General features: G+C 40.6%; 2 protein-coding genes, 1 long non-coding RNA gene and 1 pseudogene across 4 annotated transcripts; 2 read left to right on the forward strand and 2 right to left on the reverse strand.

Annotated features, from left to right (window-relative positions):
* Positions 1 to 4925: 4925 nt before the first annotated feature.
* On the reverse strand, positions 4926 to 6667 carry arl4cb (ADP-ribosylation factor-like 4Cb). Its single transcript, XM_051708237.1, has one exon. The coding sequence runs from the start codon at positions 6200 to 6202 to the stop codon at positions 5624 to 5626; it is 579 nt and encodes a 192-aa protein (XP_051564197.1). The 5' UTR covers positions 6203 to 6667; the 3' UTR covers positions 4926 to 5623.
* On the forward strand, positions 6557 to 20095 carry LOC127447555 (uncharacterized; annotated as a pseudogene).
* Positions 20096 to 22471: 2376 nt separating this feature from the next.
* Positions 22472 to 38122, reverse strand: LOC127446911 (SH3 domain-binding protein 4-like). 2 transcript variants are annotated; one of them, XM_051708233.1, is made up of 5 exons: positions 37968 to 38117; positions 34822 to 35027; positions 32386 to 34736; positions 24038 to 24226; positions 22472 to 23073 (listed from the first exon to the last, which is right to left on the reverse strand). In XM_051708233.1, exons 2-5 carry the CDS (start codon positions 34940 to 34942, stop codon positions 22852 to 22854), a joined length of 2883 nt encoding a protein of 960 aa, XP_051564193.1. In that variant the 5' UTR covers positions 34943 to 35027; positions 37968 to 38117; the 3' UTR covers positions 22472 to 22851. The 2 variants fall into 2 exon arrangements, with proteins under 2 accessions (XP_051564193.1, XP_051564194.1); XM_051708234.1 differs by lacking the exons at positions 22472 to 23073; positions 24038 to 24226 and adding an exon at positions 24233 to 29290 and having other exon boundaries at positions 37968 to 38122.
* A 325-nt stretch (positions 38123 to 38447) lies between these two features.
* On the forward strand, positions 38448 to 40192 carry LOC127446917 (uncharacterized). Its single transcript, XR_007898266.1, has 3 exons — positions 38448 to 38576; positions 38679 to 38718; positions 38962 to 40192. It is a non-coding gene; the product is annotated as an uncharacterized LOC127446917 (long non-coding RNA).
* Positions 40193 to 72089: the final 31897 nt, after the last annotated feature.

The raw sequence follows: 72089 nt of genomic DNA on the forward strand, positions 1-72089 counted from the left end.
ACTGGATTATGGGTCCTGTCAAGTTTCCTCTGCAGTAGGCACTTTAGTCCCTTTCCCACTGTACACTCTAAAGCCTGTTTTAGGTCATTTTACACAGAACTACTTCTTTTCGTCATTTTCGCACATGAGGAACTATTGTGTGTGCTCTCGCTCGCTCTCTGTTCTTGAGTAAAGCTTGCCTTTGACTGAATGCTTGTGTCTCAGCTCCTTATTATTATCACAACTGGCGGTCCTCAGGTGTGCAGTTCATCTTAAGATTTCTCATCTAGACAGTTCCTAAGGGGAAAGTACTGGGACTGTATGTGAGAAAGGGAATTCTGAATAAGTATATCCAAAACACCATTCCCTTGCAGAATAAATACACAAACTTCTTCACAGTGGATTTATGGACAACAAACTTGTTAGTAACTATACTCTGCACAGCTGGCAAGTTTGTACAGAATGATTGCTAGCCTCATCTGAAACTCAACAGGTGCTTGAACAGTCATGTCCTGGGGGGTTAACACTCACTCAATCCGCATAACTTGTTGAATGACCTGAGCGTCATCCTTAAATTTTACTTCCATTCACAATCAGTAAAATCTTTCAAAACTACTCTTTCCCACGAGTCTTTGCTCTGGACCCACATCCAACGTGAAGGAGAGGTCTGTGGTAGAATTGAAGGCGCTAAGTGAAGCAAAGCAGAGCTTGGATAGTTAAAACAATCCAGGAGCAAACTGCATCGTCTTCTGCCTTCAGACATCACCATGAGCACAATGGATAACATAAATTTTATCAGCACCAAAAGCAACACGTAAAGAACATGAGAAATGCACAGCTGTAAAGTTTGCCATGCTGTTGTGCCGGTTGTGCGCATCTCTCTGTTGAGAAGCCAGATAGCTGACTTCTTTGACGTGCTAATATGACACAAAAGGTCACCAGAAAACGTCTACGTCACTTCCTCAGGTGACGGCTTCCTTCAGCTATTTAATTACGCATTGTGTCATGTATACTTGGACAGAAAGATATAAAATGTAGCTCGACTATGCAAAAACACTTGGTAGCTTGATTACAGCTCGATTATAACTGCCCTGTAAACGTACTCATTTCTCCAGTTTCCTGAGGGCCGTGTGGAGCTCCAGCAGTAGAGAACAGATTTGCCTGGCTGGCCTGCTCATAGATTTCAGTGGTCTGGAAATGTCAAACGCCTGTTTGTTTATTCAGAGTCTGACAGGTGCCCTTTGTCATTAGATTAAATACCTAATTAATTTATCTCTAAATGACTGGTGGTGAAATCTGATTTAGAGTTTTCACACATTGTTTCAAATGAATGATGCTGTGTTTTGCAGTGTGGGGGAGGGGCGGAGCATTCCAGAAACCTTTCAGGGAGGGTGCTGCCAACAGTGAACAGGAGAGCAACATGTAAACAGGCAAAAATCTGCAGTTTTACTTGAGCAGGAGACTCTCTCGCACACACACACATACATATATTATAAGTGTACTTTCAAAAACAGACTGGGTTTATGTTTTGTAATACAAATGGTTTGTGAACTGCAACTATTTTGTTTTAAGTAGTCTATATAATTTTCCGAGATGTGTAAACTCATCTCACGTTTCTTGTTCTTTTTCAAGTTGATCTCATTGGTCAGTCAGTTTTCTATTCTAAAGAAAAAATATCAGACTGCTTTCCATAAAAAAATAAAAGAAATACAATAAAAATAAAAACTTCAGATTGTTGGTGGATGATTTGTCGGACTGCTGTGAAAAGCACCATAGGAATCCATTCTGTGGCATAACTTGGATCTTATGAGCCGCAGTGCAAAGAACCTGTCGCACCCCTCATTGGGAGGCATCGTCGTTTTTCATTAACCATCGGGCCCAAGGCCGAATTTATGGATCCTTTTGGTCGACCCCCTCTCACCCCAGGCCTTAGGGCGACTGCCCACCCTGCCCTCCCTGTAGTTACGCCCCTGAATCCATTGTTCCTATTCAAAAGCTTGTTCAGAACGACCATTCGCATCAAAAATTTGGGCTTGGAGTGAATAGGCCTAAATGCTCATTGACTCTCCCGTGTCTTGTGACCAATTGCGACAGTGTGTGATGTATTTTGTTTGAATGAGATACTGAATGACCGCTTTCACATAGTGGATCAGGAAAACTTAAATCCACTGTCTACCTTACACAAAGCTATTGTTTGCCATCAGAGGGCACTTTGAACAGCACATGAACGTTTGGACTACTTTTGTACTGTTTTTTTGCCATTTTTCTAAATAAATTAATGTGATTAAATTTATCTGCATTAATCATGCATACATTTTTTCCCATGCTCGAGCCCCTCCTTTATGGACAGGATGCCAAACACGTTTACCTTAATGTGCTCCAGGACTATATGAACTAGTGAACTTATAATAGTATTTTTTTACTTAAATTATTGCTACTGTCCATTTATTTTCCTGTTATATGTTATATTATATAGTTAAAAAGTGCTTATGTTCATGGGTAGGGTTAGGGGATCTAAAATATCTATAAAACAGTAAAACTGTAACTATGCAAATATACTGTATTTATATTAAAGTATCCCTGCACTCTGTTTATATTACAGTGACCCTGCGCTCTGACCCCAGCTTAGCTGGGATATGCAAAAAAAAGTGTTGTTTAAATGTTACATAGCTATGAATAACAATGAGATCAGGCTGGACATGGTTAAATCAAAAGGCTAAAACAATGGTTAAAAAAAGTAATTAAGAACCTGTTAGTTTGAGTGTATATTATGCATTTTTATTAATGCTTTAGGAATGCAAACACTAAATGATAATAAAGCTTCTTGAAGCCTGAGTCTTGAAGAAATTGACCTGATGGGAAGGGTCGGGGTTGTGTATTACTTTCTTCAATGAGAGGGAGGACAGAGGCATTGATTTGCAGCCATTACTGTAGGTTTCTTCTTTCTGTTGTGTTATTCACTCAAGGAACCTTAAGCCTATCCACCCACCCCTGCCTCCAACACAGACACCCACCAATTATGTGACTGTCCCCCTCCCCCCTCTCCAGGGAAATGTAAACAGCTTTGTCTTTAATAGTGGAAGGTCTTTCACAATTTAATTAAAACTGAGACCCATTAATCCAGATAAATTTGAAAACTGCCTTTTCGTTTTGAAACACTCTCCGTCCACGTGGCTGTTTTCCAAAAGTTGCTCGTCCACACTAAAACGTCTGAAAATGCTTTAACCCCCTTAATGTACATACAGAAAAAAAAAAAAACCGAAAGAAGTGTGGTCTGAAACGCAATTGTCCACTTGTTCTGCCGCTGGACATCAATTACAAGTCAACTTCCCGCACCTGTGAATGTTAAAGTTGTACAAGGTAGCATTTAACTTAACGACTTTCAAAGTGGATAGCAGGTACAACAACGGCGGTACAACATGGGCCGCCTTATTGATTGTTTTGGGTTGAATGGACCACATGACTGCGTCACGACAACAAATATGTCACTGTTTTTTAAAATCTCTGTTTTCCCAGTCCACACTACAATGTGATATAGTGTTTTCAAATGTATCCACTTGGGAGAGCATTTTCGAAAAGCTCTGTTTTCGCTGGACAAAAACACCGTTACAGTGTGGATGCAAGGCCAAAACGTACAGAAAAAGATTAATTTTGAAAGAATCTGTTAAATATACATCTAGACTGAAACAGTTTGCCTCAGAAGATTGCAAAAGATTTCTGGAACCAGTTTTTGATGACCAGTGCCTAAAAACTGTTGGTATGTAGGTGTGCTGAATCCTAATTGATTTTAATGCAAAGTGCTATATTTTACATTTCTGAGTTGACATTTCTTCAACTGCATGTCCACATCTTTCAGTCTGTTAATACTGCACATGCTGGACAACTAAACAACTATCACTATAACCGTAACAGGTACTGAACATGAAATGAAAAGCTTTAATGTTAGACTGATTAAGAACAAGCTATTTTGAGACAAGACAAAAAATAATGGTTGCCTTCATGACCTCATTATTATCTTCTGTCCATTTGGAGGCACACAGGGAATTGCCTTCTGTCTCCACAAAAAAACCACCTCTGGAAACTGATCTTCATGAAAGTTTAATGTTTGGCGTGGCTCTTATCATCTCTCCTATCAAATGAAGACACATGAGTCTCTACAACTACACCCATCTAATTCTCTTTGTCATTGATACTGAATATATATATATATATATATATATATATATATATATATATATATATATATATATATATATACATATACATATTATATTATTAATATAATAATTTATATTATTTTATATATAAAATTACAGGAGATTCAGACCACTGAAATCTATGAGCAGGCCAGCCAGGCAAATCTGTTCTCTACTGCTGGAGCTCCAAACGGCCCTCAGGATACTGGAGCAATGAGTACGTTTACAGGGCAGTTATAATCGAGCTGTAATCGGGCTACCAAGTGTTTTTGCATAGTTGAGCTACAGTTTATATCTTTCTGTTCCTCCCTCCTGGGATGAAGCTAGTTAAATGGGATAGAATGACACCATTGTCAGCACTGCTATCACAAAGAGGACATGAGTATCAAAACACACTAAATTACAATGTTCTTCATGTTTTTGTTTGAAAAGTATAGAAATTACTTATTTGTATGTTTGTATGGCATCTTTCCATTTTTACTGAAAGCTTGGTAGCTTTCTATTCAAAACTGCCTTACATTTAATAGAGACTCAGATTTATAAGTAAACGGTTCATACTTTCAGAATTTCTAATGAAACTATAGCCAGTATGAGCTGTAACGGATTTGGGCAGATACATGTAATGTGATCACAGTGCCAGTTCCATAGAACCATTTGTTTGCTTGGAAAAAGTAAAATAAAATATTTTCTACATGCCTTTTATCCTCAGATTACTCTGATAATAAACATACAGAAAACACAAAGTGCTTCCTTTATCACACTTTTTATTTTAAAAATACTTCAGGATTCATCTTGACTCTGTAATACACTGACAGTCTAATATCTCTTCTACAGTGTTGTACACTAACATCTTGGTAAGAAAAAAAGTGCTTTGAGGTGGACCGTGTTACAGGCGATGCCATGTCCGTCACTTGTGTTCTTCATAGTTTCCATAAGTCTAGACATCTTCATGAGGCCCAGTACTCACTCAGGCCTGTGAAGTTACAGTTTTGATGATCCTCAAAACCCAAATTCATTCTGGGATTTTGAAGCTACAGTTCTCCATAAAATGTTCTTCAGAACTTCAGAACATTCTATGTTCAATAAAAGTCATTGAAAGATATCAAGCATTCCATGAAACAATGTTACAATGTTTTTCACAATGCTTAGGAAGAGAGCTCCTTCAAACTGTTGACCAGGCTATGCATATTAATGGAATCTTAACAGGGACCAGCCCTTTTAATTAAACAAATCCATTATTTTGGTTCGCTGTTAAAATCGCCTTCGCCATCACGTTCACTTGCATCATTTTCACAAACGTAACATCATCAGACATGTCTGATGTAAATTCAGCTTGAAAATAAATAACTATCCAATTGAATGTCAACAGTGCATCATTGCGTTGGCAAACCCAGTGACTCAGGGCATCAGCAATGGAAAAGGCATGTTCAGGCTTTTGGAGTCCTCGGTTATCGCTTCTTTTTCTGTTTGATGGACTTTCGTCGTTTGACTATCATTTCGTACAGTTTGTCCATGCCCTCATGAAGCCCCTCGCCAATGATGGCACAGGCTGGTTGGATGTGGTATGTAGTGGCAGGCGTGAGCTCCTGGAGTGCCAGTTGCTTCTCTATATCGGCCACAGGCAGAGATTTAGGCAGGTCCTGTTTATTAGCAATGACTAACAGTGGCGTTCCTTGGTTTTCAGCGAATTTGGTAACTTTATGCAGCTCTGTCTTTGCTTCTTCCAATCGATCCACATCTACGGAGTCCACGACATAAATAATACCATCCGTGCATCTACTATAAGATTTCCACAAGGGCCGGAGTTTCTCCTGACCACCAACGTCCCAAAAATGACAACTTATTCCTTTGGCTGTGCCGTTACTCAGCTTGATTTTTTCCGTGTTGAATCCGATTGTGGGCACGGTGTTGACAAACTCGTTAAATTTCAGTCTGTAGAGAACAGTGGTCTTTCCTGCGGAGTCCAAGCCGAGCATCACTATATGGAGAGACTGAAACGAGGATATGTTGGAGAAACTGTTTCCCATTTTGACACCGTTTCTCCTTGCTAGCTGGGGAAAACCGATGCAGTCTCCTCAGCACCAGCGATTCGACGCAATTCAGAATGATTTTTATGAAACGATCATTGTATCGCGTCTGTTACCCGTATTATTGAGATCCGTTCCTGTAAATAAACACTCCTAAATCAGTGGAGAGTCCCGCAGTAACAGCTCACATCAGCATTCCTCTCACAAACCACTTAAAATTCAGTTGTTCAGCCTCTCTCGACCCCTGAACGGGCTTCCATGTTAGTGGTGAATTAAAGCGACCAAAGATCTTTTCTTGGGCATTGCACAAACGTGTCTTCTCACGCAGTGCTTGTTAGAAGCGAATGTGAAGTAATGAATGGAAGCACAGCAGTGGCCCTGCAGCAGCTGCTGTGCTCCTCACACTGGAGAAACTCCGCCCGCATTCATGTGAAAAACAAAATACAATCCCTTCAGAAGCATGTGCACAGGTTATCGTGTTCTCGACTTTTCGTTGCAAAGGGAGGTATTGGTACAGAAAGCAGGGTGCGTCAAGGGGGTTGTATCAATAAATTAGTCCTGGAACACGTTAGGAACACATACATTTTAGACGCGCGGTGTCTGCACCTCATCTGATCTTTAAAAATTAACTCTTCAGTGTGAGCATCTGTTTTGCAGAGGGGGGAAAAAACAGGGTATAGCGGTTAATCGTGGGTACTTAAATGCTGAAAATTATATCCCAGCATACTTCATATTTTAAAACTAGGAGTTTATAAACAATATCATAATATTTATAGTATAATTTTATCAGTTTCTGAGCTACAGTGTGGCTATTGTTGGTATATCGCGCCCCCTGTCGCCCTTAGTAGGTACAGGGTGTTTATCAAATCCTCACTCACATAGTACCCAATAGTTTAAATTTTTCTGGTTTCACTGACCATTTGCTTAAATAATTGACACATTTGTAACAAATAGACAAATCTGCCCAAGTAGCCTATCAATAAAATACAACTATAGCATTAAATATAGTTAGTAGGGTAGACAGAGCACAGTATACCAGAATAAACATATGCCCTTTTTTCATGAGATGCCTTTATTTGACTACCAACAAAATACATTTCTAAAACCTGTATACATTGTTCCTATTTTTCGCAATTAATCCATACATACATACATACATACTGTACACACACACATACATACATACATACTGTACGTACATACACACATACATACATACTGTACACACACACACACACACACACACACACACACACATATATACATACATACACACATACATACATACTGTAAATACACACACACACACACACACACACATATATACATAAATACATCTTGTATTTCTGTCTGTCTAGCTTCCTACCAATTCTTTCATTATTTTATTGGCAGAAGCTATTTGCACTAACTGCAAATAGTGATTGATGCTATTTGCACTCCTAATTAAATACTAACATACAGTATCACTATAGTGTGTTTATTGTGTTTATATGGATTAGGGTTAAGTCCCACAGACAGTAACACCAACCCCTACCCCTAAACCTGACCCTTACAAAAATTAACCATGGTTTTACTACAGTAACCATATAATGTCCATGGTATTTTGTAGTAAAATCATAGTAACCAGAAGGTTACTACACCATATTACTGTAGTAACACCATGGTTAATTGCATTAAAACTATGGCCAAAAAGCATGGTTACTACAATATTACTTACCACAATAAACTTTTCTCACAACTCCCCACATCTAATATTAATAATAATAATAACAATAATAATAATAATAATAAAATTTGTATTTATTATTATATGTAGTATTAAAGGAACTATTAAGAGTGGAGACAGGAGACAGGATGGAAAAAGTGGGACAAAGGAGGGAATCGAACACGGGACGTCCGCTTGATAAAAACTCAACCACACTGTCTTTACACACTACACAATTGCAAATAGTCACAATGTTGGTTTATTTGTCTTGCTTAAGCCTTCTGACTGAATAAGGATTAACAAAACTGCTAGAAGAAGCATTCGCTACCATGTTTTTTTAAGCTGCGGGTACAGTTGAAACATAGTATTACATATCTTCCATGCTGACCACCTTTCATATTTGCCTGATTTTCTCAGTGACCTTGATTCCTAGCATGTCCCAGAATATGTTACATAGTAGACAAAAAATTACAACAAGCAAAGTTTCCTTTCAAGGTCAGTCAGGAATAATGATTTATTCACAATGAAAGATGAGTAAGAAATATATATATATATATATATATATATATATATATATATATATATATATATATATATATATATTATTATTATTATTATTATTATTATTATTATTACGGTACAAATTTTATGCTTACAATTTTCATTCTGGTGCAACTTTACTATCAAACCAGCATAGACTCGAAAATTGCTGAAGAGAAGGAAAACCAGAAACGCTTTTTGATTGGAGAAAAATAAAATAAAAAATATTTAAAATAATAAAAATCAATGAAAAATAAAAATAAATAAACAAATAAAAAGATTTAAACCCTAAATAATCCAGTCAGCGAGTGTTTGCATTCTCTTAATGGTTTTAAAGGGATAGTTCACCCAAAAATGAAAATCCCCCCATTTACTCATTCTCATGCATCCCAGATGTGTATGACTTTGTCAAAAAAAAGAAAAAAAAAAAAAAATGTTTTTGAAAAATATTTAATCTCTGATGGTCCATACAATGCAAGTGAATGGGTGCCAAATTTTGAAGCTCCAAAATGCACATAAACACAGCATAAAAGTAAAAGACTCCAGTGGTTAAATCTATCTTCTGAAGCGATATGATATGATATGAGAAAAAGATCAATATTAAGGTTTTTTTATACTATAAATTCTCCTCCATCCCAGTAGGTGGAGATATGCATGAAGAAAAACAAAAGGAGGAGAATGTGAAAGTGATAGTGGAGATTAATAGTAAATAAGGACCTAAATATTGATCTGTTTCTCACCCACACTTATCATATTGCTTCTGAAGGTATGGATTTAACCACTGGAGTCTTATGGACTACTTGTATTCTGCCTTTATGTGCTTTTTGCAGCTTAAAAATTTTGGCCACCATTCACTTGCATTGTGTGGGCCTACAGAGCTGAATTTTTTTTTTGGGGGGTGAAATCCCCCTTACAAAACAAACAAACAAACAAACAACAACAACAACAAAAACACATCAAGATTACTACAGAAAGCTGGTGTGGTAATTGTGTGGTATGTATGTTGTTTTTTGGGATGCTTTACCACATTATTTTTTTGTTGTACAGTATGTAATAGTCCTGTGATATTCTTGTGGTTCTACTGTCGTTATTTAATGTCTCGACGTGAATGTGTGTGTCCTCAATTAAGGCCGAAAGACCTATTTCTACAGTGTTTTCCTAAAAAAAAAAAAAAAAAAAAAAAAAAAAAAAAAATCGAATAAACAAAATCGCACAATTTTGATAAGATTTTAGTTCAATTTTGGCGGTTGAAAAGCCGTTCGTAGCTGTTCGTAGTGCGCCACATGATCCTGAGTGAGCCACCGTCATTACCATGGAAACGGAATTGCTACAAAAGGATTTGCTGTGCGTTGCTGCGATCTAGCGGAGTTAAAAGGTAATGATGATAATGATTATAGTAATAATAACAATAATTTTAATAATAATATTGTAATATTGTAGATGTACATACGTATAGACATGAATTTAAGGTATTTTAATTAATAATTTATTAAATAAATTTATTAAATAACTTCATGCATACTTATAATTTTATTTTATGCAGATAAGAACCTAAAATTTTAAGTTATAAAATGTATCTCAAATATCTAAGTCATCCTATCCCTAGACAGACTAGACACAACTGGAATCAAGACTCAACATTTGTAAGTGTTTTTATGTTGTTGTAGTAGTAGGTTGTTGTTGTTTTACACTGAATTCATAAATTCAGGCTTGTAGTGTTGTAGGCCTGTGGACCCCTGGGGTTCTGTGAAGATAAAATGTATAATTGTAAAAGGTCTTTGAAGGTACACGTGAAGGGTCTGTGGAGAACATAAAAAATATACTGTATAATTTTCTTTAAAACAATTTCATGACAACCATTTGAATGAACTTTCCTTAAAGTTCTGATAAGAATTATATTATATTTTTTTCTTTAGTGTAACTTTTTTTAATGAAAGCTATTATAGAGTATTAGCCTACTAAAATAAAGAAAATCTAGATTTTTTTTTACTAGTGCCTGGGTTGGCTGAGAGTCTGTATGTGTGGGGTCCCTGAGACTGTCAAAAACCCATGACACAACTTATTTCTCTTTGTCAGGGTACTAGAAAATAGGAGGAGAGCATAGAAGAAAATGAATTGAGGAGAGGGAGTTTAGGATGTGACAGCTCAAATGAGGTAAATCAATCAACGACTACTAGTTTTAAGTCACAGTTTTCACTTTTCTTCACAGATGTAACACTTGTAAATTTTAATGTTTTACAGCTTGGTCTTTATTATGTATTAACACACAATTGTAAAGTTGGGTTCTTGGAGAGGAAGAGAGGAGACACAGGAGTAGATTCTTTAAATCTTTTAATAATAATCGCTGGAGTGGAAACAAACAATAAAGCTCAACATGCTAACATATCACAACATAACACTTCAAGAACTAACACTGAATGAACAAAACAGGAGGGTATTTATTCAAACACTGCTAAGGAGGGAATGGAGGACAGGTGAGGAAGATGAGGAACAGAATTCTGGGAGATGTAGTCCAGGGAAACAATTAAAAATAAGAGTCCTCAGAACAGAACAGTGAATAACTGTGACAATAATAAAGACTTACAAGTCCAGACCATAAATCACGTATGCTCCTTATATTACCAACGATGACAGAATAAAGACTGATGGTTTAATTATGTGAAGAAAACATGTTATATTAGTCAAATTCATAAAGTAGTTAAATTACCAATAATCAGCACATTTTCTTTCATTTTCAAACTAAAAGTATTAACCAGTTCTTTCTCCCTTCTTTTCCACAAAGAATTGGTAAGAGGACGAGACTGGAGATGCTTCAGATGAGGTAACAGACCAGTATTAACTTTGATTATTATAGTCATTGCCAGGTTATATGCTGTTACTGTATCATTAGATTGTGAAATTGATCACTTACAGGATGACAATGAGGCCGAGTTGCTGTGTATGGAAGACATGGAAACAGAGAATATAAGGAACCATGAGGTACATTTAATATAGTTGACAGAGGGGGTAGGATGAGCCATCTAGGAAACTGGGCCTGTGTTGTCAATTTAATTGTGTTACTACTTAATTGTTGAAGCCAGTAATCAATCTTTTTGTAACCATTATTTTTGTTTACTGCCAAATCTGGATACGATTGTGGTATAATTTTTACCTAAGTTTTGGCTCTTTTAGAATTTACTCATTGTTCAGAAATGTGGACGATTACCTTCACTTACCCAACATGTCAAACAATGTAAAAAAAAATTTTTTTTGACCGAAATTATTAGGCTTACTAAGAAGTAAATAAAGAAATGTAAACTTTTATTAATGAAATAAATAATATTAATCAATAATAAACTGAGTCACTCATTTATGTATATAAAAACATAGTTTTATATTTAGTTCCATCATGAACCCCTAGGGGTTCGCGCACCCACAGTTATCAAAGTCAACATGAAACCAAAATTGATTGTATTTACATTTTCTTTTTGAATATCCTGTTTCACTTGGAAATATGTCATATTACTAACGTAAAATGGGTTGCAAAAGCTGTTTCATATTGACTCTAAACCCTGCCCTTGACCTTTAAACTGGATGAGCCATCATACCAATCTCCACAACACAGTTACAAAAAGTTAATCTGTCAACCATATTACAGTAAACTTGAAGGCACTTCACGGGGCTTATTAATTATTTTATTATCAAGTATTTATTTACCATACCTGACTTGTAAATTCCATTAATACTTGTGGTTCTCTACTGTTTAGTCAGTGATGAATCATAGATATGTTAATAGCTGTAAATGATATGTATGTGACACAAGAGTTCTCAAACCTTTTTTGGTTTGACACAAAAAACCTTTTTTGGTTTGATTTTTTTTTTCCAAGAAGAATGGTCCTCCACCGATTTGTGGATCACATATAGACATAGGACAGGCAAATCTGATGATAACAGCATTTGTTATCTGGTACAAGATTACAGGAGCAGCATTTCAAGATCTTCTTACTCTTCTAAATGAACTGATACCTGGTGTAGCCATTCATTGCCATTGGCTTTATGGTTTGGAAAGTCACCACCCAATATGACTTCAATGGCTGTGTCTCGTTTCGAAGGCTGCATGCTAGGTAGGAGGCGTCCTTTGAAGGCTGCAGTATACTGAGCGTCCTCCTTTAAACAAGCCTCGTTTAAACGAGACGGCCTTCGTAGGATAAACGGAAACGGAACGTAACATGGTTGCTATGACAGCACACCACACTTTAACAAGCGCGAGCACTTTGAGTGAGAAGAGAACAAAGTCCCTTTAGAAGGGAATGTATGAGGTACATTTTAGGAGAGTTATAATAATGTAAAGATTTTTACAGGTGTACTTTTGTCTAATACTTTATTTTAATTATATATTAATATAATTATACATATTATATACTCTGCACCCATCTTTTTTAGACATTTCCGTTGAAGCAAAGAATTGTGGGTTGTGAGTGCCCACGAAGGATACACCTCATGCATCCTCCAAATTCCTGTGAAAGAAGGTCGCTTTCAAAGGCTGCATTCGAAGTGTCCTACTCGCTTTTCTGAAAGAGACAGCCTCGATGATGTATGCGGCCAACAAATGCGACCTCTGGAGGATGCAGCCTTCCAAATGAGACATAGCCATGTCTCCTGTCATTGAGGAAGCTAAGGTGCTTTCCACACAGGTCTTTACCTGGCAAAATCCGATCACAAATACACCTGCTACCTCCCGAGCATTTTTACTCACTAGTGCTTGTTATGCAGTTGCACAGCCTCGACTGAAAAATTCCATTCAGTTCATGGGAAATTTGGCTGTGATTGGTGACTCCATCCTTGTGAAACTGTTGATAAAGGAACTGGATTGGTGCATGTATATCCATTCAGTGCCCCGAACCTGAACAGAGAACACAGGACAAGTGGGAAGATGACGCTATCAATGGCAATAATATACCTGTAAATGGTGTGCGTGGCCCTTGTCAGCTTCTGTTCTTGCCATTGTTTATCATAGTCAAAGGTTTTGTACCTGACTACATGCATTGTGTGCTGCTAGATGTGGTTAGTCAATGGACTACTCTGCAGTTAGATCCACATTACAGTCAGTGTTCATGGTACCTTGGTAGGCACACACAGACTCTTGACTCTAGGCTACTCAAGATGAAACCACCGAGGGAGATAAGCTGGGCACCACATTCACTGAGAGAGAAAGTTCTGGAAAGCCACAGAGTGGAAGTCTTTCCTATTGTATTATTCACTTTTTGTACTTATGGGTGTACTCTCCACTAAATTCTATCAGCACTGGTGTCTTCTCTGCTTTTCTCTCCATATTCTGTTGCAGCCCAGAGTACCAAAATATTTGACTGAAAAAGCTGACCTGATGTTGAAAAAGTTTGTCATATATGCTGAAATGCTGTATGGCAAAGAGCATACCTCATTCAATGTGCACCCGCTGACACATTTAGCCAGTAATGTTTGTAGCTGGGGACCTCTTTGGGCTGCGTCTGCCCTTTCTTTTGAGTCCAATAACAGAAAGTTGCTGAGCTTTTTCCATGGAACTCAGCATGTACCCATTCAAATCACGAAATCTTTCTTGTTACGGAGAAGAATCCCCAAAATACTAAAAACAGCAAAGGATGCATCACCATCTGTTGTCAGCTATGTTGAAAGACTTTGGCATTGCAGCAGTGTTCTCCCACAGAAATCCTTTAAAAGAGATATCTTCACTTTTTTCTCTCAGAGTATAGTGAAACAGTTGCCTGTGCAACATATACTGGCCTTAAAGTGACTTCTGGTTAGAAGTTTGCAGTTTGACCACAGCATTTATCATCGAAAGTTTTTAATTGGACAGAACCTATATGCAGTGGAGTAGGGTTCTCCATTAGAATGGAGATGTAATTATGTGGTTGAATTTTGTGATGGCACATTTGCCATTTTAAAACATATTCTTGCACCAAAGTGTGTGAAATGTGACAGCATTTTTAATACAGACGTTCAGTGTGACTGCAATTCTTCTGTAATGGTTTTGTACTCAAGTCTGACAATTGACTCACATGTGTTTTTTAGAGACATACAGATCAGGATCTTCGGCAGGTTTTATGCACAGAGTTTCCATGGGGAATGGGGTTAGAGCTAAATTCGCAAAACACCTGAAACGAAAGTGCTTCTTGATTTCATTTCAAGATACTTTGTTTGTTGTTCCAATTGTGAACACAGTAGAATCTGACTAAGGATATACAATGGAATGTTTAAAGGAGCAGCCTGTGTTCTGTCACCCCTCTTCTTTTTCCTGTAAAATAATAGATAATCCAGTTGTATAATTTTGTAAATAATAGATGTTCAATAGGCCTACAGTATGTCATGATGTCTTCTTAAAAGTATTACTGTTATTGTTAAATTATAGTTATTTCTGTTACTGTTATCAGCATCAAACAGTTGTCATGAATTGTAGTAATTTCATCAATCTTTTTAAACTGATGAGAATGTATCACACAGTATCTCTGCTAAGAAAATTAATTTGTAGTTTTATAAAATGTACAAAAAGGAGATCAAATAATAAGCTTGTTTATTCACCAGCTGATCAAATCATTTTTTATCATATATTAATCCAGATCTACTATAGCCTACAACAGGTCACATTTTTGTAACACTGATACACTATACAATATGCTAATTTTATATTCCAACTCACAGACGGCACTACATTTCTGCCTGCACCACCCTGCAGCAAAAAGAGGTCAATGTTTTGATAACACTACATAAACCAATAAAAATACTGGTTCTTACAGTAAATTATTGTGATATTGCACAAAAGAACATGCTGTGGTATCCTTGTCATAGTCAGCTCTGTTCAGATGTTTTGGTAATACCACACAAAAACAATAAAAAAATACAACAGACTGCATCTTATGGTAAACTCTTGTGATACTGTACAACAGAAAGTGCTGAGGTAATCGTGTCATAATCTGCTCTAATCAAACGTATTGTATAATATCACACAAAAACAATAAAAAAATACAACAGACTGCATCTTATGGTAAACTCTTGTGATACTGTACAACAGAAAGTGCTGAGGTAATCGTGTCATAATCTGCTCTAATCAAACGTATAGTATAATATCACACAAAAACAATAAAAAAATACAACAGACTGCATCTTATGGTAAATTCTTGTGATATTGTACAACAGAAAGTGTTGAGGTAATCCTGTCATAATCTGCTCTGTTCAGATGATTTAGCTGTTTTGCAGTAGTACCATATGAATACCACAGGATATTTTTGTAAGGGCCCTTTAAGCTCAAATCTAGAAGGGTTGTGATTTCAAACTTTCAGCCTAACAAATTCAGCTCTCGTCTTGTGGAATTTAAGGGATTGTCTTTAATAGATTGAGTAAAGCTTATATTAATGTTTGTTCACTAGAGGAGAATTTACCAGGAACGGATGATTCTTTGAATTGCTTGAATGAAAAAGTGGCCTTGTGATGAAATCTTCTATATAAAATATGGTTTGCTCTATGACACTTAGATGGTTCTTACATTCTTAGAATGATTAAAAACATAACATACAATCATGGACTGCTCCAATGTCTTCAGAGTTTAATGTATTTGTTGAAATTATACAACAACGGACAATTTCTGAGTATTCATTTTTGACATAGAATGCTGAAGGAGAAAGATGAAGCAATGTGTTGAGTCAGTCATCTGTCTTTGTCTTACTCAACATAACTGAGGAGAAATCTCCTCTTTGGGAGGGCAATGATGAAAGGCTTGTGAAAGTGAACTATGCAGCCTGCATGCCTATGTCTTATAAGGGCAGATGATGACTGTTTACTTTTTTGTTGAGAGGGCCTGTCAAGCAGTGAGACAAATTATGCTAAAGTGATAAGGATGGAATTCACAAAAAGCAAGTAGTTAAGGTTTGTGAATCTTGCAGCAAGAATACCAAGTAAATTAATTCAGAGCCTAGAACAATGGGAATTGTTACACTTATACTGTGACAAAGATGGTGAGATTGTTTTTTCATAGTCATTTTTGTCAAACAAAGTCATTAGGATGTGGCATATCTAAAGGGAACAGTTTCCCTTTAAAATAACCTAAATCACAATTTTGTAATTGTAAGCTAGGGAAGATGCAAACTGGATACAGAGACATCTGTACAGGTCTCCAAAAACTGTGTAAATGCTAAAATTAATTGTCCACATAACACAGAAAGAAAAACAATGTGTTCTGACCCAATCACTTATCGATACAACACACCTAAGCAGATCAAAAAAATACATGACCATTCACATTGTCAGATACATTTTTCAGATGCATGGGCTATCACATTGAAACAAAGTATAAACTAATAATATAATGTGCATTTACTGTACAAAGAGCAAAAATATCCTATTTCAAATAAAGTGCTATATTCTATCAAAAAAGACTCTGGATGATTGGAATTATTATGAATGTAGAGAAATGTGTATTTGGCATAAGCCCCATCCTACGGTTCAGCGCTCAGATACTTGCTTGAACTGTCAGATCCTGCCGGAGGCAGTGATGGCAGGGGATCGGAGCTTACCCCCGCCCAGGACGGGACCTAAACCTGTGGAGATGGGGTGGAGGGGGCTTACGTAGTTACTACAAGTGGCTCCTCCAAGTGACCTTTTTTGGAAGTACACTTACATAAATCATTATGGAACAAAGAGTTTTGAACATATTGACTTCAAACTTGTGTCAAACCTTCATCAGACATGTGGCTTTGTAACAGATGTGTTTTTGGGGTACTGCGCATAGTCTTTCATATTTAAAAATAAAAAAAGTATTTTATAAATAATATTTGCGGTCACTATTCAAAACATTTTAATAGCTCTAACAAATTTTTTTTTTTTTTTTTTATACTAAAATGATAAATTTTTACTCTTGAATAACAAATGTCTAAGTGTCTACTTTCAAACGAGCCCAAGTTTGTGTTTGTAGACCAAATGGAAGAGTTTTACTTTTGGGTATGTCGTTTTCAAGCTCATGCACAAAAAGTGGCTGGATTCACAGGGAGTGGCTGAGATCAACATAAAAAAGCAAGCACAACAGGTCATTTTTAGAGCAGAAATAATCAATGATTAAAAACCCTTCTGAAACATCTACAAATGATAGAAAGTAGGCCTATACTACACTACCTTGCTTTTTTGATTTAAATAAGCAGATACTTAATAGCCTATGATTGGATCTTTATTGCAGTGATTAATATGTTTCAGCTGGCAACAATTCTTTTAATCCTAACTGATGCAGTGTGTAGCTTCTCATTTCTTAAACAACCATGTCGGAAGACGTATCCTGTGGTCGTGGAAAAGATGTTACGGTGTTTCAGAAGGGGCAAATTATTGACCTGCATCAAGCAAAGAAAACAACTAAGGAGATTGCTGAATTTCAATGGAATTGGGTTAAGAACTGTCCAACGCATTATTTAAACCTGGAAGGATAGTGGTGAACCGTCAGCTTCGCGGAAGAAATGTGGTCGGAAGAAAATCTTGAATGATCGTGATCGGAGATCACTAAAACTCTTGGTGAAGTCACATTGTAAAAAAATCGACAGTAGAACTCATGGCTATGTTTAATAGTGAAAGTAAGAGCATTTCCACATGCACAATGCGACGGGAATTTACAGGATTGGGACTTCACAGTTGTGTGGCTACTAGAAAGCCACTTGTTAGAGAGGCTAATCAGAAAAAAAAAAAAACAACTTCAGTTTGCTAGGGAAAGATTGGACTGTGGAGCAATGGAAAAAGGTCATGTGTTCTGGTGAGTCCAGATTTACCCTATTCCAAAGCGATGGGCGGGTCAGGGTAAGAAGGGAAGCGCATGAAACGATGCACCCATCATGCATAGTGCCCATTGTACAAGCCTCTGGAGGCAGTGTTATGATCTGGGGTTGCTTCAATTGGTCAGGTCTAGGCTCAGCAACATTATGCAGCAATAAAATGAAGTCAGCTTGTTTAGAACATTCAACACACTTCTCTGCCCTCCCCCTCCACCAACTGACACATCACTGACAGCAGATGTCTTCACCACAATTTTTACTAATAAGATTACAACCATCAGCAATACATTCTCAGCACCACACCCTGTCAAACACCTGTCCCCTGTATGCAACTCTTCTGTCTCTATGTTCTCTCCTCTGACTGACACTGAGGTCTCTAATCTCCTCATCTCCAACCACCCCACCACCTGTTCCCTTGACCCCATTCCTTCTCACCTTCTCCAGGCCATCTCTCCGTCCATCCTAGTTGCACTCACACACATAATTAACACATCTCTACTTACAGGCACTTTTCCCAATACATTTAAGCAGGATCGAGTAACCCCGCTGCTGAAGAAACCTGCACTTAACCCCACATAAAATATAACACTACAGACCAGTCTCTCTCATCCCATTCATGGCAAACACTTGAAAGGGCAGTTTTCAATCAAATCTCTGTCTGTCTCTCACAGAACAAGCTGCTGGATGACAATCAGTCAGGCTTCAAAAATGGACACTCCACTGAGACTGCCCTGCTGTCTGTCACTGAGTCGCTGAGACAGGCGAAAGCTAAATCGAGATCATCCGTCCTGATTCTGCTGGACTTTCTGCAGCCTTTGACACAATCAACCATCAGATCTTACTCTCTACCCTCTCCTCGCTGGGCATCACAGGAACTGTGCTTGACAGGTTTAATTCCTATCTCTCAGGTAGGTCCTTCAAGGTAGCCTGGAGAGGTGAGGTATCCATGCCACATCAGCTACTTACTGGGGTACCTCAGAGATCAGTGCTTGGGCCACTTCTCTTCTCTATATACACAACATCACTGGGACCCAACATTCAGGCACATGGTTTCTCTTACCACTGCTACGCTGATGACACGCAACTCTACTTGTCTTTCCAGCCCAACGACACCACAGTGACTGATCGAATTTCAGCCTGCCTGGCAGACATCTCGTCCTGGATGAAGGAACACCACCTGCAACTCAACCCAGCCAAGACTGAACTCCTTGTCTTTCCAGCCAACCCTGCTGTTGAACACAACATCACTGTGCAGCTGGGTGCACCTACAGTAATGGTCAGAAATCTAGGGGTAACCATTGACAACAGACTAAATTTCACAGAAAGACCGCAAGATCATGTAGATTTACACTCTACAATATCAGGAAGATAAGACCCTTCCTCTCTGAACATGCCAAACAACTGCTTGTCCAGTCATTTGTCATAACTAGACTGGACTACTGTAACACTCTCATTGCAGGCCTCCCTGCATGTGCAATTAGACCCCTGCAAATGATCCAGAATGCAGCAGCACATCTGGTCTTTAATGAACCAAAGAGAGTGCATGTTACACCACTCCTTGTCTCTCTCCACTGGCTGCCGGTTGATGCACGTATCAAATTCAAGGCTCTGATGCTGGCATACAGAACAGTCACTGGGTCTGCTCCAGCATACCTAAAATCATTTATGCAGAGCTACACGCCCACTAGAAGCCTGCGGTCGGCTAAGGAACGTCGCCTTGTTGTACCAACACAAAGAGGCACCAAAACACTTTCCTGGACTTTCAGCTTCATCATACCACAATGGTGGAATGACATTCCCAACTCCATCCGTGAAGCTGACTCACTCACTGTCTTCAAAAAACGACTAAAAACACATCTTTTCCATGAGCACTTAACCAGTCGTTAAAAAAAAAAAATTCTTGTTGCACTTTTAATCTGTTTTGAATACTATTTTGATGCTAGTGAAACTTTGTAGTATGGCAATTTTCATACCACTGTCTCCTTAAGATGATTCGCTTTTGTTTTCCTCTTTTGTAAGTCAATTTGGATAAAAGGGTCTGCCAAATGAATAAATGTAAATGTAAATGTAGCTGACTACTTGAATGTACTGAATGACCAGGTTATCCCATCAATGGATTTTTTCTTCCCTGACGGCACGGGCATATTCCAGGACGACAATGCCAAGATTCATTGGGCTCAAATTGTGAAAGAGTGGTTCAGGGAGCATGAGGAATCATTTTCACACATGAATTGGCTACCACAGAGTCCAGACCTTAACCCCATTGAAAGTCTTTGGGATGTACAGGAGAAGACTTTACAGAGTGGTTCGACTCTCCTGTCATCAATACAAGATCTCGGCCAAAAATGTATGCAACTCTGGATGGAAATAAATGTTGTGAGGTTGCATAAGGTTGTCGAAACAATGCCACGACGAATGCGCGCCATAATCAAAGCTAAAGGCGGTCCAACGAAATATTAGAGTATGCTATTTTTTATTTTTATTTTTATTTTTTTTGGCCAGGCAGTGTATATTTTGACATTAACATCCAACCATTGGAAGGGAAGGCTTTAGAACTGGTGTGACTGCAAATTTAGTAGAGCATTCCACTCATGATCAAATATTGTAGCCTAAGCAATGTATTAGGATTCGAAACAGCAAAATCTTGATGGTGTTTTGACAATGGACCTTATTCACAGTAGAGCCAGCTACTGTATATTCTGACGGAAATGACAACTAAGCTGAGAGGGATCGATTTACAGTCTTTTCAATGGGTTGTAGGCCTAAGCGTTTTGGATCGTTCCGCTGATGAAACATAAAAACATAAATAAAACATAAAACTCAATAAACGTGTGTTGTGGAATGTTAGATGTAGCCTAATCTAGGAGGTTTATACAGCTTTACACAGTGCATACCATATAAGTCACAGCCACGTTTTCATTCTTGTCAAAAATCAAATGTGGCGCTCTTGTGAATAAGGCCTATTTACTGAGAATGAAGTAGGCTACATAAAATGTCAGCACACAGGCTTCCCAGATTTTTGTTTTGTTTCTAGTTTTAAATAATAATAAAAAATTGTACCAGTTTAAATAATTGAACACTTCAGTGAAATGTATTTTTCAATAATGATGAATGAAGTCAGCCAGGCCCTGAGGAATGACAAATGCTGCTAATGAATGTTTCCTGCAAGGGGCGCTCAGAAAACTGTATTTCAGTCTTACGACGATTTCTGTCTCACTGAGGTCATTTTTTGTTAAAACGTTTTGTTTACATGTGTTTCTTGTAATAATTAGTGCCCAGTATAAAAAAAAAAAAAAAAAAAAGGTAGGTTTTTACTTCAGTCAGTTACATTTACATTTAGTCATTTAGCAGTTGCTTTTATCCAAAGCGACTTACAAATTATACACATGGTAAGCAATTTGTCAAAGTTTAACAACATCTGCAGTATAGGACCGCCAATTTCTCACAGTGGCTGGAGTAGTAAAGATGCTAGCACAGAAGAAAGAGATTTATTATTTTTTAAAGATATTATTATTGTTTTGTACATTATGTGCAGGTTAATTGAGGTTTTAGTGTGGGTTGGTTAAGTGCTCGCAGAACAGATGTGTTTTCAGCTGGTTCTTGAATGTTGAGAAGGTTACAGCAGATCGTGTGGAAGTTTGAAGGTCATTCCACCACAGAGGAGCAGAGAAAGTGAACAATCGTGAAATAGACTTTGAGCGTCATTGTGATGGGACCACCAGGCGTCGCTCATTCATAGACTGCAGAGAGCGAGTTGGAGCATAGACCTGAAGTGAATTGAAGAGGTTGCGGTTCCATTGGCTGTTCTGAAAGCCAGAGTCAAAGCCTTCAATTTGATGCGGGCAGCTACAGGTAGCCAGTGGATGAGCCCTTTTTGGCTGATTGAAGACCAGACACGCTGCTGCTTTCTGGACCATCTGCGGTGGCTTAATTGTGTTAGCTGGAAGGCCAGCCAACAGAGCACTGCAGTAGTCCAGTCTTGAAATGACCAGAGCTTGGACCAGGAGCTGTGTAGCATATTCAGACAGGAAAGGTCTGATTTTCCTGATGTTGATATGTGTGCAGTGAAAAGTAAATAGTTTATGATCAGTTGATGATCATATGCTTAATTTTACTCGTGTTTATGTTAATGTTTGTTTGTGTTCATATTTTTGTATTTTGGTATTTTTTTGTGTTTTCTTTACAGGTGAAAATCTAAAGTGACATTCCTGTATTTCTTAATCTGAGACTATATTTTGACTTAAGTAGGTTTCTTTTCTTTTATTTACTTTATTTATCATTATAACACTTTTATTATTTACTTTTCCTTATATAAAAAACATCAATACAAACTATCAGTAGAACTGCAACAATAATAGACCACAATACTGTAGCCTGTACAGACAGAGAAAATTGAAACAATTTTAGCATACAGTGTAGTTGGCATCACAAAAAACAAAACAAAAAAACAAACAAACAAACAAATACAGTATTTGTGGATAACAATTTAAAAGTATATTTATTGTACAAAATATAAAATCATTAAAATTTGCATTGAGCAATATATATATTTTTATTCTTATCAAGAGTCATATCTTAGTTTATATATATGTACTTGTAAAAGTTAGGGTCATTAAGGTACTCCTTTATATAGCATCATCTTGAGGGGAGGTGCTGAAGGCGGAGCTCCGTAAGAGATCTAGGCAGTTAACAAGAATGAGGGAGCCAGTGATGTGTCTCCAGCGCTTGGTTATAGGGTTCTTCATTTTGTCCAAGCCTGTGTGAAGTTCCTGAATCACATCTCTATAGCTGTCTCCAATCTGGGCCGCCCATGTGACCAGGAAGTCATAGGCAGGTTTCCACATGGCCTTTTGAGAGAAAGAGATGGCAGATTTACAACACTTTGCCAAAGATTCTTTAGAGTTTTACATGTAAACCTGCATGCACTTTATATTAAAAACTAAAGTCTTCTACCCATCAGAACCCATAAGACACATTTAACGTATGGTATAATGTGTCATAATTCCTGTTCTTCACTCAGGTGTCCTTAATTCAGTTCCCAGAACAGAAATTACTTCCTCTGTATTCTATATGCTGTGTATTAGAATATATTTATGCAAATATCCTAAGACAAAAAGGTGCTAAAAGAAAGCTCATAGTCCCAGCAAATGATGGTCAAACTTTCAAGTTTATCTTCTGAGCTTTAAAAGTGGTTCTGGCAAAAACATTGTAATTATGACCAACAGATTTCCTGTAATCTGCTATGCACCAGTTTTAAACTTTACAGGCTCACAAAATTTCTGTTGCACTTACTCTCACCAGCTGTGTGCATAACTCTCTAGGACACTGTTCTTTATCCTTCAAGAAAGGGAGATTCACAGCAACTTACTGACTTCACTGCAGACTGTTAGTCAAAGAAGCCTATTGGAAAATGATCAGTGTGATAAAAAATCCCACCTTCAATCCACATCATCCTTCACCTTCATATTATTCCAAACCTGTATGACTTACTTTCTTCCATGGAACACAAAATGAGATGATTGGCAGAATGGAAGCCTCAGTCACCATTCACTTTCTTTGCATCTTTTTATTATACATGAAAGTAAATGGTGACTGAGACATCCACAGAAGAAAGTAAGTCATACGGGTTTGGAACAAGATGAGAGGGTGAGTATAGAATTTTTATTTTTTGATGAACTATCCCTTTAATTGAATAGATTGTGACATGTAAAAAAAACTGAAAACCCTTAACCTGTTCGATACAAAATTTGGTTCTATGGTATTTCCTCTGATAGTCAGTCTTGATTTAATGCTCCGATTCAAGTTCTTCACCTCACTGTCCAGCTGTCCATTGCAGTCTCTGTGAGGAGCTTCATATGCTTCCATCTGCTTCCGGGACACTTTGGCCAGTCTCTCAGCAAGCTCCCTCCAGCGGCCTGCCACCTCGACCGCTGTGGTCAACAGCACAAAGTCCATGACCAGCCGTGCCACCAAGCCCTGACAGTCCATCTTCAGAAGTGCCTAAATGATAGATACAGTTACACCATCTCTTTATTATCACATAGTTCCTCAGCCAATGTGCACTCTACTGTATATAGTCAGAAATTTGATAATGCTGAATTTTTTAATGCAGTTATTACTTGTGAAGTTCGATATAAAAATATTATTTTTTGGCAGATGGTCAATGTGAGAACCAGACAAGCAATACTGGTTACAATGCCCAAGGATGCTCAAACAAAATGATCATGCCAAAAAAAAATCAGCTGATAGAAACTGTCACATGATGAAATTCATGTCTATGCAAGTACACTCACTGAGCACTTTATTAGCAACACCTATACAACTAGTTATTCATGTGATTATCTAATCAGCCAATCATGTAACAGCAGTGCAATGCATAAAATCATGCAGATACGGGTCAGGAACTCCAGTTAATGTTCACATCAACCATCAGAATGGGGAAAAATGTGATCTGTGATTTCCACAGTGGCATGATTGTTGGTGCCAGATGGGCTGGTTTGAGTATTTCTGTAACTGCTGATCTCCTGGTATTTTCACACACAACAGTCTCTAGAATTTACTCAGAAGAATGGTGCCAAAAACAAAAACATCCAGTGAGCAGCAGTTCTGCGGATGGAAACGCTTTGTTGGTGAGAGAGGTCAACGGAGAATGGCCAGACTGGTTCGAGCTCAGAGCTCAGAATGCACAACACGTTGTCCATTGAGGTGGATGGGCTACAACAGAAGAAGATCACGTCGGACACTTTATTAGGACCATAGTGTTCCGAATAAAGTGCTCAGTTACTGTATATGGTGCAGTTAAAAGCCATCAAACCAAATCTTCTAAATTAAAGTAAATTACTGCAGGTTATACCAACTGCTCTGTCTCATCTCAAACCAGCCTTGTAGTTTGCGGAAGTTTGTGTGTTCTTATTCTGCTTTCAGAATCCCATAAAATGTCTTCCACAATTAAGAAGGGTTTTGCCATTTTTTTGCTAAGTAGTTTAAAGGGATAGTTCACCCAAAAATGAAATTTCTGTCATCACTAACTCACCTTTCTTGCATGGAACACAAAAGGAGATGTTTCATTGTATGGACAAATATGCAATGAAAGTGAATGGTGACTGAGGCTAACATTCTGCTTAACATCTCATTTTATGTTCCACAGAAGAAAGATAGCCATACGGGTTTGGAACAACATGAGAGTGAGTATATGATGACAACATTTTCAGTTTTGGGTGAACTTTCCCTTTTAGAAAAACTGGACCAATCAAGAGCTCAAATTATCATGCAGGGTGCTTTGATAAATATGCTGAAATGCAGGGAGGAAGCGACGTGTAGGCTCTTATGAGCACAATATAATAAAGCAAATCCGGGCCCTCGAACAATGGAAAATGTTTGGGAGGAATATCCGGTTGTTCTGTTGGCAAATTTCTGCCTCATTAATGTGACCTTTTTTTCTTCAAGAAAGTTTGATTGTGACATTTAAAAAACTAATTGTGGACTTATGTTCTCTACGCTTCGTGAATACGACATTCACCATTCTACTCTAAATGCCTGAAACTGCATATCTGTTGATGTCATTGTGACATTCACACTTTGGTAGTGCTTTATATTTATACAACAAAGAATCATGGCAATCTGTGTGCATGCCATCATTAAATCTAATTCAGTATTCAAACTCAAATTAGTACAACAGTGCAGGTGTTCTTCATCCATTCAAATAGACATGCACAGACACACAGCAGCAGCAAGTGTTCACAAGCACACATTACACGCCCTAAACCCACTAATCTCTGATTCTAGTTCCATGCCTTGGAATGCTTGGAATGACAGGAAGTCCGCTCAGAGACAGAGGGGGAGGAACACAGCACTGATGCCCCAGAAGACCTGCTAAATGACTAGCTCTAAAGAAAGGAATGAGATAGCATTCTTGGATAGTCTTGGATGGTTTGCCTGATATTTAAAGGATGCTTGTTCTTATGACAACAACAAGGAAGGTATGTATTTACACATTTGGCAGACACTTTTATCCAAAGCAACTTACAGTGCCCTTATTACAGGGACAATCCCCCTGGAGCAATCTGGAGTTAAGTGCCTTGCTCAAGGACACAATGGTGGTGGCTGTGGGGAACAAACCAACAACTTTCTGCTTACCAGTTCAGTGCTTTAGTCCACTACACCACCACCACTCCTTGTATGGCTTGTATGTTCAGTCAGTGTTTAAAAAAGGACAACTTTACACATGCATGATAAAGAAGCTGTATAAACAAACTGACTATGCTACAAGAACAGAAAGCTATCAGCACAAATAACACTCCAAACCTGTCGTACCCCCAATCACTGTACATTTCAATGTATCGAGGTGCAGATATGAGCTTGTTGTATTAATGATGAAGAATTGCAAAAAAATAAAAAAAAAAAAAAAAAATAAACATTTTCAAGCAGGTTTATTGAACACTCCATCTATCTGCCATTTGTTAGACAGATAATCAAGTCTCAAACACTGTTGCTGTCTGGCTGGTTGGGATGCTCAAGCAAACAGAACAATGTTTTGATAGCACCACAGTATAAACACTTTTAAGTAAAATCAACCTACGAATGGATTACTTATTGTTTTTTTTCTGCATATTACACAACAGGATAGGAGACAGTATTTACCATTAAAAAAAATAAAAAAATAAAAAATAAAAAAATCACACTTTACATTGTGAAACGTGGTCCTCAATGTAGTGAGAGTGTCCAGAAAGCTTACTGTGTGTGAATGTGTCACACTGTGTAAACACAGACTGTGTGCATTAGCAGAAGAAAGATAAGGCCTTTCATGCATCACCTCTTCCCCCTGTAACAGGAGTCAGGAACTTATTAAGTAAACCCTACAAAGTCAGAATTGTAACAGAAAGTCCAACAATATTTCGTGCCTCTAGACCCTGTCTGCTCAGACTTTTGACTATCACAGAATCCCAAATTATTATTCAGTAGATGTCATAAAGTATACAGTTATACAAGGAAGTTAACTGTGGCATCGCAAGCGGAACTAGAACATTCAGGTTCTTCTAACTGGTATGAAATTAGCAGACAGAACATTGTGATCACTTTCAAATTGAATGGTAAAAAATCAAGTGTTGATAATTATTCTAATGACAGTTATTCCCTAACAATTTGTTTATTTTGCAAACAAATATGCCAAGTTGTCATCATTGTATTCTATCTCCTTCTCTTCATTGTTGCTTTACACAGGGGTTTTCAAACTGGGGTCTGGGGACCCCCAGGGGGCCACAAGGGGGTGCAGGGAAATTTTCTTTGAAAAAAGTTTAAATCATTCTGAAATCATTAGATTAATCATGATTATTAATTTATTTTTCATATTTAAAAATCAATTGTGAAAAATAAGGGTTGTAATACACTATTCTCTGTAAAGCTGCTTTAAAACAATATTTATTGTTTTATTGTATACATTTACAAATTTATTTATAAAGCACTTTTTTCACAATAAATATGAATATTTAAAATATAATTTTTTTAACTGAATTGAATTAAAAATCTTTCTCTTTGGGTTTATACATACAGTATAACATTACTCCAGAATAAGAAAGATACACTGTAAACTTAATATAAAGCAAATATTTTCCCCAAAATATTTTAATATTTTTGTTTGTTTTGTTTACTTTTGTACTATGACAATATAAAAGCCAATTATTTAACTTTGCAAACAAGACGTCCTTATAATATCATGGTTACTACTTTTCTCACAGAGGGGGTCCCTCGCAAGGGGATCATTAAATTTGGGGGTCCTTGGCATTACAAAGTTTGAAAATCCCTGGCTTAAGACACCACTAAATTTGCTGGGCAACTGTAAACATTCTTTCAACGAGGTGTTACTTGTTGATTTGAGCTCTGAAAAGCTGATCTGTGGAAGCACAAAATGCTCTAAAATCACATACTGAGACATTTGTAGCCCATTAGAACATTCTGAACTCAACCAATCAAAGTCACAATTTGTCTCATACACACATGGTGAATAGGCAGTGAAATGCTTTACCTACAAGTCCACTTAACAGTGCATTTTTAAACTGAAACTAACCAAAACCAGAAATCTGTATGAGTTTAACAAAAAGTTAAAGAATAAAAGTATAACAAGAGAACAAAGGAAGGCTATATGTATACATTTACAAATAAACCTAAGTATCTAGCTTTATTTTACACATTCACATGTATGCATTTGGCTTGTATCCAAAAGCAACTTGAATAAATTCTAGCTCTAAGTTTTTTTAGTACATGCGTGACCGTGGCATTGTTAGTGCCATGCACTACCAGTTGAACTAAGCTTTAATTTATTACACTTAAATACTGTCTGAGCAAATCAAGCCATAACATTTGTTATGTTTTGTGATAGATTTAACAGTGTGTTAGCTTACATTCTAATAGGAAATATTCTTCAGCACATTACTTGAATGCTATATATGTTTCTCTTTTTAACTCTTCTTCTTCAACATCTAAATTCATAATAGTACTCATCTTTCCTCTTGCATGCCCCTTCACAAGAGCTGACCATTCAGTCTGCTTATCTCTGTTTATAAACTCAGGTCAGAAATCACTGTTTTAAAGAGAACCTCTCTTTCTGTTCTAACAATCTGCTATGGGACATGGGAGGATACAAAGGAATCAAACAGTCAAAACAAGTTCAGAACAGTTCACTTAAGTTCTTCTTGGTTCAGAAGCATGTCTGTAAATTGACCACAATTAAAACTCAGGCTAAAGAATAAGACAGGGTAAAAATTAAAGTATTAACTATGGAAATTTTACTGATATAAAATGCAAATATATCTTCTATAAAAAGTCATTTATTAAAATGTGCAGAGAATTACAGATCCATGTCTGTTTGCAGTCCCCCAGCAGGGGTTTTGTAGGTGTGGAGGTGGTTTGTTTAGTTTAGGGCGCCTCTTGTTCCATATTTGATGCTTCTGTTTAGACGCTAACAATAAGAAAGGAAACATCTGCACAACTTAGATTCTCCATCAATACATTCATGTCTTCCGGCATCTTCACCCACAGGTCGATTAGATGGTCATAAAAGATCCTTTCCTGATTTCAGTAAAAAAAAAAAAAAAAAAAAACGTTCCTGACATTCATTTACAGTAGCATGCTTCATTTCTAATAGAAAACACTGGGCTGAAGAGCACATGTAAGTATACACAAGCAAAACTTACATGGATTAGAAATCTATCTACCTTAGGTATGTTCATCAATTATACTGCCGAAAGTCTTTAATGTTAGTGATGTGATTATGGCCCTGTTTACACCTGGTATGACGCAACGCGATGCAACGGCTTGAGGCTGTCGACACTAACTTTCTAAACCGTTTATTTGTTGGCAGTATAGCACCACCACGTGCAGTGCAAAATGGAAAGGGACATCTGTTTACTGTCTGCGCAATGCGACGCGCTGCAGCGGATGCTTCCATGATAGACAGCATCACTGATTATAATGGGTTCTATTGCTCGACGCGATTCTCGCATCCAGAGTAGACAGGGTGTGAATGTTTACAGTTGTGCTTGAGATGAACAGTTTAATATATTCAGATGCAATGTGTTGGATGTGCGTTTTGTGTAAACCCTGAAGTTTCGTTTTATAATGTTGAGGGGCTTGTTCATTCTCTTCAGATTGAGTTTCAAAAATGGCTCCATTTGAGGGGCTGCATGATGTTAGCCAATCATAACAGTGGGCACTTACGTTGAAGTTTTAAGGGGGCGCTTAGGCCTAAACCGAGTGTTTCAGACAGAGGGCCAGAGACAGGGTGGAAAATGATCATACATTACTAAATTATGACTGTTTTAATGCAAAAAAACTAACTAACGTTATCATTGGACCTCAGGGAAGATAAAAAAACTATTAAAAAAGATCATTTCATGACCCCTTTAACATTATCAGTAGTTGATACTACATTATTGATGTCTGATGTTTCACACAAATATTAAGGCCTTTAATTTTAAATTTTAAATACAAACAATTTATAGTAATCCACTACAAATGACTAATTATTTCTCAAAAATTGTAATAAGATTACTTTACTAATTACTTCCTAAAACACTTTTCCGCTCAACAAATTCAAAATATTTCATTCTTGTTCATTGCTATACACAAGTCATACACTCAGCACCTCATATTTCTCCTTCACAATGACTCGTAACAGGGCCATAATTAATGCATTCTACATAAATAATATCTTAGAAGCATAACCCTGTAATGTATTTACAAGTAATTAAATTAATTAAAAGTCAGTAACTGTAATCTGTTTACAAGAATTTAAAATGAAATGCATCACACTACTTTTTTGAATTAAAAGTAATTATATTACAGTAACTAATTACTTTGTAATTGGATTACACCCAACACTGCATGTGACATAACTATTATATTTAAGTTTTTCACAATTCTGACTTGTTCATTTACTGCTCTCATCAAAAACGTTTCTCTTCCCTCAAAACTCTCACAGTTGTGAGTGTTATAAATAATACATAAATGTATATTTAAGATAATTTTTCTGAGGCCCAGCATGTCATTCTATTATCAGAGGACTAGGGCTGTCACAGTTATGAAATTTGGCTGACGATTAATTGTCAAACAAATAATTGCAATTATGATGATGTATTTTCTGTTTTAGGGCTATGGCGGTTAATTGCAATATAAATTGTCATATTTTTTAAGGTGTGCTTTTTTCTGCATGTGTGCTTCATAAAAATGAATAAGTCATTTTTATTTAAATTGAAATACATAAATAATAAAATAGGGATATATGATTTCTTTTTAAGGCTTTAAAAACATATGAATTTTTTCTTTAGGAAACGTCTCACAGAGATCCTTGTGTTTGTCTTTGGCCGTTTTGCGGCTCTCTATCTTCACCACAACAGACACTTTCATCTCTAAAGTGACAGGGGTCTTGGCTTCCATGTTACTGATTCCATGTTATATGATTTCTTTTTAAGGCTTTAAAAACTTATGAATGATATGAAAAAAATAAAATTAAAATAAAATATCAAAATATTTCTAAATACTTCAAATATGTCTCTCTTTTTTGTCAGCTTTAGTTTTGGTCATTTACACTGTTGTTTTTTTAACTCATATATTTTATAGTATATGTTTCTATAAAAATAAAAAAAAATCTAATATTTATTATATTATGCAATAGTAAAATATTTCTGTCCTAATTTCTTCACTTTTGCACATTATTTTAATGCTCTGTTTAAACACACGAGCTATTTGTCATGAAGCACAACCTTTTTGTTTCATCATTTTATCACTCCACAGAAATAGAGCAAGAGTGTGTCTCCTCCTCTGTGTCACTATGTGTCATTATCACTGCGTGTATGAACCAGGAACCTTTAACATTACAAGATCGTTTAAAGTGGAACCGTAGCGCTTTGCGTTCACTATTACAGTTTATATTTGCTCATTTATATTTTTGTCAGAATTTGGCGCGAACCTCTGCTGACAACACGCGCTCTTCCAGACAGGAGCTGGTTGATGTCCGCGGTGCGGCTCAGTGACGCTCGGACTCCAACTGAATGACACACAGACGCGCCATGCATGGCATTTATACAGTATAATTGCTTAAAATTCCCCTTTTGGGGCATTAAATTGTGATTGGAATTAGAATGTCCAATAATCGTGGTTATCTCAAATAACCACAGTTAGATCAAATAACCAAAAATCAGACGGTTATTAAATAATCGCAAAAGGTCTACAGAGAACTGTCTTTTTCCCCCATCATAGATGTTGTTTTTTGCCATTCCTCTCTCAAAAATATACAGTAAATAAAATAAAAAGAAAAGCTGAAGTGATTAAGTTTACCTGCTGTTTTTTCATGCTCTGTCTTGTTTTGTTAATATTTCCAGGATTCAGCAGTCTCTTCTACGTTGATTCCAAATGCTGCTACAGCACCACCAATTATTATTTTTTTTTTTTACAAATGCTGCATTAATGAATTTTTGTACACCACAATGCAATTAAAGAGCTATTACTTCTATGTGCTGCACACATGGGAAATACTGCTTAATAAAAATGGTCAATTCCAAAAATTGTAAAAACCTTAGATTCTACAAAACATGCTCACAATACACAGACCCACTACACCCAGATTTAGTTGAAAAATGTACTTCCCCCCCCAAATCAGTGCCTACCTTCATGAGTTCCTTCTGGAAAGACTTCCTCTCCTTGCCCTCAGCTGCATTGCAGTCTTCCTTAAGCCTCTCAAGAACAGAAGCAACTTTCTCAGGCTCACTGTCTGGCTCTGTCCGACAGAAGTGTGTCAGAGGTAGGTTGACATAGCCCAGGGCATCAGCAAAAGCTCTCCAACTCGCCACATTTTCCATCATTATTGTCCGCACTGATGCGTAGATGTAAGTCAGGCACATACAGGGCTTGAGGATCTGCTCTAAAAGTATTGCAGTCGTAAGATCAGGCCCTTGGTTATGTGGAGGTTTCACTTTTCCCATGATAAGAATATTTTTAACATGGACCAATCCAATTCTTCCATGATAGTATCCAATGTACCAGTCTTTGGTCCATAAATGTCCTTTGAGTTTTATTTTTTCCTCACTCAGAAGTGCCACTACATCACCTTTAAGGTACTCCAGCAAATACTGGCTTTTGGACTGCCTTATAACAGTTTTAAGCAACTTAGCAAATTTCAGGTTTTTGACAAGTCTGTCCTGAAACACAGGGTACTTTGCAGTTGACACAAGAGGAGACAATACAATTTTGTTAACTTCTTTTTTCTTTAGGAAACGTCTCACAGAGATCCTTGTGTTTGTCTTTGGTGGAGGCGGTGGGGTCTGAACACAGAACTGGGCAAGGATGCAGTCATTATCATCCTTAACCTGAATTCGCAAAGTAAAGTCTGAAATGTCTGCAGGATCACGGGCTGCAATCATGTAGACAAGACGGCCCACTTTGCCAAGTTTGATCTGAAAACCCCTCACAGTCCTGGCTTGTTCATTGGCTCTCACTTCGAAATTGGACATGTTAGAATACACACCAACCTGAAGGTCTTGAGGTTTTGCAAGGACAAACTGGTGCTTCCCCCAGAGCTGCAGGATGACAGGTAGAGTAGACTGTGAGTGCTTTTTTCCATCACTCACTATCAATGTCTTTGGGGCACAGTCATGCCCAAAAATGGCAACCACCATCTTAAAGGATGGGTGAATGTGTTTTGGCCCATACACCCCAAGAGTGACCTTTTTTACAACATGTTCCCAGACTGTGTTGTATGGGGCCACCACCTGGGCTTGGGCAACCACAGAAATGTACATGCATGGCTCTAAATTGTCCAGAGTTACTTGGACTGTGTCTCCATACATGTATACATGTGGAATTGGGACATAAGGCCCTTCCTTGCAGTCACTTCTGACACACACCACCTCGGCCGTTTTGCGGCTCTCTATCTTCACCACAACAGACACTTTCATCTCTAAAGTGACAGGGGTCTTGGTTTCCATGTTACTGAGTTTGACTTCCACCACTGGACTTACAGTAGTACATCTACCATTGTTGAGCTCCAATGGTGGGTCTAGTAGGGCCTTCAATGATATCTGTTGAGTGTCACATGGTGCAACATGGCCTTCAGGGACATGTATGCTGATACTGGTATTTGGTAGCTGTACGGCACCACCAGAGCTGTCCAGTTTACACACGATGTTGGTCTCTATGGGCTGGGTTTGCCCCCAGCCTGGGTTTTGTCCTATTGAGTCCAGATCATGGCAGGATCGTGTAAGTTTACGGTGGTTTAACCATGCCGTTTTGAAATCCTCTCGACTCTGATAATGCTCAGGTTTGGGTGATTTCATGCCACCAAAAAAACTTAAGGACGCTTGAGGTCCATCGGACAAGGACTGCAGGACCGACAGTTCTGACATGCTGTAGCAACGCTTGCTCTTAAAAAATGGGTTGTCTCTGCGAAGATTTGGACCAATCCCTGAGCTGCGGCTGAAAATGTTTGTGTCAAGTAGCCCGCTCCCAAAGCCATTTATATTAATAGTGCTGCTAGTGTTTGATATAGAAGGGGAGAGATTATCAAAAAACAAAACACTTGCAGAATTCTGGTTACTGTTTTGGTCAGCTGTGCTTTGAAGTGCATCATTTAGGAAAGGGTTAGTAGACATCCGTTTATTAACAAATGGTTTTCCATTTTGAGATTCTGTGGCTTTTGAAGACCCTTTCCACTCCCCAGAGAGGTCCATTTCTTTGGCTCCCTCAGAAATATCACCTAGGCTGTCAATCATGCCACTGTCACTGAATGAGGAATCTCGATAATTGATTGGTTGGACGTAGGCAGCTGGGATATAGCCCATCTCTTTACTGTTGTGTGCATACCACCACTCTCCACCAGATGTATCCAGAACATAAAGACAGTCTCCCTTAGAGAACTTCAGAGTGGTAAAGCTTGAAGGACAGTAATCCTTAATGGCAATGACTTCCCTGACAGTGGCAAATGAGGCAGTAGCATCCAGTCGTAAGGCACTAGGTGAAGGCACTGTAAAATAAATGAGGTGAATGAGATTTAGATTAAAACAAAGTTAAAAGTATGTGATTCTGTGAGGTGAAAATGAGAAGGAGACCTTTAACATCTGTGAGGGTAGCCTCTGATACGCCTTGACTGAGATCAATCAGTGTGCCCTCAGATTTGCAGCGAGGGAGCACAGTGTTGTTGTTTGCTGTTCGAATGCGATGGGCAGCCATGGTGTGTTTTCCTAAGGAACTTCACTCAGGTTTTTCTTTCCATTGTTCGCTTCCAGTGTAAGAGATGGGTGGCCTTCCATAGAATCTGTAATAATAAAAAAATGAGAGAGCCTTATGAATTTACTTTTTTTCTGCTGAAAATTATTTAAGGATGTTTGATAAGGTTAGGATTAGGGATAAGACCATCAGGGATGAACCGGAATACTGATTAATTAACAGGTGATCAGAAAAATATGAACAAACAGTCATTATTAAGAGAATGATTACAAATAAAATTTACACACAGTGAACCATTATACGTATAAATTCATTCAATGTTAATTATAATTTTAAGTAAGATTAGCCACTGCAGAACGAATTCTTAAGCTCTGTCCATAAATTTTAAGACAATATTCAGATTTATGGTCTTTAATTTATTGCCTTAAAGTTAGAGAGGCCACATTGTGCCACTACATGTCTTGAAGTGAAGCTATTAAGGGCAGAACTATTTGTTCTTGTCCAGACAAGTCTACCTTATTACCAACATCCTCTTGAAGACAGAGGGAGAAAAAAACAAGGTTAGCTGGTCTCAAGGTTAGCACAGTCACTACCTTACAATCTTACATATTTACAAAGACATTACATTTGTTTCCTCTTTTTATTTTAATTGAGGAGAGAGTTTTATCTTACTCTATGCATAATGACTGACTTTATCCAGTGATTGCTTCAAAGTTTGTACAAAGTGATTGAATTATTAATAAACATATATGTTTCATCTGATCTGCTTAAGTGAACGATGTACAAGCTTAAGAATCAAACGTCTCTTGCATTTAGTAATCAAAAGTAGGATAGTGTTTGAGTGCATCCTCTTCAGTCAGATCATGAGCTATAAAGGCCCTCCAGCAATACACATTAGTGGTTTCCATGGCTACCACCTTGGGGAAGAAAGCACACACAATGAAGCGCCTTTAGAGAAAATGCCCAGCTGTACATGTCTCACACAAATACAATCTGACATATTATGAAACTATATCAGATTGACAGAATAACATATCACTTAAAGCAGTCAATGTTAATAGCCACTTGTTTAAAACCTGTAGATCTCCTTGAAACCTCACCATAAGTGAAAGCAAAAGCCACTATGGGTTGAGTTGCCTTACTGGCAAGGGTAACAGTTTTATATACATTGAATCATCAATGTTATTAGACAGTCCACACAGAAATACATTACACAAACAGCAAATATGGGCTCAAATAAATTATCAGCAACTGAAAGGCAGTCTTCACAGCCAGCAACTGCATGTACCAATTCACAGAGGAAAAGGGCTTTCTTTGTTCATGCTATCGTTAGAGCCCCCAAAAGAACTTTGAGTTGCAAACAATTCTTCACAATTAAATTAGGTGAAGAAATCAATCTCAATCTTATATTGAGTTATCATGTGAGAAATTACTACAAAAGTGTGACTTACAGTTTACTTTATTCATTCATTCATGTTTGTGTGTGTATAGCGCTGTAGGATCTACTAAAGATTATGTTCCACCTTTTGTTTTTTCGAAAAAATATAGTACAGAGGAAATGCCTGTGAAATGAGGATGACACATTTCTCAAAACTGAAATTGCACAATCAAGTTAACTACCACCTTTAGGCTACATTAGGACACAGAAGTCTGTGGCATAAGAAAATCTCAGTGAGTGAATTGCACATTTTTAAATTAACTGGTACTGGCATGTAAATTATATTAATTTATTCATATTTTATAGCATTTTTCAAAATGAACATCAAACTGAGCAAGCCTGCAGGATTTTAGGCATGACAGCTACTCTTCAGTGGAATGGCTTTATACAATATTTAAACAATGTGAATTTCTAAAAAATACCTTAAAAGTTAGCACTGCAATATTCCTGTTAAAAACTTTTTTGTCAAGCAGACTTCCAGGGATCCCTCAGATCAGAGTTAAAAGCAGTAGGCTAACTGCCTGAAAACTGCACCCTGTTTAATTGTAAAGTGCTTCCACACAGATTTCAAAATGTACATGTAGAGGAGGAATTTAATTAAAATTTAAAATCATGTTCATTCTATTTAAATAAAACATTAATGCTGTAGTACTAGCATATATTATTTAAGAGGAACTTCTTAGGGGTATGACATGAGAGGCAAATGCTTGAGTTCAGACACTAATACAATTTGCACCGGTTACAATTTGACTTATGTTCACACAGTCTAAAAAGGATATATATAGCCTATATATTGCTCAAATAAGTAATTTTTGCCAATGTTGTGCTATATTTCTAAAGCTATTGCCCTGTTTCTTTAGGATTCAATGCAATAATTGGATAGTACCTCGACTGAACCCTTCAAAACAGTGAGTTCAGATGATTTATTTTTAAAGATAAGAAACTGACTTCACTAATGGGTGGGTGTACCTCTGACAAGTTGAAACGGATTGTGAAATACACACACACACACACACACACACACACACACACACACACACACACACACACACACACACACGTTGGTACAGCTATCATTATGAGGTCTCTCCATAGACATAATGATTTTTATACTGTACAAACTATAGATTCTATCCCCTAACCCTACCCCTAAACCTAACCTCACAAAAAACTTTCTGCATTTTTATATTTTCAATAAAACATCGTTTAGTGTGTTTTTTAAGCGATTTAAATTATGGGGACACTAGAAATGTCCTCATAAACCACATTTATAGCATAATACCCTTGTAATTACCAGTTTGTAACCTAAAAAAAATCCTTGTAAACCACTTAAACCTGCACACACACACGCGCGCGCGCGCACACACACAAGTGGAAGACCAACACTGACACTGCTCCCATTTTACATGCGAATTTCCAGTGTCAAACAGGAAACATTAACATTTTCTAAAGTGTACGAAGCAAGAGTTGCAAGTTTTGGAAAAGTAGCTGAATGGTAGGAGGAGACGCGATCCGCAATAAAAAGGTAATCATAGAAATAATAGATAAAAGATGTAGAAATAAATGGTAAAAGATGGAAATTCTACTCACTTTGTGCAGTTGCAGTAGTGTTACTTGGTGATTGAGGACGGCACCGTTATATGCGGCTGATTGTGAGTCCAGCGCTTCACTTCACGGGCGGAGGAACCTTGTGATGTCATCAGAGAGGAGGAGTCCCGGAAAACGAGATGGACAAAACCTGTTGCTTTGAAACAACAATCTAAGTCTGCCATTATAATTTATCCGCAACGGTTTTTAACCGCGGTAAAGTTAGTTTGACGTTCGACATTCGTTAGATATTCGGTTTCTCTTACCCGCGCTCCCTTCAGTCGACAATCTTACAAAGATGTCATTAGCACACTTGGTTTAAAGGGAGTACAACTATACTCTATGGGCATAAAAACTGGATTCAGAACAGTCAACGCTAGGTGTAGCTGCAAAATTATGCCTGAAATACTCCGATGCGCTTTAACTGCCTAGCAGATGTAAGGGACCGTCTGAAAACTCCACACACTACGCTAAAACAGGCGATGTCCACTCATTCGTTCAGTTGACGTGCCAAGTTATACATGGGAAAGAAAAAACAAACAAACGGTAAAATACATTTTCACATTCAGAATGTTCTAATAACTTCCCAGAGGATATATGGACTTACTACAGGTGAGATTATTACAGTATCATCAATTATATAAGTACAGTAATCAATTATTTTAGATAAAAAATCACTAAAATTCACTAAAATTCTATTTTAACATTCTAAAGGGTGTAGTAACTTCTTAGAGGACAGATGGACTTACTACAGGTGAGATTATTACAGTATGATCAATTACATGAGTACAGAAATCAATTATTTTAGAAAAATATTCGCTAAAATTCACCAAAATGATATTTTCACATTCTAAAGGATGTAGTAACTTTCCACAGGATATATGAACTTACTACAGGTGTGATTATTACAGCATGATCAATTATATAAGTACAGTATTCAATTATTTTAGAAAATATTCAGTAAAATTCACCAAAATGATATTTTCTCATTCTAAAGGTTGTAGTAACTTCCCAGAGGATAGACGGACTTCATACAGATGCGATCATTACAGTATTTTTAACAATATGAGTACAATAATGAATTATTTTAGAAAATAATAAATAGTTGTGCTTTTCCACCTCCACCCACATATTTATTGTGCTAGTGTCTTCTTTTTCCCTGTGAATTTATACTCTGCCTGTTATTTAGCTTTTTGTCTGTTCCTGCTACTTGTTCAGGGAGTTTTGTATGTTCCTTGTGTGTCTCTTAAATTAAGGCTTTTTTCATCTGGTTTTCTGCCTCCCTGCCTGTTGCGACCAATGCTACTTTACGTTTTTCTTGCCCTGATTTAATGAATTTGCCCTCTGATTGGACTTTCACTATAAATTCAGTTCTGTTCTCCCTGCTCTACCCATGAATGGCTGGGCAGTGAGAGCCTAGAAAAGAAGCATACAATGAAATTATTACTTCAAATGAAAGTAAAATTGATACACTTGATGCAAATGGTCCTGACTGAAACAACCATCGATTAAAACCATTGTATCCCTTAAATTATCCAATGTCACTCAAAGCCAATTAATTAGCAACAACTTATTCAGTTATTTACTGAAATAAAATGAAAAACACTGCAAATTGACTTGCCTGTCACATTCTTTAAAGAACATCCCAAATTAATTTAAAATAGTCTTACAGAAGGAATAAAAATATAGCATAATAGCAATAAACTTTTTTGGTGGAATATTTGTTATGAATTTGTTATAAATTTTGTTAATGGAAATGTAGTGAATATACCTAAGTTTAGAAAACAATTTATGACAGCATTAACATAACAACTTGGGGATCATTATAAAAGAATTTTTGAAAAAATAAATACCACAGATGTCCTACTTATTTGTTACTGGGAATTATCACAGTAATATTATTGTCATGTTTTAAGGTGTTTTAAACATTTTCCACCATATTTATTAGTCCTGTCTCTTCATTGGTCTATGTTTATGAGTCTTGTTATCAGTTCTCTTTATCATTGGTTCTTGTTTCATTGCCTTGTTATCATGTTCATTAGTTTAGTCTCGTCATTGGTTGTCTCTGTCATGTGGTTACCCATGTTCATGTATTTAAGCCCTCATATTTGCCATTGTCTTTTTTCAAGTATTGTTTTGGTGTAACGTTGTCAAGTCAAGTAATTTATGTTTGTTTCGTATTGGATTTCACGTTGTTAATAAATACTGCACTTGGGTTCACTCGTCATCGTCTGTTCCTTTCTTCAGCCTGTCTCAACTTTACAATTACTTTTATATCAGGTCTTATCTCACTTCATATAAAATGAAGTATCTGATGAAACATCCAGTTGGAGAAATACTCATACAAACACAGTTTCCTTGCATTAAGTTTGCAGTTGAAACTTCAACTGGATATTGCATTGAAAATTGAGAAGACTCCGATTACAAAAAGCTGGTGGATGACTTTGTCTTGTATTGTAGAAAACAACTGCAGCTGAATATCACAAACATAAAAAAGCTGGTGGTGGAGTTTGAAGGAACCCCTGAGTCTGACTATAATTGAGGCACAGGATGCAACAGTAAATCAGAGCAGATGACTAAATATATGTACAGGAAATTATCAGAAAGGACAGCTATACCAGACTTGATATACATTTACTGAAGTCAGATGTTAAAGCATCCTCTCCACAACAGCGATTTTATGAGCACCGTGCCCTAGGAAGCGATCGTGGAGATCTTGCTTGCCGTCAGCAATCAGACTTTATTATGCCATCTCTCCTGTTAAGCCTATATAACATGAAGCTGATACAGTATTTACAGAAATGTATAGAATTGTTTCTAAAATAATTGATTTCTGTATTCATATAATAGAACACACTGTAATAATCTCACCTGTTGTAAATCCGAATATCCTCTGAAAGGTTACTACAACATTTAAAATGAGAAAATATAATTTTGGTTCATTTTACTGAATATTTTTCTAAAATAATTGATTACTGTACTTATATAATTGATCATACTGTAATAATCTCACCTGTGGTAAGTCCATATATCCTCTGGGAAGTTATTAGAACATTCTAAATGTGAAAATGTATTTTATTTTTATTTTTATTTTTTTGTTCATGTATAACTTGATTGTTGTAATTGAATGAATGAGTGGACGTCTTCTATGTTTTAGCGTAGTGTGTGGAGTTTTCAGACGGTCCCTTACCGGAGCATTTCAGGCATAATTTTGCAGCTACACCTAGCGTTGACTGTTCTGAATCCAGTTTTTATGCCCATATAGTATAGTTGTACTCCCTTTAAACCAAGTGTGCTAGTGACATCTTTGTAAGATTGTCGACTGAAGGGAGTGCGGGTAAGAGAAACCGAATATCTAACGAATGTCGAACGTCAAACTAACTTTACCGCGGTACTTTTTTATTGCATTACGTTCTATTCCCCATTATTCCATGCAGTGGGAAACTATTTGAATGTTATATATTGTAGTTTTTTGCATTTCATTTTTAAATGAAATATTATATGATATAATATTATAATATTAGTTAAAACTCAGCTGAGGTTTGGACATTTATTGGGAAGAATTGCAATAAAAAATCCTCCTAAATAGTTAACAGTTGTATATAATCTGATTATGTTTTATGAAGGCCTCATAAAATCTCCTGATTGAACGAGCTTTCTGAAATTCGACCGCATTTAAAACACAAGCAGCTGCTAGTTTAGTCGTTTTGAGCATCATGTGTCTAAATATACATAGGCTATCGGGCGGCCTCTGGTGGGCATATAGCATAATAATAAACACACAAACAGAGGATGCCTAACAGTTTTGCGTCTTATCGTCTTAATGTGATTGATTTTTCTTGAAATAAAATGTATAAATGTATATTTAATGGAAATAATGGAAAGTTATTTCTTAAAATGAGACAAAGGGGGGTGCCTAAATACACTGTGTGGATTCTGGCTTACTGGTATGCTCATCAGACCATGCAAGTAAAATGGGGTTGTAAAGTATGCGCCCATTTTGGGGTCAGCAATGGTGTTAGGCAAGGGGGGATTTTGTCACCGATTCTCTTTAATCTCTATATTGATGATCTATCGAAATGTTTGAAAGCCTGTAATACTGGGTGTATGACTGGAAATATTTTAGCAAACCATATTACGTATGCAGATGATCTTGTGGTCTTTCGTCCCAGTAGTGCTGGTCTTCAGCAGCTCCTCAATTTATGTTCTGTGTATGGTTTTGAACATGATATCATATATAATGCTAGTAAGAGTGTTGTTATGATTTGCAGAACTAAAGAGGATAAATGTCTAAACTTTCCTGTTTTTAAATTGTCTGGAAAGAATCTTAATGTTTGTGTGAAGGTAAAATATCTTGGACATTTTATTACTGAGCAGATGACAGATGATGAGGACATTGAAAGGCAAGGCCGCATGATGTATACACACGCTAACATACTTTTACGCAAGTTTAGTGCATGTACAGATGAAGTGAAGATGTCTTTGATTAAAGCATATTGTACACCACTCTACACTGCACATTTGTGGTCAAACTATAGGATAGCAAGCTTAAAGAGTCTTCATGTAGCTTATAATGATGTAATGAGAATTTTATTAAAGAAATCTAGATGGCATAGTGAAATGTTTGTGGCTGCAGGAGTTAAAACTTTTCATGCTGTTTTAAGAAATGTTATGTATAAGTTTATTTGCCGGCTCAACAAGTCTGAAAATGAAATCATTGTGGGCTTATTGAATATAAGGGTCAGTACTATACACTACCAATCCAAGCTGTGGAGACACTGGTACCGTTGCATCTTTGTAACACACTGATTTGTATTAATTTTTTTTATTTTTTTTTAATTTTTTAAATTTTTTTTTTAAATGTATGCTGCTCATTTTATGTATTGTCTTGTATTTTAATTGGACCTTGAGTCTGTAATAAAGTTTTGAATATACGTTAACTTCAAGGAATAAGCCGTCAGCAGTTGATCGATATAAATCCTAATTGTAGAAGAGTAAACTTTTATTTTGACTGGGCTTTCCCTAAATTGGGCAAGATCAGTAGAGATTGATATGGATTCTAGATATCATATGTTTTTTGACACAGGTTTGAAAAAAAAAAAGATATATTTATAATTATTATTATAGGCTGTAAGCTTTTCCCACATGAGCAGATGATATCCTCTCCATCAAAGCATACGAAGCAATATCTAGTTTCCTGTAGAAGGGCAATTTTTTAGCCCTGCCCTAACACTCCCACATGTTAGTTGTGTTCTGTACATGTGGAACTAAACTTTGCAGCCAACAAGGTAGTTTTGCACCCATCCAAAGATCAGTTATCAAAAGTTTAGAGTTGCACTGGAAGGGCACATCCACTAGATGTCATCCATAACCAGATGAAACTATTGAATCATGTTTGAAAGCATAGTTTTCAGAAAAGACCATTTAAACGACATATACTAATTATGTATAACGGTAAGCATATTTAGATTTTCCGATTCATGTGAGTAATAGTCACTTTGACACTTTACATAAGTAATACTTTGTTGTTACATAATCAAGAACCAATAATTGTCAACAACATATAAAATAGGCCTACACTATACAGCAAAAAGTTTGTGGACACCCGCTTTTAATTAACATGCTCGGCTATTTCATTAATTCCACTGAAGACAAATCTTAATGCTACAGCATACATTTTAAAGAAATGTTTGCTTCCAACTTTGTGGTAACAGTTTGTTGGAAGCCCAGAGAACTTGACTGCCTGCAAAAAGCCCAGACCTGAATCCCACTGAACACCGTTGGGATGAATTGGACGACGACTGCGAGCAGTGTCTATCACCCAACATCAGTGTCTGACCTCACTGATGCTCTTGTGTCTAAATGGAAGCAAATCCATGCCTTTCCAGAAGAGTGAAATATGTTACAGCAGCAAAGAGTGGAACTAATCCCTATGGTTTTGAAATTAAATGAACAAAAAGCACATATGTTAAAGTGTCCACAAACTCTTGGCAATATAGTTTTGGTGGGTGAAGTGCTGTGAGCCTTTTACTGTTGAAGCCTTTACCTGAAACACATGTTTCATTATTTAAATAAAAATAATGGAGTGTGTATTTACTACTAAGTAAAGCATTTATGATCTGAACGTGTTCACTTACATCTCTCTTGAAATCTGACAAACTGCTTTAACTTTAAGAAATCAATTAATGAGCTCATTTATAATTAAACATCATTGATTTTTTTTCTTTTCTTTTGCAACTGCTCTGATAATTTGAAACATACTTTGTGAAGCCTTTATTTCACATGCTTACCTTGTGAAGCATTTGTGTCTCCCCGTAAGGCCATCTAGAAGAAAACAGATCGATGCTCATTGTACATTATGAAATTTCAAATCATGGCTATCTTAGTATTTCTAAAAGGGGATTGAATGGAAAAGAACAAAAACATCAAATATTTGATAAACCACTGGATCCAGCATGATAAAACTCCTTTTCTCTCTTTCTCTAAAGTGGGAATGTATTGATCTCAATGAGCGACTGCTGAAGCCATCAAAAGTCAAATTCAGGTTTGGTTCTTTTTTTTGAGTCCTGAATCAAAGTCTTGAGGCACAGATGAATAGAAGGGATGGAAACATATTCAAAACTTCAGGAAAAATGTGCTCCCTTTCTAATAACATCTGTTTAAAGGATCACATAGTAATGGAAAAATATATTAAAATGTCTATAAATTAAATACATTTGATTGCATGCATGGCAAATATGTGGGTATTTTAAAAGTGGCTTTTTTGTGGTTTGCTCTATTAACATAATGTGTGTGTGTGTGTGTGTGTGTGTGTGTGTGTGGGTGTGTGTGTCTGTGTGTGTGTTGCAACTGAACTCACCAATACGTTTGTCCTTACAAGCAGTAATTATAGCTGGACAATAGCTGCTTACGCACAGACTGCATAGTTTGATTCTTAGGAACTGTCTGGCAGTTTCCAAGCTTGTATTTTAAGTTCATGTACTGCTGCCACCCCCAGTCTTTATATTTAATTTGCACTGGCAGGTATTTAATTGTACTATCTTGTATGTAATTGTACTGTAATAGCTTGGTTGTAATTGCACCAAGACCAATGTGCCAGTGTGAGAAGTGCCAGTTCCCAAATACTGCCCATTTTTAGGAATCTTAGAGTTTAAGTAATTACATTAATGCATATTTGATGTCATAGATGCATGTGCCTCTCCTCTCCTTAGAGAGTTAAACATAGACCAATAGATTTTTCCTTAGCAGCTGCTAGAATCCCACTAGCTCCAGTGCTGTTCATCTCTGGGGTCCCACTGTCCTCAGATGTTTGGAGCAACCATAAACAGCACCATCTGATACAGCCTCCTAGGGTGAGCTAACTAGATAAATCAAGTGTTCTGCTCAGTCAGAACAATCACCTGTGGACACATGGCTCTAAGTGAAACAGTTCGATAAAGAACCCCTAGAGACTGAAAAATGCCTGTTATTACATGCTTGGTTTCTGTGGATTAAAGTAGAAACAAAAGCAGAACAGGCTTGGTATGGCTGTTCTGTTTCATATATACAGAGGGGGAAGTGAAACGAACCCAAAGAGACATGGAAGAAAGAAATTCACGATTTTATTTGTGCGCACTTCCTTCTTCATTCACTTGGTGTCAGAAGCGGTTTATTGGCAGCATGAATGCATTACTACACAGCTATTGTATTGGTATGATTTTAGATCAGCATCCTAACTCTAGATTGCTGTTAATGATTATTGTGAAGATGAAGAGCGTAAGAAATACTTTGAGATCTACTTTAAAGGTGCATTCACTAATCTTTAGTTTTTGTTACATTGGCCAATATGGCAGCCGTCTAAAGGGGGTTGCACAGTGGATGGGTCAGGTGGACCACATACAGGTTCCTAAAATTAGAAACCATTGTTTTCTGTTAAAAGGATGTTTACCCCAAAATAAAAATTCTCTCATCATTTATTCACCCTCATGCCATCCCAGATGTGTATGACTTTCTTTCTTCTGCTGAACAAATACAAAGGTTTTCAGAAGAATAGTTCAGCTCTGTAGGTCCATACAATGACCTGTGACCAGACCTTTGAAGCTCCAAAAATCACATCAAGACCACATAAAAGTAATCCAGTGGTTACATTTATATCTTCGGAAATGATGTGATAGGTGTGGTTGAGAAACAAATCAATATTTAAGTAATTTATCACCATAAATCTCCACTTTCACTTTCAAAATGTGAAATTTATTTTACTATAAATTCTCCTCCCTGCTCAGCAGGTGGCGATATGCACAAAGAATGTGAAAGTGAAAGTGGAACTTGATAGTAAAAAATGCAAGTAGGTTTAGCTGCAGGCTGGAGACCTCCAAATGGAGGCGAAATCTCCAAAAGAGGGCATGGTTACTCCAGAAGGGGGGTGGGGTTACTCCAAAAGGGGGTTGCACCAACTCCAAAGAGGGGGCACGTCACTTCCATGGTTAAGGTTCGGGAAAGAGTTAGGTTAGGGGCTCTCTATATCTTTGCTGGCGGTTTGGAGCTCACGACCCTTTTTGGAGCACTGCCTGTAGCTATATACTTCTCAAAAAAGTACTTAAATTTTTATCTGTTTCTCAACTACACTTATCATATCGCTTATGAAGATATGGATTTAACCACTTGAGTTTTATGGATTACTTTTATGCTGCCTTTATGTGCTTTTGGAGCTTTAAAATTTTTTACCCATTCACTTGCATTGTATGGACCAACAGAGCTGAGAAATTCTTCTAAAAATCTTAAATTGTTTTCAGCAGAAGAAAGAATACATCTACGAACACATCTAAGAACATATCTACACATCTGGGATGGCAAGAGGGTGAGCAAATGATGAAAATAATTTTCATTTTTGGGTAAATATTCCTTTAATGTATTCCCTGGCTAACTTCACTCAGTTTCATGGACTCGGATGTACGTCATTGCCTATGTTGCACAAGTGCCTACTATTGCAATGAGTTTAAATGGAACGGCCTAAGCACTTGTTCACTTCACCCACTTAGACCTTATTCACGATAGTGCAGTCTTTGATTTTTTATGGGAATTACAACGAGGCTGTGAGGGACAGACTTACATCTTATCAATGGCACGCAGTGTATAAAGCTGTAAAAAGCTCCTAGATTAGGGTGACCTTACGTCCTCTTTTTCCCGGACGTGTCCTCTTTTTCGGACCTTAAAAAAGCATCCGGCCGGGATTTCTAAATTTGCGAATGTCCGGGATTCAGTTGCATTTTGATGTGCATCTGGTCTAATACTTCATTGTGTGCGTGCGCATATTTGCATTGCTTTAACCCCTTTTGTAAGTCCCGCCTTCTCGCACACCAATTGGTCAATTATAAGAGGCTTGCAGCAACTATTGGCCAAATTCCTTCCTGTCAATCTCTCCGTGAACACGCAAAGCGCTGTTGTGTTCGGCATCAAACACCTTGACAGTAGCAGCAAATGACAGCTGAGTGGAAACAATGCCCAAACGAAAGTGCAAATTTACAGAAGATTTGCACAAATAATTCCCATCCTATCGTCCAGGTCGAGATCCGTGGGAAGCAGAATGTATGACATGTAAAGCTGGCACTTATGTGTCAGTTGCTAATAAAGGTGCAAGTGATTTAGAATAGAAGCCTTTATTTTGGTCACACATTATACATAAATCTTTTGCATATATACAGAGAAACATATTTGTTTTCACATATCCCAGCTAAGCTGGGGTCAGAGTGCAGGGTCAGCCATGATTCAGCACCCCTGGAGCAGATAGGGTCAAGGCCTTGCTCAAGGGCCCAGAAGTGGCATTTTGGTGGTGCTGGGGCTTGAACCCACAACCTTTTAGTTAGTAAACCAGAGCCTTAACTGCTGAACCACCACTGCCCCAGAAGCACACATAAGCCACCACTGCCCCTTTATAAGCATACATTAGCTCTGTGAAGTATAAAGTGTCAGCAAAAGGTGAAAGTTCATCAGGTAAATTAATGGACTACTTTTTGCGACCAGGTAAAATTGTTATCACATTGCTTCATTTCCCATGGCCATTCAAAATAATACTAATAGTAAATGAAGGAACACTCATGGCATCAAATATTTTATTTTAGTACATGAACATTCAAAAGAAAGTTGGAAATTTTTATTTATTTATATATATTTATGTTATGCAGTTTTTCACTGTATTAAAGTTTGCATTCATATTAACACTGTTTTGAACCCTATTATTCCACCCCACCCCAATCCCCGCCCCCTTCCAAAGGTGTCCTCTTTTTGGAAAACCAGAATATGGTCACCTTATCCTAGATCAAATCTGATTTTCCACAACTCATGTTTGCTGGAGTTTTTTGTCTATTGAATGTTCTTGAAAATATGTTTTTTCAATATTCTGTCTGCGGAAAGATTCAAAAGGTAAACTGCAGTACAAACCATTGAAGAGACTGTACGTCATTCCCGTCAAAAAATAAAAAAATGGTGCCGCTGTGCAATATGGCTGATGTCATTTTGTGGAATTATTTGGCGATTTTTGCACCTGAGAAGACATTTTCGGAGATTGATGCAATCGCAGATTCTAGTTTAGTTGTGATTTCAGAGGCTTTATTTATTGTATTTTTTTGTCTGTTAAGAAAAAAAAAACAACTTTTTATTAAAATTAATTGTTAGAAAGAATTGCTGACTCTACCTATTGCCTCAAATGGCTGTTAGCTACTTGACTGTAGTTAAAAATGATAAATGCTTTACATTATTATTGCAGTGTAATAATTTTTCTTCAATATAATCTACACAAAATCTGCAAAATGTACACAGACGAAAATGGTAACATTACAATGAACACATAGGCTATGTAACAAACAGTCAGCTTAAAGGACCAAACATACTCTACCCAAGTACGTGAACGCAGACGCACCTTGCTCTGCAAGCTCGATTTCACGCGTCATTGCTTTATGAAATGTGACAGAGCTCAATTCATAACACAATGCAAGTACACGCTGCATTTTCAGCGTTGCCGCAAGGGGTGCTAGAGCAGATTTTCTTCTTTCAAACAACAACTGTCATGGCGGACTCAGGCAGCAATTTAAGTTGAATCTTTTCAAAAAATATATACGACTATTTGTCCCCGGTCCATTCAAACTAACTTGTTTTTTTCTCCGTGTCTCTCCCCACTCCTCAACTATCGGCTCATCTATCACTTCCGGGCTGCATCCGAAAACTTGCTGCCTAATCAGTCAATGGCTTAACTGACAGCTGTTTTGAATGAATTGAACTCTTAAGGAAACTAGTCTCCGAACAGTTTGAAAAGCACCTTGTTTTCATCCTGCCCCTGTATACAGCCTCTGAAGCCAGCATTTTCCTGGTTTCGGACACAGCACCGGTTTCGTGGTCACGCCTAAAAAATCTAATGCTCTCTTGTGGTCTGAGGTTTGTAACCACCAGGGCAATGCTAGAGTGCAGGTAATGTATGTACAATGGGACCACGCGTTGGTCATGTGTTAGCCAATTGCTCATGTCTGCATTTGCATACTTGCATGACGTATGTTTCAGCCTTTATGTAGCTACAAATATTATGCAGTTAAATCTCAATATAGCTCTTCTAAACTGCTTATTTCCCTTCCATCATATGCTAGATGTGTGGGGTGATCTGCTGTGATGTCACAGTCAAGTTGTGTTTCGGGAAATGGAGCTGCCTTAAGTTACATACTGTATGTGTAGGCTTAGCAAGGCTCGCTCCCTCAATCAAAATCGAGGGACTGAGGGTCTGTCAGCAGAAACGTCCCTCGCCCACGTAACAAAATTGAGCAGACTTACAAAATGTTCCACGTTAGCAAATGTTGTTTTCAGAATAATAAATATATGTGCTTATGTTCCACCTCTTTTGTAAGTGACGAGAATGTATTAGTTCTGTGATGCTTCTGCCACTGTATGTCCTGCTGCTGTTGTAATTGCTTGTTTATTTGCTTATTACTGTTGTACACCTCATAGAGTTATGCTACGTTCCATTTGTACTCGGAAGTCGGAAATTCCGAGTTCCCAGTAGGAACTTTTAACTGGAACGCCCCCTCAAGTCGGAGTTCCGACTCGGAAACTCGGAAGAACTGCAACAACCCCGACTTCAGAATCCAAAATGGCTGCTCGGTGCATCAACAGTAAGTGAAATAGTAGTTTTACAGATTTAGATTATTAATAGATTACACCGTGTAACATTTTTTATTGTATTTTTTGTTCCTGGGTAGTAAGTGTTATTTCCTAATTGCTTATGCCTCAAAAGTATAGAAAATGGCTATTATTCCTCACAAACTTTGCTTTTGTGACCAGGACAGTGATATTTTGAAATGTACCTATTTCTAATGAGAAAACGGGCGAATGTGTGTCTTTTCATTCACATAAAGTGAGAAAAAAACAACATATGAATCCAAATTAACATTTATTTATACTACAGTAATAAAAAAATTACTACAAAAGATTTAGAAGTGAGTAGTTCCCTATCTGTCACTCACTCGAAGTTGGTGTCGATGTAGTGACACTAGGCGTCACTCTTGGGAGCCCGAGACACCTCTGGTCTTTGATAAAAGGCCTATGAAAATTGGCGAGTGGTATTTGCATGCCACTCCCCCGGACATACGGGTATAAAAGGAGCTGGTATGCAACCACTCATTCAGATTTTCTCTTCGGAGCCGAACGGTCATGCTCATTGAGCCCAATATCCCTGTTCATTCACCTCTGCTGGATCTGACGGCACATTTCAGCGGATTCTCCCTCCTCTGCACTGGTGCATTGCAGAGAACACCCCTGGGCGCTTCGGCAGACAAACTAGAGAGTATATTTTCTGAAAGAGCATTTTTCCCCTCTAAAAGAGTATATTTCTCTAAAAGAGCGCACACACGGAACGTCTTTGTAAAGACGCGTCTTTCTAAAGATGCCTTTCCGATTGTGTGTTATTCCTGGTTGCGGTCATTATCTCTCAACTTCGGATGGTCATGATCGCTGTCTTTCATGTCTGGGCGCGACCCACACGGAAGCAACGTTTGTGAATGGTTCATGTTCTCACTGCGAGAACATGACCATGGCAACGTTGCGGTCGCGGCTTGCTTATGACTGCGTCAAGCCACCCCAGCGGCTCCCCGCCGCGGTCCTTCTACCTACGGGTATGAGGCCAGCGCGGCTAGCACTGGGGGCGATTTGGGGACCCCAATGGGATCGTCTCCGCCGGGTATCCCCCGGCGGATCTCCCATTCCCCAGCACGCTCGTCTGCCCCAGTCGGGCTTCCGGATGAGTTCGCCGGCTTGTCGCACGGCGAGTCTGGCTTCTTGTTTGGAGCTCGAGCGCAGCATCAGAGAGCGGGCTTGTCCAGTCGGACACAGAAGCCTCAGCTGGGCTTCCCCCTTAGGGGACGATCGCCCAGTCACAGGCCGATGCCGAAATGACGGACATGCTTTCCCGGGCGGCCGCGAGCGTCGGGCTAGAGTGGAACCCTCCACTCTCCCCTGAACCCTCGCGGCTTGATGATTGGTTTCTGGGCTCATGGCGCCGCTCAAAGCAGCCACGCCCCGCTCCAGTGCCATTCTTCCTGGAAGTGCATGAGGAACTGACGAAGTCGTGGGAGGCACCTTTCACTGCCCAGCCCCGACTCCGCAGTTCCCCCGCTCTCACTACCCTCGATGGCGGGGCGGCCAAGGGCTATACGGTGATTCCCCCGGTGGATAAGGCGCTCGCGGTGCACTTATGCCTGCACCTGGCGTGGACGCCCTAAGCTCCCGTCCAAGCCCTGTAGGCTCACGTCGTCCCTGACGGCTAAGGCCTACAGTGCTGCTGGACAAGCCGCCTCTGCCCTGCATGCCATGGCTCTCCTGCAGGTCCACCAAGCCAAGGCGCTGAAAGAACTGCACGAGGGTAGTTCCGCCCCAGATTTGATGCAGGAACTGCGCTCGGCGACCGACCTCGTCCTCCGGGAGACGAAGGTCACAGCTAGTGGTCCAGGAGCGCCACCTTTGGCTCAACCTGGTCGAGATGGGCGAGGCCGACAAGACACAGTTCCTTGCTGCCCCCATTTCCCAGGTGGGCCTATTCGGCGACACCGTCGAGGACTTTGCCCAGCAGTTCTCGACGGTGAAGCAGCAGATGGAGGCAATCCGGCACATCCTGCCCCGGTGCGGCTCAAGATCCCGCACCCCATCTGCTCGTCGCCAAGGGCGTCCCCCTGCGGTGACTGCACCGGCTCCACCGCAGCCCGCCCCTTCGGCCCGGCCCTGGCGTGGAGCCCACCGCAGGAAGCCGACACCACCTGTCTCACAGCCAGCGCCGAAGAACCCACGGAGGTCCTTGAAGCGCCCCTGAGACGGGCAACCCAGGGACGAGGGAACCCACTCACGTGGAGCTGGTAGAAAGACCACTACATCCCCCGGTGGAGGGCCGGGTGGAAAATCTTTTGTTGCCTTTTTGTTTGATTTTGCCGCACGCCCAGGTGGCTGCGGTACCCAACAGTTCAGTAAAAGAGCGGCTTCCTTCCTCCCGGGGTCACATACCCAGTGTGTACTACCGTCCATGGGCTTTTTCTTGCAGGATTGGTGCTCCAGCGGTGCCCTTTCCACCCCTGAGCGCCCAGCTGTGGCACACAGCTGCCCCCGATGTGGCAGCCTCCATGGGTTACGAGGACAGGCCTCTTCCTCCCCCGTCCCAGGCTATTCTGGGGGTGGTCACAAGGAGCCAGGTAAGTGCTTCAATGTCCCTAGACTCAGCACGCCCACGACGTGCTATGGCACCTCGCGCTCCACCCCACCGCGAGTCCCACACCTGACGTTGTCCCCTTGGTCCCCCTCGCGTGGAATTTGGACGCGTGGCTTGCGCTTTCCAATCCGTCATGGTGGCTGATCCGGACCGTCCGACTCGGCTACGTGATTCAGTTCGCCAGGCGCCTGCCCAGGTTCAGCGGTATTCATTTCACCTTGGTCAAGGGCGAAAATGAGCCACCCTGCGCGCGGAGATCGCTACCCTCCAACGGAAGGACGCGATAGAACCTGTCCCTCCAGCCGAGATGAAGGAAGAGTTTTACAGCCCCTACTTCATCGTACCAAAAAAAGGCGGTGGGTTGCAGCCAATCTTGGACCTGCGAGTACTGAACAGGGCTTTACACAGACTCCCGTTCAAGATGCTGACGCAAAGACACATTCTGACGAGCATCCGGCATCAAGATTGGTTCGCGCCGGTAGACCTGAAAGACGCGTACTTTCACGTCTTGATCCTTCCTCGACACAGACCCTTCCTGCGGCTCGCGTTCGAGGGTCAGGTGTATCAGTACAAAGTCCTCCCTTTCGGCCTGTCCCTGTCTCCTCGCGTCTTTACGAAGATCGCAGAGGCTGCCCTTGCCCCGTTAAGGGAGGTGGGCATTCACATTCTCAACTATCTCGACGACTGACTAATCCTAGCTCACTCTCGAGACGTGTTATGCGCACACAGGGACCTGGTGCTCTCACACCTGAGCCGACTAGGGCTTTGGGTCAACTGGGAAAAGAGCAAGCTCCTCCCGGTTCAGAGCATCTCTTTTCTCGGTTTGGAGTTGGTCTCCTTGACGGCGTGCCTTACGAACGAGCGCACCCAGTCGGTGCTGGCCTGTTTGAAGGTGTTCAAGCAGGGAACAGCAGTTCCACCGAAACTTTTTTAGAGGCTCCTGGGGCATATGGCATCCTCGGCGGTGGCCACCCCGCTCGGGTTGATGCATATGAGGCCGCTTCAGCACTGGCTCCAGACTCGAGTCCCGAGATGGGCATGGTGCCACGGGACACACCACGTGGCCATTACGTCAGTCTGTCACCTTCTTTTCAGCCTTTGGACCGACCTTTCGTTTCTACGAGCAGGTGTTCCTTTAGAACTGGTCTCCAGGAGTGTTGTGGTCATGACAGATGCCTCCAAGATGGGCTGGGGCGCTGTTTGCAATGGGCATGCAGCCGCCGGCCTCTGGACGGGTCCGTGACTGCATTGGCACATCAACTGCCTCGAGTTACTGGCAATTCTGCTCGCCCTGTGGAGGTTCCGGCCGTTGATCCAGGGCAAGCACGTGCTAGTTCGGACGGACAGCATGGCAGAGGTAGCATATGTCAACCACCAAGGCATATACGCTGTATGTCACAACTCGCCCACCGTCTCCTCCTCCGGAGTCAGCAGCACTTCAAGTCGCTGCGAGCCACTCACATCCTGGGCAACCTCAACACCACAGTGGACGCGCTGTCACGGCAGGTTTCCCTCAAGGGAGAGTGGAGACTTCACCCTCAGGTGGTCCAGCTGATTTGGAGTCGATTCGGACGGGCACAGGTGGACCTGTTCGCCTCCCAAGAATCCTCCCACTGCCCGCTCTGGTATGCCCTCACCGAGGCTCCCCTCGGCATAGACGCGCTGGCACACAGCTGGCCCCCTGGCCTATGCAAATATGCATTTCCCCCAGTGAGCCTGCTTGCACAGACCCTGTGCAAGGTCAGGGAGGACAAGGAGCAGGTCATCCTGGTAGCTCCCTACTGGCCCACCCAGACGTGGTTCTCGGACCTCACGCTCCTCGCGACAGCTCCCCCCTGGCGAATTCCCCTGAGGAAGGACCTTCTTTCTCAGGGACGGGGCACATTCTGGCACCCGCGCCCAGACCTCTGGAATCTCCATGTCTGGTTCCTGGATGGGACGTGGAAGACCTAAGCGGCCTACCACCCACGGTGGTAGACACAATCACTCAGGCTAGGGCCCCCTCTACGAGGCGCCTGTATGCCTTTCGCAAAGTGGTGTTCTTCCCGACGCGAAGACCCCCAGAGATGCGCAGTCGGATCAGTGCTTTCCTTCCTGCAGGAGAGGCTGGAAGGGAGGCTGTCCCCCTCCACCTTGAAGGTGTACATTGCCGCCATAGCAACACACCATGATGCAGTAGACGGTAAGTCCTTAGGGAAGCACGACCTGATCGTCAGGTTCCTAAGAGGTGCCAGGAGGCTGAATCCCTCCAGACCGTGCCTCGTTCCCTCATGGGATCTCTCTGTAGTTCTTCAGGGTCTACAGAGAGCCCCCTTTGAGCCTTTACAGTCAGCCAAGCTTAAGGCACTCTCCTTGAAGACTGCCCTCCTGACTGCCCTCACTTCCATCAAGAGGGTAGGTGACCTGTAAGTGTTCTCTGTCAGCGAAACATGCCTGGAGTTCGGTCCAGGTTACTCTCACTTTATCCTGAGACCCCGACCGGGCTATGTGCCCAAGGTTCCCACCACCCCTTTTAGGGACCAGGTGGTGAACCTGCAAGCGCTGCCTCAGGAGGAGGCAGACCCAGCCCTGTCATTGCTGTGTCCGGTGCGCGCTTTACGCATCTATTTGGATCACACGCAGAGCTTTAGAGTCTCTGAGCAGCTCTTTGTCTGCTTTGGTGCACAGCGGAAAGGAAGCGCTGTCTCCAAGCAGAGGATCGCCCACTGGCTCGTTGACGCCATAACTATGGCATATCTCGCCCAAACATGCTGCCCCCGGTAGGGCTACGAGCCCATTCTACCCGTGGTGTAGCGGCTTCTTGGGCCCTGGCCAGAGGTGCCTCTCTAGCAGACATTTGCAGAGCAGCGGGCTGGGCAACACCCAACACCTTTGCCAGGTTCTACAACCTCTGGGTGGAACCGGTTTCATCCCAGGTAGTGGCACGCAACACAAGCGGATAAGCCCGGAATAGCTGGCCGGGTGTATCGCTTGCACATAGCGCCTTCCATCTCCCTTTGAGCTGAAGACTTGTGGCATTAATTCCCAGTAGTGTTCACAAACTTTGTTCCCTGGTTGACTTCCTCTGAGCCCTGTGGCATTCGAGTCTTCAGAGAGACTCACTGCCGGCCCAGTACACGCGCTAACTAAGAGCCCGGTTCTGGGGTAGGTGCTCCGCATGTGGCGGTTCCTTGTAAGGCTAACCCCATGTGATAGATATCTTCCGCTAGTTCGTTTCCCTGCTGGCAAACTGCGTCTTCCTTGGGCAGAGCCCCTCTGCCCCAGTCTCCATGTTTGTAGTAACTCCTCCCCCATTGGGCAGGATCTACCTTGAAGGCTGTCCACATGGTTGGAAAGACCATGTGACGTATTCTTCCACTTAAATATCCCCCCCTCTCTTTGGGTGAGGTGTGGTCTCCGCGATGTCTTCCCCTTGGGAGGGACACCCCCCCGACTAGACCTGGCGGCCCAGCTGGATAATCCTCCTTCTCTTTTAGGGAGTGGAAAAAGAGAAGGGGAAAAGAGCCCACGACTGGGTTAAGCCTGTCTCTATCTTTGGGTAGTCGACTTGTCCCCTAAAAGGGCCGTTCGACACTCATAACTGTGTCGGGGGAGGTTATGTGTCGACCTGGTGTGCTGGCTATGAGGCACACAGCAAGTCTGCCCACCACACACCACCAGTTCACGTAACACCGTTCAGCCTTGTGGTGTTTTGAATAGGGACCCCTAGTGTCACTACATTAACACCAACGTCGAGTGAGTGACAGATAGGGAACGTCATTGTTACTGGTGTAACCTCCGTTCCCTGATGAAGGGAACAAGACGTTGTGTCCCTCCTGCCACAACGCTGAACTACATGCTGAAATGGCCGGACCTTATATTGGCTCCTCAGCATAAAACCTGAATGAGTGGTTGCATACCAGCTACTTTTACATTTATGCATTTGGCAGATGCCTTTATCCAAAGCGACTTACAGTGTACTTATTACAGGGACAACCCCCCTGGAGCAACCTGGAGTTAAGTGCCTTGCTCAAGGACACAATTGTGATGGCTGTGGGGATTGAACCAGCAGCCTTCTGATTACCAGTTATGTGCTTTAGTCCACTACACCACCACCACCACTCCTTTTATACCCATATGTCCGGGGGAGTGGCATGCAAATACCACTCACCAATTTTCAGTGGCCTTTTATCAAAGACCAGAGGTGTCTCGGGCTCCCAAAAGTGACCCCTAGTGTCACTACATCGACACCAATGTCTCGTTCCCTCCATCAAGGAACGGAGGTTACACCAGTAATCATGACATTTTTCGAGATTTACGATGTATTTACAGTATAATCGTAAATCTCGAAAAAATACTCACTTCTAAATCTAAATCCAAATTCGCAATTCGGAAATAACACTTACTACCCAGGAACAAAAATTGTGTTACAGAGTATTATTAATTTAAAATAAAGATCAACAAATAAACTGTGCTATTAGCTACCCAGCATTTTGCAGAATGACTACATTTAGTTTAGATACTTTATGTAAATTCTGATGCTTACTTGTGTGTACTAGGACTTTTTCTTGTAACAGAACATTGTTACACTGTGATATTGTGACTTTCACTTAAGTAAAGGATCTAAATACTTCCACCACTGGGAAAAGGTTATGAAATTGTGCACAATTTATCTGTAATTGACTTTTTGAACATGGAGAGGTGTTGTATATGTTGTAAGTTAACTAGTGAATTAATTAACCCTAAGCACTACGGCTGTGATGTTAACAGTTTATGCTTTTTTTCTAGTACATTTGGACAGCAACATTAACATGTTCATGGATCCCCAGAGGAGTACTCCATTCCCTGGTCCCTTGTACCAGAGGGCAGCAGACCCCACCGCATACTACTTGAATGAGGACCTGACAATCATGATAAACATGACTGAAGCTGAAGACCTACACACCATAACAGGTTAGATAACAATAATACAAATAATAATAAAAAATAGTAATAATGTTAATAATGTTGTGCATGCTAACCTGTTGCTTTTATGTGTTTTAGAAAGCTGCTAGGAGAACAGTGATGCCGCATCCAGCACATCACCATCACCCTTACCTGTGCCAATGCCAGCAAATGAGGGCTTCAGCAAAGACCAAACTTTGTTTTTGGTCGACCTTATGCGGCAGCACATCAAGAGTGAAGGTGAGGGACTCCCCAAAACTTTGAAAGAGCTGAATGCACGGCTTAAATCTGCAAAGTGCAATAAAAAACATCTATGGAGAGATGCTGCAGAAAAGTTGGCCAGCCATTTCATGCAGTCTTTCTGCCCTGACAAGGTGGCCAGGAAGTGGAATACACTTGTAGATGCCTACAAAAAAATAAAAGATAACAATAAAACTACAGGGAAGGGGACCATCTGCTTCCAGTTTTATTCAGAAATGGATGACCTTCTGGGAGGGCAGCATGATGTGGTCTTCCCTATTGTTGGCATATCAGTGGGTCTAGAGGTGCGCAGACCTGAAGCATTAGGACATTGCAGCAGTGTCACTGCATTGTGCCAAACAACACCACCAACTTCCACACTAACACCTCCTCATAATCGTCGAAGGGTGGACACTGTATTGATGCAATTTTTGCAGGACTCGGAAGAAGCCAGTCATCAGCATCATGAGGAGACTCTAGCACAACTAAGGTCTGCTCAGCAGGGTTTTGAGGCTCTGATGACAAAGTTGTTGGACAAACTGTAATAGTTTGTCATTTGAAGTTGGTAATGTGCAATAGGAAAGTTACATTTTTTTTCTTACTTTTTTGAAGATCTTAAAACAAACTGTAATGTGTGTTATATGTATCACTATATTTTGATGTTTGTTGTTAACTGTGCCATTTGGAAGATATTTTTTGTTTATGTGTCATAAAGAACAGTTCTGCACTTTTTGCACAAAGTACTTAAAGGTTTTTATACATTTTGCACACAAATAACAGTCATATTTTTACTTTGTGTCATTCTTTGTCTTGTTATAGCAAATGATTGTTTGGATTTTCCCTGTAATGTTCATACAATAAAGACCCTTTGACCATTTTGCGGAAAATAAGACCAGGAGGCAAGGCTGCAATTTATTCATTTTTATACTGAAGGTTATTTGCATTTTTAAAGTGCAGAAGTCAGCAACTAATGTTGTTCAAAGAGTGAAAATATAAAACAATATAAAAACAACTTATTCAAATACTACACAGTTTGAAATCTACATTTAGTATTTTTCAACATAACCTGAATAAATCCACTATCTATAATTTTGATTAAAAACAATTGTGAATCAGTCCTTTCATCACTGATCAGGGTACAGCATTTAATAGCATGGCATTCTGTTAAAACTAAGAATTTAACATAGAGGATAACCTACTCATTTTCATCTCCCTGCCTTGGGCATCCATGTGGGTGTTCTTGACATATCTCTGAAGCACCAGTGCACATATTGTGTAAAAAACAGGCTGCCATTGTTATCATCACCACAGCATCAATTCAAGTGTTCTGCAGATATCGAAGACGTCTCCACTTGCACTTCATCCTTCCGAAGGCTTGCTCAGCAACCACCCTCCCACGGCTGATCTTGGAGTTCTGCAGCTGGTCTGCTTCAGTAAGAGCCCCATTGTCACGCTTTGGAGTGATGACAAATGGGAAGGCCAGGCCAATGTATGCACTGTCTCCCAGCAAGCTGTACTCACCCATGTTCTCCTGCCATGTTGTGTAAAAGTTGGAGGCCCTCAGCATTCTGGCATCATGAACCCTGCCTGGTGGTCCAGCAAAAATGTCAATGAATTGCCCCCTCTCGTCTACAATACCCTGAAGGAGGATAGAGTAGAATGCTTTTCTGTTCATGTAGTCTCCTCCTCTTATGTGTGGCCTCTGCACCCTGATGTGGCACCCATCAATTGCACTGATGACACCACTGAGGCCACAGAGACGGTGGAAAGCAGCAGCAGACTCTGTTTTCTCACAGGTATTTGGCCCATTTTTGTTCCATTGTACAAATGATGTTGAGAACTACTAGAATGATCCTGTGTGCTGATGACTGTGACACATCAAACTTGTCTGAAATCTCCCTAAATCTGTTTTGGTTGGCCATGTACCACAGAAACATCAGCAACTTCTTTGTCACAGGGACTGGTGGTAGACCTTGACTATGTTTTTTTCTATACCGTTTTCCTGCAATTTCATCTGGAGATATTCAAACTGTGGCTTGGTGACCCTGAAATGGCATGCAAAAGTGTAGTCATCCATATTCAGCATGACCTCCCACTCTGTTCCAGTCTTCAGGATGAGTCGCTGTGTTGACCGCAGCACAGAGAATATCAGTATCTTAAGTCAGAGAAAAACTGTATTTAAGTAAAGAATATTTGACATTTAAATATTACAGTCGCATCACTATATTATTTTTACTTCTAATCTGAAGGGTTCTGGCTACACAAAGTTCATTCAAGATGAGTGAAGTTTTCTTATCTTTTTTTGAAATCTTAAGCACATTTAATACAACATACGTTATACATATCTCATGAAGCAGACTAAAATGATATCGGAATAATATATATATACTGCTCAAAAAAATTAAGGGAACACTTAACATTGATTTTGAACTTGGAGTGTTCCCTTAATTATATATATATATATATATATATATATATATATTAGAACGAGCCCTCGCCCTTTGTTAACTGGTTACAAAATGACCGATTAAAACGCAGTCAAGGCATTTTTCACACCATGAAATTCACTGAAAAACAACCTACCATCTGCATCTCCTTCTTCCATGATGTTTTTTAGGTGGACTTCATATTTGTTCTGTGGTTGTTTGTATTCCGAAAGAGCAAGCACAACAAAGGTTTGCCTGGACGCGTCCATCTTGGTTTTCCGACTTGTGTACTGGAACGCTGTCAACTCGGGTGTGACGTCATTCCCAGCTCCAACATCCGACTTCCGAGGTAAATGGAACGCAGCATTACATACTGCTGCATGCTAGGTAATGTTATAAACATCGGCTGCTGATTAAATCACATGGTGCGAATGAAACCTTGAAATCTTTAATTATATTCAGAGCTGGCAGTGGTTTATTTATTGTTTGCTTCACACCTGTATCAAACAAAGCCATATAATTTCTCCACGTATCCCAGTAATTTCTCCTCAGAACCAAACTCAACTTTAACTCAATCCTAGCTTATTTTTAGACATTGACCTCTGCTGTGAGTCTGTAGCAAACTGAATGATTCCTGTCCCTGGGGGAGGTCTGGGTAAAAGTTGCTTCCTCTGAGCTAGAGATCTGTGCTTGATATTTAGCTCTTCTCTGCAGCTCTCAGTAGATGAGTAATAAAGCTCACTGCCAGACCTGTTTCACAGCATAACAAAGGTGCTGGAAGACTGAGGAGGCTGGAATCTTCATGAATTTTGCATAAGGTGCTTTTAAACCACTTTCTTTACCAGATGAAGACATTGTTTTGCTGCAGGGAGCATTAGTAAGATTTGAACATGTAATAATATGAAGATATCCCTGTCTTTCCATAAGTGAGTTTGATGACTAAACAGTGGAGTGTAATATGAATGTCATGATCCCTGTTTTAGCTTGGCAATAAATCCTCCCACACAACCACTGCAAACTACTCCAAATATCTCAGTCAGATTACATGAAAATTAAAATCTCTTTTTACACACTCTTTGGCAGTTTTTTGTTGGTTTGGTAAGAAAAATTCAATGCTGCTTTGGCGTTAAAGTGCAGCCAGTCAAAAATATATTTATCACTACAAACTGTGAACCATTGAGGATTTACAGTCAGAGGCCATGTCCTCCAATGTGGTTAGATTTTATAAGAAGTAACTTTGAGGTGAGTCAGAAGCAGTGCTAAAGATATAAAACGTCATGGTTACTTGCGTAACCTCCGTTCCCTGATGGAGGGAACGAGACATTGTGTTGATGCAGTGACACTAGGGGTCACTCTTGGGAGCCTGAGACACCTCTGGTCTTTGATAAAAGGCCAATGAAAATTGGCAAGTGGTATTTGCATACCACTCCCCTGGACATACGGGTATAAAAGGAGCTGGTACGCAACCACTCATTCAGGTTTTATGCTGAGGAGCCGAGACAAGGTCCGGCTATTTCAGCGGGTAGTTCAGCATTGTGGCAGGAGGGACACAACCTCTTGTTCCCTTCATCAGGGAACGGAGGTTACGCAAGTAACCATGACATTCCCTATCTGTCACTCACTCGACGCTGTGTCAATGTAGTGACACTAGGGGTCCCTATACAAAATGCCGCAACTGGCTGAACTGTGTTACGTGAACTGGCGGTGTGTGACAGGCAGACAACTGTGTGCCTCGTAGCCAGCGCACCAGGCTGACACGTAACCCCCCCAACATAGTTATGAGTGTCGAATGGCCCTTTGGGGACAAGTTGACTACCCAAAAGATAGAGACAGGCTAGCCCAGTCGTGGCCTCTTTTCCCCTTTTTTTTCACTCCCTAAAAAAAAGGGGGATTATCTGACTGGGCCGACCAGGTCTAGTCGGGGGGACATCGTGGAGACCACACCTCACCCAAAGAGAGGGGGGTATTTAAGTGGAAAATACGTTACATGGTCTTGCCGATCATGTGGAGAAGTCTCATGGTAGATCCTACCCAACGGGGGAGGAGTTGCTACAAACATGGAGACTGTGGCAGAGGGGGCTCTGCCCAAGGAAGACGCAGTTTGCCAACAGGGAAACGAATTAGCGGAAGATATACATTGCATGGGGTTACCTTACAGGGAACCGCCATATGCGGAGCACCTACCCCAGAACAGGGCTCTTTGTTAGCATGTGTACTGGGCCGGCAGCAAGTCTCTCCGAAGACTCAACTGCCACAGGGCTCAGACGAAGTCAACCAGGGAACATAGTTTGTGCGGCACAAACTGTGTTGAGGTCGCCCGGGATGTGAGTGGCTCACAGCGACTTGAGGTGCTGCTGACTCCAGAGGAGGAGATGGCGTGCGAGTTGTGACATACAACGAGAGCGCAGACCACCTTGGTGGTTGACATATGCTACCATTGCCGTGTTTTCTGTCCGAACTAACACGTGCTTGCCCTGGATCAACGGCTGGAACCTCCGCAGGGCGAGCAGAATTGCCAGCAACTTGAGGCAGTTGATGTGCCAACGCAGCCGTGGGCCCGTCCATAAGCCGGCGGCTGCGTGCAATTGCAAACAGTGCCCCAGCCCGTTTTGGAGGCGTCTGTCATGACCATGACGCGCCTGGAGACCTGTTCTAGGGGAACGCCTGCCCGTAGAAACGTGAGGTCGGTCCAAGGGCTGAAGAGGCGGTGACAGACCGGCGTGATGACCACGCGATGTGTCCCACGGTGCCATGCCCATCTCGGGAGTCTGAAGCCAGTGCTGAAGCGGTCTCATATGCATCAACCCGAGTGAGGTGGCCACTGCTGAGGATGCCATATGCCCCAGGAGCCTCTGAAAAAATTTCAGTGGAACTGCTGTTTTCTGTTTGAACGCCTTCAAACAGGTCAGCACCGACTGTGCGTGCTCGTTCGTGAGGCGCGTCATCAACGAGACTGAGTCCAAATCCAAACCTAGTAAAGAGATGCTCTGAAACGGGAGGAGCTTGCTCTTTTCCCAGTTGACCCGAAGCCCTAATCGGCTGAGGTGTGAGAGCACCAAGTCCCTGTGTGCACACAACATGTCCCGAGAGTGAGCTAGGATTAGCCAATCGTCGAGATAGTTGACGGGCAAGAGCTGCCTCTGCAACCTTCGTGAAGACACGAGGGGACAAGCACAGGCCGAAAGGGAGGACCTTGTACTGATACACCTGACCCTCGAATGCAAACCGGAGGAAGTGTCTGTGTTGAGGTAGAATTGAGACGTGAAAGTACGTGTTCTTCAGGTCAACTGCCTCAAACCAATCTTGATGCCGGACGCTCGCCAGAATGCGTTTTTGCATCAGCATCTTGAACAGGAGTCTGTGTAAAGCCCGGTTCAGTACTCACAGGTCCAAGATTGGCCGCAACCCACCGCCTTTTTTCGGTATGATGAAGTAGGGGCTGTAAAACCCCTTCTTCATCTCGGCCGGAGGGACAGGTTCAATCACACCCTTCCGTAGGAGGGTGGCGATCTCCGTGTGCAAGGTAGCAGTGTTTTTTTTCCTTCACCAAGGTGAAGTGGATACCGCTGAACCTGGGCGGACGCCTGGCGAACTGAATCGCGTAGCCGAGTCGGATGGTCCTGACCAGCCATCTCAATGGATTGGAAAGCGCAAGCCACGCATCCAAGTTCCGCATGAGGGGGACCAAAGGGACAACCTCGTTGGACGTACCGGCAGGTAGGGCCACGTGGCGGGGCAGAGCTCGAGATGCCGCACCATGTCGTGGCCGTGCTGAGTCTATGGACATCGAAACCCTTACCTGGCTCCTTGTGACCAACCCCGGAACAGCCTGGGTTGGGGGAGGAAGAGGCCTGTCCTCGCAACCCGTGGAGACAGTCACACTGGATGTGGATGTGTGCCACAGCTGGGTGCGCAGGGGCGGGGAGACCGCCGCTGGAGCGCCAATCCTGCAAGGGTAAAAAGGTGGATGGTGATCATGATGACGGCTGTGCACACCGGATACGTGACCCAGGGAACAAGGAAACCGCTCTTGCTGAACTCTTGGGTACTGCAGCCACTTGGGCATGCAGCGCAATTAAATGCAACGGTAACAAAAGATTCTCCTCCCTGCCCTCGACCGGGGGATGGAGTGGTCTGCTTACCAGCTCCAGAGCAGCGGGTTTTGTCGTCCCTGGGTCGTCCGTCTCAGGGGCGCTTCGAAGCCTTTCGCGGGTTCTTGGCGGCCATGAGACGGGTGGCGTCTGCTTCCTGCAGTGGGCTCCATGCTGGGGCCGGGCCGCAGGGGCAGGCTGTGGTGGAGCCGGTGCAGTCACCGCAGGGGGACGCCCTTGGCGACGAGCAGAGAACTGCTGGGCAAAGTCCTTGATGTCGCCGGACTGGCCAACTTTGGAAATGGGGGCAGCAAGGAACCGTGCCTTGTCGGCCTCTCCCATCTCGACCAGGTTGAGCCAAAGGTGGTGCTCCTGGACCACCAAGGTGGACATCACCCGCCCGAGAGACCGCGCCGCTCCTGCATCAATCCCGGGGCAGAACTACCCTCGTGCAGTTCCTTTAGCACCTTGGCGGACTTGCAGGAGAGCCATGGCATGCAGGGCAGAGGCGGCTTGTCCAGCGGCACTGTAGGCTTTGGCCGTCAGAGACGACATAAACCTACGGGCCTTGGACGGGAGCTTTGGGCGCCCGCGCCAGGTGGCAGTGCTCTGTGGGCATAGGTGCACTGCGAGCACCTTTATCCACCAGGGGGATTACCGAATAGCCCTTGGGCGCCCCACCATTAAGGATAGTGAGGGCGGGGAAGCTGAAAGATCGGGACCAGGCAGTAAAAAGTGCCTCCCACTACCTTGTCAGCTCTTCATGCACTTCCGGTAAGAAAGGAACGGGGGTGGGGCGTGGCTTTGAGGGGCTGCCTGGGAAAGCATGTCATCATCTCTGTGTCAGCCTGTAATTAGGCGACCGCACCCGAAGGGAGGAGCCCAGCTGAGGCTTCCGCGTCCGACTGGACGAGCCCGCTCTCTGATGCTGCACTCGAGAGCTCATCACTTTTGCGGGATTTGGGGACCCCAATCGCCCCCAGTGCTAGCCACGCTGGCCTCATACCTGTGGGTAGAAGGACCGAGGCGGGGAGCCTCTGGGGTGGCTTGCTTTCTTACGAAGGTAAGCCGCGACCACATTGTTGCCATAGACATGTTCTCGCAATGAGTACATGACCCATCCACGAACGCTGTCTCCGCGTGAGCAGTGCCCAGACACGAAAGACAGTGATCGTGACTGTCAGAAGGCGAGAGATAACGAGCGCAACCAGGAATAACACACAAAGGAAAGGCATCTTTAAAAAGACGCATCTTTAAAAAGATGTTCCATGTGTGCCACTCTTTTAGAGAAATATAGTCTTTTATTTCTGCCGAAGCACCCAGGGGCATTCTCTGCAGTGCACCAGTGCAGAGGAGGGAGAAGCCGCTGAAATGCGCCGTCAGATCCAGCAGAGGTGAATAAACAGTGGTGGGAATTCAGCTCAGTGAGCATAACCGTTCGGCTCTGAAGAGAAAATCTGAATGAGTGGTTGCATACCAGCTCCTTTTGTACCCATATGTCTGGGGGAGTGGCATGCAAATACCACTCGCCAATTTTCATTGGCCTTTTATCAAAGACCAGAGGTGTCTCGGGCTCCCAAGAGTGATCCCTAGTGTCACTACATTGACACAACGTCGAGTGAGTGACAGATGGGGAACTGTTCAGGAGGGTATAGGTGCATTTAGATAAGAGGCGAAATATAACTATTTCAAACTGGCTCTTGTATTATTAATATATATTTTTTGTCCAATGTTGGATTAGTAAGAGACAAGTCTCTAACACAGGGGCCATGTCAAGTCTTTCTAGGCCAACATTAAGTCAGGTATCAAGTCAGTCTTGCACAGTCAGATTGCACAAGAGGCTCACTTGTTTCTAATCAGTGTCATGAAATTCAGAGAAAATATTTGTCCTTGTTGACCTAAAGACTTGTGTTGTAACAGGTGTCCAAGTCATGTCTCAAGTGAAGTCTGAAACTGAGTTTTCTTTTCCCGACTTAAAGGGATCGTTCACCAAAAAATTTAAATAGTCTCATCATTTATTCAGCCTCATTACATCCCAGATGTGTAAGACTTTCTTCTGCTGACACAAATGAAGATTTTTAGAAGAATATCTCAGCTCTGTAGGTCCATACATTGCAAGTGAATGCCAGAATACCAGAACTCCAAAAACTCCAAAAAGGAGATAAAGTCAGCATAAAAGTAATCCATACGACTCCAGTGGTTTAATCAATGTCTTCTGAAGCAAGCCAATTGTTTTTTGATGAGAATAGACCAAAATGTATCTCCTTTATCACTTTACATCTTGTCATTGCAGTTTTCAGGCACGATCACGATTTCAAGCTTGATTACACCTCCTAGTGCTTGACACATGCGCAGATCACTAGATGGCGCTAGGAAGTGTAATCGAGCTTAAAATCATGATCAACAAGAAGACTGCTGTCAAGATGTAGACTGAAAAAGGAGTTATATTTTGGTCTGTTCTCACCCAACACCAACTGGATCGCTTCAGAAGACACCGATTATACCATCATTAGGGATTAATTTTATGCTGATTTTATCTCCTTTTTTTTTAAGTTTTTGGAGTTCTGGTCACCATTCACTTGCATTGTAAAGACTAACAGCTGAGATATTCTTCTAAAAATCTTTGTTTGTGTTCAGCAGAAGAAAGAAAGCAATACACATCTGGGATGGCATGAGGGTGAGTAAATGATGAGAGAATGTTCATTTTTGGGTGAACTAACTCTTTGAGTGCAACTCGAGTTTAAGTAATCTTGTTTTTTTAGTACAAGAACAGCACTGAAGCCAGGAACAGGAGAAGAGTTCTTTAGATAGAATTCAGAGTCAAAAACAGATGGTATGTATGGGATCAAAATCCCATCAAAAGTATTGCAGTCACAGATCCAAAAATAATAAGCAAAAATCTAAATAATAAGCGTGAATCAAAAAATAATAAGCGCAGATAAATAAATAAGCACAAAAATAAATAAAAAGCGCAGATCAAAATAATTAGCGCAGATCAAAAAATAACAAGCATGAATCAAAAAGATATAAACACATTAAAAATATGCTGCAAAAAAAAAAGAAAAAAAAATTAAAGCAAAGTCATCAGAGTTGCAAACAAAAGCATGTTTTCCTTAGTTATATTACAGTGTTTTTTGTGCTCTCTAACAGTTTTGCTCATATTTAAAAAAAATTGTACGCTTACGCTGTATTTTTCTTTGCTTTTGTTTCCAAGTTCTGTGCTTGGTTTTCCAAAACTTGTGAGTAGAGTTTCATGTAAATTAAGGGCCGTTTTGTGTCCCCATTGGTCCACTAGTTCTTGATCGACAGCTCCTCCTCTAGCTAATCATTCGAAGAGGGGAGGTGACGTCACACCAATGCCTGGACAATCACAGGTAATTGAAAATAACTATATTATTTGTGGTTGATAGATAAGCTGCTTGTGTCTGTTTTGAGTATTTTCTGCCAGCTCTAGGAAACAATGTGTTGTCCAAGAAGGCCATTATCATAGTCTGTTAACACAAGTATCGAGTCAGCTGAATTTAGTTAACAGAGTCTTTAGTTATTATTTAAGACTTCGTTGTTTGTGTAATGTTGGGCTGGCAATGACAGGCTGATGAAGACGATGATGAAGTTAGAACCCAGGTGCAGTTTATTTACATAAGTGAAATCCAACAACCGTAAATCCAAACGTGAAACATAACAAACATAAACTTGACTTGACTTAAACAATCCAACAATGTTACACTTACAATACCTGACAATGGACAATGGCAAACATGAGGCTTAAATACATGGATGAGGGAGAAACATGACAATGATAAACAATGACAAGACAGAACTGATAACAAGGTAACAAGGCAATAAACCAATGAAAGCAAGACACATGAACATGGAGGGAAACATTAAATCACATGACCAGGGGACCACATGACATGAAACAGGGAATCACATGACCTGGTAGGGAGACAGGAAATAACATGACATGGAACACATGACTTTAAAATAGGAACTAAACTTCCAAAATAAAAGACATTAACACAAAACATGAACAAAAACACATAAAACCATGACAGTTTGTAGGTTATTGTTGCATATCCAAAAAAAACAAAACAAAACAAAAAACAAAACAAGGCTTGGTTGGTGTGGATGTTTGATGCATGTTTTTACTAGCTGTACCAATGTAGTCGCGAGTTCAGAACTCAACTTGATCCGCTTTTCCATGTTGCTGAATGTGCCGATATGTACTGATCCTATGTTGGCATCGTTGGCACGGCTACATGTAGTTTATTTTTCCATGATACTGCAGCGAAATCAGAAACAAGTGACCAAGCATCCCCACATCAATAAATACTGCAATAAAGTTGGCTTGACGTTGGATGTTCTTTAATCACAAACAGGTTTTGTGCTGAGGAGCCGAGACAAGGTCCGATCATTTCAGCTGGTAGTTCAGTGTTGTGGCAGGAGGGACACAATGTCTCGTTCCCTCCATCAGGGAACGGAGGTTACAAAAGTAACTAGGGCGTTCCCTATCTGTCACTCACTCGACGCTGTGTCGATGTAGTGACACTAGGGGTCCCTATATGAAAAGCCACAACTTGCTGAACTGTGTTACTTGGACTGGCGGTGCGAGACAGGCAGACTACTGTGTGCCTCGTAGCCAGCGCACCTGGCCATCACGTGCTTCCCTAAATACTTACCGTCAACTGCATTGTGGTACGCCACCATAGCGGCCAAATACACCCTCAAGGTGGGGGGGACAGCCGCCCAACCAGCCTCTCCTGCAGGAAGGAAAGCACTGACCTGACTGCGCATCTCTGGGGGTCTTCGCATCAGGAAGAACACCACTTAGCAAACAGACACCACTACAAGGCATATAGGCACCTCATAGAGGGAGCCCTAGCCTGAGTGATCGTGTCTACCACTGCGGGTGGTAGGTCACTTAGGTCTTCCACGTCCCATCCAAGGGCCAGACATGAACATTCCAGAGGTCTGGTCGCAGGTGCCAGATGGTGCCCCGTCTCTGAGAGAGGAGAACCCTCCTCAGGGGAATTTGCCAGGGAGGGACTGTCACGAGGAGCGTGAGGTCAGAGACCCAAGTCTGGGTGGGCCAGTAGGGTGCCACTAGGATGACCTGCTCCTCTTCCTCCCTGACCTTGCACAGGGTCTATGCAAGTAGGCTCACTGGGGGGAACGCATACTAGCGCGACCCCCGGGACCAGCTGTGTGCCAGCGCATCTGTGCTGAGGGAAGCCTCGGTCAGGATGTACCAGAGCGGGCAGTGGGAGGATTCCCGGGAAGTGAACAGGCTTACCTGTGCTTGACGGAATCGACTCCATACCAGCTGGTCCACCTGGGGGTGGAGTCTCCACTTTCCCTAAGCATGACCTGCTGCGACAGCATGTCTTTTGCAAGTTTCTTTAGCTATTTTAAAAAACAAGGTACTATATATGCAACTGTTTGCTCATTGTTATATGATATTGTTGTGGCACTAATTGCATGCAAAGAAACCCTTTATTGTTTATATATCATGATTCAAGGCACATTTGCACAGTCAGACAGGACATGTTCCATTGGTTCTATTCTATTTTCAGTTCTGATAAGTTTTATATACAGTGCATCCGGAAAGTATTCACAGCACTTCACTTTTTCCACATTTTGTTATGTTACAGCCTTATTCCAAAATGGATTAAATTCATTATTTTCCTCAAAATTCTACAAACAATACTCCATAATGACAACGTGAAAGAAGTTTGTTTGAAATCTTTGCAAATTTATTAAAAATAAAAAAATGGGAAAAAAATTACATGTACATAAGTATTCACAGCCTTTGCTCAGTACTTTGTTGAAGCACCTTTGGCACCAATTACAGCATCAAGTCTTTTTGAGTATGATGCTACAAGCTTGGCACACCTATTTTTGGGCAGTTTCTCCCATTCTTCTTTGCAGGACCTCTCAAGCTCCATCAGGTTGGATGGGGAGCGTTGGTGCACAGCCATTTTCAGATCTCTCCAGAGATGTTCAATCGGGTTCAAGTCTGGGCTCTGGCTGGGCCACTCAAAGACATTCACAGAGTTGTCCCGTAGCCACTCCTTTGTTATCTTGGCTGTGTGCTTAGGGTCGTTGTCCTGTTGGAAGATGAATCTTCACCCCAGTCTGAGGTCCAGAGTGCTCTGGAGCAGATTTTCATCAAGGATGTCTCTGTACATTGCTGCATTCATCTTTCCCTCGATCCTGACTAGTCTCCCAGCTCCTGCCGCTGAAAAACATCCCCACAGCATGATGCTGCCACCACCATGCTTCACTGTAGGGATGGTATTGGCCAGGTGATGAGCAGTGCCTGGTTTCTTCCAGACATGACACTTGCCATTCTGGCCAAAGACCAGAGAATTTTGTTTCTCATGGTCTGAGAGTCCTTCAGGTGCCTTTTGGCAAACTCCAGGTGGGCTGTCATGTGCCTTTTACTGAGGAGTGGCTTCCGTCTGGCCACTCTACCATACAGGCCTGATTGGTGGAGTGCTGCAGAGATGGTTGTTCTTCTGGAAGGTTCTCCTCTCTCCACAGAGAAACGCTGGAGCTTTGTCAGAGTGACCATCGGCTTCTTGGTCACCTCCCTGACTAAGGCCCTTCTCCCCCGATTGCTCAGTTTGGCCAAGTGGCCAGCTCTAGAAAGAGTCCTGGTGGTTCCAAACTTCTTCCATTTAAGGATGATGGAGGCCACTGTGCTCATTGGTACCTTCAATGCTGCAGAAATTTTTCTGTACCCTTTCCTAGATCTGTGCCTCGATACAATCCTGTCTCGGAGGTCTACAGACAATTCCTTGGACTTCATGGCTTGGTTTGTGCTCTGACATGCACTGTTAACTGTGGGACCTTATATAGACAGGTGTGTGTCTTTCCAAATCATGTCCAATCAACTGAATTTACCACAGGTGGACTCCAATCAAGTTGTAGAAACATCTCAAGTATGATCAGTGGAAACAGGATGCACCTGAGCTCAATTTTGAGTGTCATGGCAAAGGCTGTGAATACTTATGTACATGTGATTTTTTTTTTTTTTTTCGTTTTTTATTTTTAATAAATTTGCAAAAATTTCAAACAAACCTCTTTCACATTGTCATTATGGGGTATTGTGTATAGAATTTTGAGGAAAATAATGAATTTAATCAATTTTGGAATAAGGCTGTAACATAAAATGTGGAAAAAGTGAAACGCTGTGAATACTTTCCAGATGCACTGTATTATATTATCCATTGGTATATTTCTGGGATGTTTTTTCTTAATATTCTTCTCATTTAATCAGAATGGGTAATTCTCACAATTGAGCAAGCCAGCAAATTAGAAACAGGATGAATTCTATGTACAGTGCTCTCACCCTGAGACTGTGCCTATTATTCAGTCACACATTCTCTAACAATTAGTTAAAGCATCCTGACTCTCCAAGGAGGGCAGAATTCATTTAAAGCTCTGGCATGATCTGCTTGATTAATTGTTATGAGAGGCAGCAGATGTATGAAAAATCCCATATTCATTCTACTGGGCAAATGGGGTTTATTTTTAGACCTGGCAGCTGCTGGGCCAAAATCAAAGCCACAAAAGTGCCAGTGTTCACTGACATAGAGCAGCATCTCCTTCAGAAACTGAGTTTACATAAAGAGTGTGACAACTGACACCATGTAAGTCAGTGCAGTTATTTATATGTGGCTGATAATGGAGAATACAAGAGAAAAACTAAGACTGCAAACAATTATGGCAT

This window comes from Myxocyprinus asiaticus, chromosome 10 (assembly GCF_019703515.2).
Source record: "Myxocyprinus asiaticus isolate MX2 ecotype Aquarium Trade chromosome 10, UBuf_Myxa_2, whole genome shotgun sequence".
Lineage (NCBI taxonomy): Eukaryota > Metazoa > Chordata > Actinopteri > Cypriniformes > Catostomidae > Myxocyprinus > Myxocyprinus asiaticus.

What these genes read in the sequence shown, in the direction of transcription:
- arl4cb (XM_051708237.1), bottom strand. Translation starts at nt 6,202, where the DNA reads ATGGGAAACAGTTTCTCCAACATATCCTCGTTTCAGTCTCTCCATATA.
- LOC127446911 (XM_051708233.1), bottom strand. Translation starts at nt 34,942, where the DNA reads ATGGCTGCCCATCGCATTCGAACAGCAAACAACAACACTGTGCTCCCT. An exon ending in TACCCTCACAGATGTTAAAG is followed by an intron (nt 34,737 to 34,821) that starts GTCTCCTTCTCA and finishes TTTATTTTACAG; the next exon opens with TGCCTTCACCTAGTGCCTTA. An exon ending in TCCAGAAGGAACTCATGAAG is followed by an intron (nt 24,227 to 32,385) that starts GTAGGCACTGAT and finishes TCTATCATTTAG; the next exon opens with GCACTTCTGAAGATGGACTG.